The 72,089-nt window shown below is 36.1% G+C and overlaps 1 protein-coding gene across 2 annotated transcripts; it reads right to left on the bottom strand.

The window, feature by feature from the left end:
- Positions 1-12,295: 12,295 nt before the first annotated feature.
- On the bottom strand, positions 12,296-63,100 carry EIF3E (eukaryotic translation initiation factor 3 subunit E). 2 transcript variants are annotated; one of them, XM_022584585.2, is made up of 13 exons: positions 62,977-63,098; positions 56,744-56,858; positions 55,016-55,133; positions 51,108-51,150; positions 49,936-50,040; positions 44,683-44,808; positions 43,883-44,007; positions 30,697-30,823; positions 29,763-29,864; positions 28,353-28,462; positions 13,996-14,098; positions 13,569-13,703; positions 12,296-12,489 (listed from the first exon to the last, which is right to left on the bottom strand). In XM_022584585.2, exons 1-13 carry the CDS (start codon positions 63,064-63,066, stop codon positions 12,451-12,453), a joined length of 1,338 nt encoding a protein of 445 aa, XP_022440293.1. In that variant the 5' UTR covers positions 63,067-63,098; the 3' UTR covers positions 12,296-12,450. The 2 variants fall into 2 exon arrangements, with proteins under 2 accessions (XP_022440293.1, XP_089754948.1); XM_089898822.1 differs by lacking the exon at positions 29,763-29,864 and having other exon boundaries at positions 62,977-63,100.
- Positions 63,101-72,089: the final 8,989 nt, after the last annotated feature.

Raw genomic sequence — 72,089 nt, 5'->3', positions numbered from 1 at the left:
ATCAGCTCGGTGCTTTGTGACCCCTGGAGGGGTGGGATAGGGAGGGTGGGAGGGAGGGAGACGCAAGCGGGAAAAGATATGGGAACATATGTATATATATAACTGATTCATTTTGTTGTGAAGCTGAAACTAACATACCATTGTAAAGCAATTATACTCCAATAAAGATGTTAAAATGAAAAAAAAAACAGTTGAAAAATGGGGGAAAATATGAATAATTATGTTAAAGAAAAACTGTAATTGGCCATTAGTCATATGAAATCAATATGGATTATTAATTTTATTTAAAGAAATTAAAATTTCCTGCATAATCTACAACTATAATTTAATAAAAGTTTATTTTAAGAAGTCTAATATAACTTACTGATAGTGAGAAAGTAGAGTGATACATGGTTTTCAGAGGTCAGTTTGGTCAGAAATATCAAGAACCTTGGAGGAATTAATTCCTCTCCTAGAAATCTAACTTAAGAGCACAATTAGCATTTGGATAATTAATAATATACAAAGATATTCATTACAACATCACTATGCTAACAAACCACTGCATACATAATTGTGATAGGAAACTGGTTAAATATATCACAGTACATTCATAAGATAGAGCCGTAAGTCTCCATTAACAATTACGTACTTGAAATAGTAAAAAAATGAGGCAATGTCTATAATATAAGGCTATGTGAAAAGAATGGCCTACAAAAATTTGTAAAGCATAACTCTCATTAAAAATTATAATTTAAACATAAAAATAGCAAAATAAAGGACTAGAAGAAAAATAAATCAAAGTGATTATGTAGATTATGGAATTGTTTTTACTTCTTTTTCCTATATTTGTATTTCTTTATGCTTTTCTGTATTTAAATTTTCTACGATATTCATTTTACAATCACAAAAAAAGATGCTATTAATATACCAAATTATTTTCCCTAGATTGTGGGATTAGGTTTCTGGTTTTATGAAATTCCAATTTTTTAATGTGCCAAGTGAGCACACTTTAAGGTCTCTGAGGGTTCTTGCAAAAAATAAGCTGCCTTTCCTTTTCCTGAAAGTGTGAGCTAGAAAATGAGTAGAAATAAACTGTGATTGGTAAAGGTCTTATCACTGTATTTCAGAATGGGATTTTCAATGGTGCAATAGCTCTAATTGTTAGAAAGCTCTCATCTAATTGCTTCCAACAAATGGTTCTAATTCTATCCTCTTGGGCCACACAGAGTATGTCTAATCTTTCCTTCACATGCAAGCCCTTCAAATATTTGAAAAGTTTTCATTCCCCCCTGGGTCTTCCTAAGGCTAAATATCTCCAGATTCTTCAACTATTTCTCATAGGTCATGATTTTGTCTCTTCAACAGATGCCATCCTTCAGACATATTCCCTTTTTTCAGACAATTAGTGAATGAGAAAACCTTATTGACTAGCCATGAAAAATATGAAAAGTCAACATAAGGTTTATTTTCAGATTTATCTTTCAGTTTTATTAGAAAATAATTTTTTTCCTTTTAAAAGTTAATTTCCAGGAAGTGTTCTTCATTATAACTCAAGTACTCAGAAAATACTAGGCTAAGGATGCACTTTATTAAATTATTTAATTATTTCTGGAAGCAGCGCGGCAGTATAGACTAGTGTTTAGGGGCATAGGCTCTGGAATCAGAGCATCTGGGTTCAAATCCTTCTATACCATTTATAGCTGTATGACCCTGAGAATGACTCTCTGTGTTTATTTCCTTCCCTGTAAAATGGATGGCAATAATACTAAACGTCTCATGGGTTATTGAGAATTAAATAAGATAATGTATGTAAAGCACTTAAATCACAGTGCCTGGCACATGGTAAAGTGTCTTTAAGTAAAACTTTATACATGTTCTCAAAGTAATTTAAAAATCCTCAGAATAAGTCTATATGAAGATAGCAATTGTATGGAGCATCTACATGAAGACAGGATATGAACAGAAAGCAAAAGCGTTATTAACAGTGGTTTTTGCAATAATTTCATGGTCCTGAATTTATTTCACATGATTTTATTTAAAAACTGAATTTTAGAAGTTTAAATCAATGGATACAGAACTTTATTGTGAAGGACATAAATAAATAGGGCATGTGGACCAATTAACTAAATTCAGTGTTCCCGAAGAGAAATAATGAGGGCTTGATTCTTGGAGAGGAGAAGGTAGTTTCATAACAATGAAAACTACCACTTCATTGAGTAGTTACCCTGTGCCAAGCATTCACTCAAATTGGAGGAGGAAGAGGACGAAGGGCAGGGAGGGAGAAGGATAAAGGAGGGTGAGGAGAGCAGATGAGGGAAGCAAGGAGGGGAAGGGCAAACAGGGAAATAGTGAGTGCTTGCTAACAGCTACTGAGGGCAGGCACTGTGTTAATTGCTGTGCATGAATTGCTTCATTTAACCCCATAACCCTACGAAATATGTATTGGAAAAAGTCTTTAGAGAGGTTAAGTAACTTGCCCAAGGCCAAGTTATAACAATTTATGTCTGGTAAAGAAGAACTCAAACCTAGTTCTTAAGTCACTAAGTTATCAGGGAAAAAACTGTTTCCATAGGAAGAGAAAAAGGGCCTGGAAGAAAGGATGAAGGTCTGGTATCTAAACAACAGAATCAGTAGTGATAAGAAGTGTGGATCTGAGTGGGGTGGGAGGTGGAATAAAAAGAATAATTTCTTGGTTTTTGCATTTCTGACGGCACTATCCAAGACACTCTAAGTAAAAAAAAAAAAAAAAAATAGGATTACACTAAATCAGTTTTGCATTACAAAGGAATTGAACACTGAAGGTCGAGTTAAGACTAGGTAACATTCTCAATCCTTTTATTTAATTCTAATTTCTGGGAACTTAAAATGAAACATGGAAGATAAAAACACTTTCTCTTTTTGGTAAAGGTGATTTTTAAATTTGGTAACTTTAGAAAGGTCCATGTTTGCCTCAATTTGGTAAAGTAAAGCTTAGCAATGTTTTCTTAAATTCATACACCAAAGGAAACCTTTCAGGACCCAGCAGGCTGTTTTAGTCATGGCATGTTCACTTTCAGAGAGATGTCTGGAGGGTGATATCGCCATGCCAGTGCTTTCTTCTTCTCTATACACACCTGATTAAAGGCTACAGGATCAAAGAGCAAACCACTTACAGCAACGGGCTGCAGACCCAAAAGCTCATCTGTGAATGGAATCACTTAAAACTATTTTAAAGGGTCATCACAAAGAGGGTGCTTATTTTTAGAAATGAGTTTTCTTTTGATACAACGAAAAATGTTGGCCATTTCCCTTATGTTTATAACAACATTCCAATTTAATCTTCAGTTTAAAAATTCTTTAATTATTGCACAAGTTTTGTTGATTGCACAACACCCACATCGCTGTTCTACGTGTGTGTGTGTGTTTGTGTATGTGTGTACAGATTCCTTTCCTTTATGGTAATAATATACGTTAAAGCTAAGATTTACAATTTTCATTCTGCTTGCTCGGGAAAGCTTTAAACATGAATGATAGGGGGAAAAAGCTTGATAGAAAAAAAAGTCTGCTATAAAAACATTATATTTTTACTAATTTCATTATTACTTACCCAAATCTTTTTCTGGTAACAACAGTGGAGCTGGAAAGGAGCATGGTATTGTACAGGTATCTGTTCCAAAAGTTAATTCTTCTTAATTCCACATCCCTATTCTCCACCACTTAATGTCATTGATTCTATGTCATGTATATATATATATACTGAAGGACTTCAAGTAAAAGTAACCAATAGGTGCTGGAATTATTTTTAGGGTGATTATTAGAATCTTGTACAGAAAAAGGCCTTCCAATCTAAATTTCCTTTGTTGGTTATCATGACTATCACTGAAAAATCTGGAAGAACATATGCCAAAACATACAACCTCATGTTTTTTTGTCCAGTCATACATAAGAACCCAGCATAATTATTCTTGAATTAAAAAGAGAGTTATGCTCTTTTAAATACTGAGGCCCCATCTAGTATTCAGTTGATAAATTCAGTGAAGTGTATTTACTTCACTTTTGTTTATAGTGAAATTAAAAGTTGAAAGACAAAAAAATGTCTTACCAATGTAAATAAATTATGTGAAAAAACACTGCATACCACTTTATACCTTTATATGTCTTTGGCATTTCTATTTTGAGCAAATATATTGCTCTAATGTAGGACTTTTTAATTTTCCTTGTCTTACATTGTTTTATAAAATTTAAGAGTGAACTTTTAAAAACAAACAAGCAAACAAAAAACAAAAGAAGTTTGTCTGCTCCTAGAAGACAAAACCCAAAAACCATTGGGTAAATTAAAAAAAAACACACACATATTAGTTTTGCTTCTCTACAATTTAGTCATTATAGTAGAATATAAGTTTCAAACACACAAAACCTCGAGTCTCCTGGTGCATCTTGTGTTACCATCTCCTATTCCACTGGCATTCCTATGTCGGAGCAGAGTGTTCTTAGGATAATTTAGCTGAAAAAAAGAAAAAGGAAAAAAAAGCTACAGTTCTTCCTTGTTGTCTATTCAAATATCCAGAGATGCCAAAGGGAATTCTCTCATTTTTTCTTTAGATGCTCTAGAAGGGAGCAAACTGTTTTAGTATTGTTTTTAACTTTGATGAATGATGAACTTAAATTTCATTGTTTTCTAATAAGAGAATGTAATAGCATCTTATAAGAGAAATAATTTTGTCAGTATGGGACTTTTTTTTTTAAAACTATATAGTCAACTGTTCTTCCCAGAGTTCCTTAAGTCACTAATGGTCAGATAAGAAAAGGCTGCCAGGTGATCAAATGATAAACCTGAACAATAATGTCCAAGTTACAAGACTGTTTTGAGACTCATTTGAGATGATGTAAATCATTACAGATGAATGTTAACAAAAAGTGAAAATGAAGCAAATATGAGGCATTATTACTGACTGTTCAGTGAAACCGCATTTGAGTCCTACAAATCTTCAAAGAACAAGGCCCAAAGTCCCATAACTGTGTCTAGTTATGCCTAGACAACCAAGAATGTTCTCTAAGTATGTCATCTATTAAAACATACTGATTCATGTAGAACTCTGGATGATTTCTGAATCAAGGAAACCATCCACAGTCTGCCCAGTATTTTCTAGGCCTGGTTATTCTAACTCACCAGCAGAAATTTAAAATTTTAAGAATGATAACAAAAGTTCCAATACCTGTCATAGCTTCTTAAGTTTTGTCCCTCTCAACGTAGTGCTTACAATGACAGCAGCACATATAACACCGATTTACTGACCTTTCAATATACAAAGATAAAGCTTCTGATTTGCCATTAAGGGATTCATGCTTTATGCTTTGTTTGCTTTGTTTTTAAAAGTTGTGATGATTTTAAGCGGATCTACGTGCACTGTTTTCTGGTCTCCTGGCATCTCATAGCATGCACTTAGGAAACAGCTGGCAAAGTTTCAAGGTGCAAATCTGTGGCTAGGAGTGGAGAAACACTAACTGGCTTATGCACAGAAGGTCCAACAGCTCTGTCCTAATTAGCCAACTGAACAAAGACACAACTAATCAGTGCTTCCTCTCTATGCAAACCATTTGTCTTTAAAATAAAATGAAAAGCTGCATACTCCCTAAGTTGAGGAAACCAGAGGGAATCACAGCAATGCCCTCTCTGCTAGACTGCTGCTTTAATATTTACCAAACATCACCTGTGTACCTGAATAAACAGATAGGTAGTGGAGTAAATATCTAAGCATCTACTATTATGCCTACTGTTTAGGGAGTACAAAGATGAAGAAATTATGGTTATTATGCTTAAAGGTCCACAAATAAAAGCAATACAATACTATATTTTATTCCCTCAGAAGAGCACCAGATTTCAAGTCCTGATTAAATAAAAGTGTTTCTGCGATCCAATTGCTTTTTCCATGCCATTGTGCACATAAGCCATACCTCTGGGTCCTCAAAACAGCTGCTGTCTAGATCCACATGGAATCTTCGATGTATACGTTTAAGCCATCAGACTTACACATGCACATAAGCAATACTTCGTTTATTTACCTGGAATTGTGCCTAAGTACCCACGCTGTTTCCCAGTTCAAAATGTCAACTTCTCCTCAATTGTCCTCACAATCCTTAAAAACTAAATGAACCAGTCTGGCATTGTTCTCCCAATCTCAGTAGACTAAATGGAAGTCAGCACAAGAATCAGTTTTAGAACCAAAATAGGAGGTGCCTTAGATTAATGTTATTTCTTGCAGATTCTAACAATTCAACAGTTTATTAAATACATGAGATGAAAAATTAACAAAACTCAACAGTGTTTGTGCTACCTCTCCAGCAAGTTAACACTTTTCCAGAGGATGGCTTGTTCTCTGAGAGAATTAAAATGCATGGGAGTAAATTATGCATGGAAAACACATAAAACAGTTTAACAGCAGGCCATTTTCTAAGAGTCTAATTAAAGACTCATTGGAAGTTTTAAACATTTCACTCTAGCAGATAGTTTGGACCTGACCTTGGTTACTTCTCTTACTGATGGTTGTTACTACTCAGTATTTTACTACTGACGTCTACTGCTGAGGTAAATCTGATTTAGGGCTTCAACTGCTCCAGTGTTAGCAGTGATACTAGAACAAAAAGGTTTCTTCCCAAGTGACCTCTTCAAGATGCTTCAGGATTTTTGAGGATACCTGTACCTCTTCCTTTGTTCACACATCTACCAGATGGAAAACAAAACAGTGGTTAGATGTGGGGATCAACAGTAGGCTGACAAACAGAATTCTGAGTTTAGAATATTGTGATTTTAGAAGTCAATAGTTTTATATGTTGTTCAGCTGTTTTCCTGACTACTGGGAAGTAGAGAGGAAGGAAAACATCTGAGATCATTAGAATATCTGCCTCTATTTTCCTTCTACCATTACCAAGAAAGAGCCAAGCCCCAGAGAAAGACAAGTTTGGAAACTTTTCTTAAATTGCAGTTATCATTTGATTTTAACAACTTTTCAACTAACCTTAACCATAAAATAAAAACGTATCCTATAACAACAATTCATCAGTCTAAGTGTTTCCACATACAATAGTACTTACCAAATTGTATTATGTTTGTGTGTCTCAGACATCAACTCTAAACTCATGGAAAGAAGGGCTGTGGAAGTCTTTAAAAGTTTTTGAACAGGTACATTTATCAACCTTTCCCCCTCTAAGTCCACATTTTTTCCACTGTACAATTCTGAACAAGACTCATTCATTCATTCAATAATTTATCAAGGGCTTACTATAAGCCAGGCATTAGGGATTCAGCAATGAAAAAGACACATATTATCCATAAACAAATGAAAATGACAGCCTAAGACAGAAATGAACCAATTAATTATAAAATATTAAATATAATCATAGTGGGGTAAATAATACAAATGAGACCGAGATTGTGACAGAAGAATCTAGCCTAGTCTGCGGGTAAGGAAAATCTTCCTTGAGAAAGAAAATGTCAAGTTTTCTTTGATGTGAGTTGAGTCCTGAAGGAAAAATAAAATATAAACTAAAAGTACACGTGTGCGGGGACTTCCCTGGTGGTCCAATGGTTAAGAATCCGCCTTCCAATGCAGGGGACTCGGGTTCAATCCCTGGTCAGGGAACTAAGATCCCACATGCCGCGGGGCAACTGAGCCTGCGTGCCACAACTAGAGAGAAGCCCGCGTACCATAATGAAGAGCCTGCGCGCTGCAACTAAGACCTGATGCAGCCAAATCAATAAATGAATGAATATTAAAAAACAACAATAAAAGTACATGTGTGCTTCTGGGAAGTGGGAAGTGGAAGCAGAGAAAATTTATTCCCAAGTAGAGGGAACAGCATTACAAACATTAAAGCATAGGGAAGGACTGTTGTTCTTTAGAGAAGTATTTTTCAAATGTGAATTAATATCAAACAGTAGATTATGAAACCAAAAGAACAGAACAGAATAAAAAGAGATCACCACATATCAAAAAGGTGGGTATTGTTTTATAAAACTTTTGCATCAAATATGTTTATTTTTATAGTATTGGGTCATGATGTAAAATGTTTTCCTTACTCTGCAGCAGTCAAAATAGCTTGAAGCTACTGCTTTAAGGACTGAGGTCAGTAGGGCTTGAGGCTGGCATATAATGAATGAGGCTGATGCAGCAAGCAGATGCCAGATAATGAGAGCCAGGTTAAGGATTCAGTCTTCAGGCTAACAATGGGGAGCCACTGAAGAATTTCAGTGAAGAAAAACAATCAGATTTAAATTTGAAAAAATTACTTGAACTCTATAATATGGAAAATGGGTGGGATTGGGGGGGTGTCAAGAATAGTTACAGGGAGAGTAACTCAGAAGTTATTGTGTTCATTAAGTGATAGATGCTAGCTTGGGCAAGAGTAGTGGCAGAGAAATAGATTCAAAACATAAAATATAAAATAAATGTAAAGAATACAAGTGGGCATTGAAAGTACGATAAGAGACTACCGAAGATGTAGAAAATAACTGAAATAAGAAACTGAATGGATGTTTAACAGCAAATTAGACACAGTTGAAGAGGTTGTTAACGAATTAGAAAACAGATCTGAAGAAATTACCCAAAAAGCAATGCAGCACAGATGACAGAGGTAAAAAAATATGAAAGGGAGGGAGGTTCTTCTGGAGTGAGAACTCAAAAACTTGAGGACCCAAGAAAAGGAAATACCCAAAGAGATAATTTTCCAGAACTAATGTAACATAAAAGCCATTTTCAGCATCAGGAGGCCCAGTGAAAACTTTTCAGTATAAATAGAAGAAAATTCACTTAGACACCTCATTGTAAAACTGTAGAACACCAATGAAAAGGAAATGCTAAAAGCAACCTGAGGGAAAAAAAACATAATTACAAAAAGAATGAACAAGAAAAAGGGTACTATTGTACAAAATAATGTCTTATTTATGAGGTTACAATGAAAAGGACAGACTATAGACACAAATAACAAGCTGAGAGAAAGATGACTGCAGTCGAAGCTTTCTTCATATTGTTGGCAGGGGGCAAAGATATTAATTTTAAGACATTAAGTTAAAAAATACAAGTTAAAATTTCTAGGGTGACCACTATAAAAATAGAATGTTTAGCTACCCAACTAGTAGAAGATCAAAGAAAAATGGAACCATAAGAAGGCAAGAAATAGAGTGGAAAAAAGACAAAGTGGAACATAAAGAAAGCTTATAATAAGATGGTAGAAATAAACCCATATATGTTAGTAATCATAATAAAAGGAATGGATTTAACATTCCAGTTAACAGACACATGACTGTCAGGCTGGTTCCAAAAACTCCAGATAAGAAGCTGGAAACACCCTGTGTTCATCAATCCTTGAATGAATTAATTATGGTATATTCACACAATGGAATATTACAAAGCAGTGAAAAAGAATAGACTACAGCTGAATACAGCAACATGAATAAATCAATATGGATAAGTTTCAGTGTTTACAAAGCAAGCCACAGAATACAAAGCATGATTTCAATTAAATACATGTCAAAAACATGCAAAACCAGGCATTTTTGCTAGGGATGTACATATAAAGAAATTAACACAAAGGTCATGGTAATGGTTACTTCTCAGGGGCAAAGAGGAAAATACAATTAGTGAGGGGCTCACAAGCTCTTCAAAGTTACTAGAACCATTCAATTTCTTAAGCTGAGTAGTAGGTAGGAGATACTGGTAAATGGGTATTTTATTTTTCTTTAAACTGGAGATATTATTTATATATATTCTTTTGTATATTTCATATGTTAAAAAGCATAAACACACTGCTTGTGAATATACAGTAACTTTAAAAAAAGATACACAAGCAACTATTTAAGCTTCATGAACTCTTGTTCTCTGACGTGTTCCCAGTGCCTGTAAAAACTGCTGACACATAGAAGGGTCTATTATTGAATGGAAAAAAATAAAGAGCACAAAAAAATTAATCAGTATGTAATTTGTGCTCAACAGCTTACTGGGACAGTTTACCTGTTATCAAAACTTAAGGTTAAATCCAGAACCAAGTAATTTGTTTTTATTCAAACCTCAAATGTGCACTTCAACAATGAACAAAGTTTAGTAATGTGTAAAAATGGCCATTAGCTGTATACAGTTTGATTATTTTTCTGATTGATACTGGTAATCCATAGTGGCATCATCTTTCTTCAAAGGGCAGCAATATTTGAAAAGCAATAAGTGGTAGAAAATGTGAACATTAACTATTCATATAATGTATAATCTTGAAGGAGTGGTACATAAATAGAAAAAAAAATCAGAGATATTCATTAAAGTTCTGTATGTTCCAATAGGTTCTTTTGTGAGGCCAATAGCATCAGATGATTATACTGGCTTAAAAAACAAAACTAAACTAAACACCCTATTGCTCTCATTTGAAGATAATAGTGCCAAGAGACTTAAATGGTTTTGTGGATCAAGATTCTCATTTACAACCTACCAAACATACATCTCATAACCCTATGTAAACTTAGTCTGGAAGGATTTATAAAGCAATAATGATGTAAGTAGAGACAGTGTGACATAACCGAAAAAGCCTGTTTTCAGTTCCTTGCTTTAACATTTACTAGGTATGACCTTGAGTAACCATCTGTGTATATTTCCTCATCAACAATATATAAATATTTGCACAAAAATTTCAGTGTTTCCAGGCATAAGTGAGGCACTCAAATGTTAGATTCCTTTTCTTTTCCTTAGGGTTATTTAGATATATAGGTGTAAAAATGCCTGACACATAGTAAATGCTTAATAGTCACATACTATCTTTCCTCCCTGCAGTTTTTACAGGTCCACTAAGACGTATTAAATAACTGTCAGACTTGCTTTTGATTGCTAGTGATATAATCACCTAGAAATCTTTGCTATTAACATGGCTTGGTTAAGCTATCTTAAGATAAAAAGTGAATATTAATGATGCCTTTAAGAATGTTTTGCCCTTGGGTCACTGGTGAGGATGGAAACATAAGCATCTTAAACATTCTTCCCATTTCAACATAGCCTGAGTAATACATGCAACTTTATATAACTACTGCTCCGTTTCTTATAGCTCTGTACTTTTGAGCCATGGAATTAGCTCCTACACATGAGGTAATGAGGGTCTGCTTCTATCTAGTTACTGATATGCCACCTTATGGTACTTTCTCTATGAACCTTGATCATTTTGTATTACAAGTGATCCTCTAAACTTGGCATTTTCACAACACTGGTTATAGATGAATCAAAAATTAGCATTTGGCTTGCCTTGACCAGGAATCCTCCTAGCTTCAACACCTTTGGATTACAGTTTAGAAGAACCAATACCACAAACCACAGCACAAGGGCCAAATCTGGCCCGTATTCTCCAAATTTAACTGTATGTTGAGGGTGGCCTGACCAGGTGTCAAATAAAAGAACAGTATGCATGTATCTTTTATCTTTGTACCATTTGTTGAGAGCAGAAACAGAAACTTCTCTTGTGACTGGGTTTTAGTTCAACAATCAAAATGAAACATCAAACCACTTCTAGGTAAAGGAGACCCAACCAGGGCTTTATATACTTCTTGAATATCTTAGGTGTCTATTTAACTCTGTGTTTGTGTGTGTGCATGTGCGCACATGCACAAAATATTCAAGGAGGTATTTATAAAATTCAACTTATATTCCTATTTAAGTCTCTGTAGCTGCCTAGTGAGTGACTAAAGAGCCACTTTAAGGAATTAACAGCAGCCTTATTTGTTAATAGCCCCAAACTGGAAACCACCAAAATATCCTAAAATAGGTACATGGTTAAACAATCTGGTACATCAATGCCATGGAATACAACTTAGCAATAAAAAAAAACAAACTACTGATATATATGGTAACTTGGATAAAGAGATCTCAAGGGCATTATGAGTAGAAAAAGCTAATCTCAAAAAAGTCACATATTGTATAATTCCATTGCTGTAACATTCTCATGACAAAATTATAGAGACAGAGAACAGACGAGTGGTTGCCAGGGGTTAGGGCTGGTTGGAGTAGGTGTGACTCCAAAGGGGTAGCATGAGGGAGATCTTCATGATGATGATAGCTCTGTATCTTGACTGCAGCAATGGTTACCAAAAAAGTGATAAAATGGTACAGAGCTATTCACACCATTGTACCAATGTCAATACCCTGGTTTTGATACTGTATTATAGTAACACATGAGGAAAATATTGGGAGAAACTAGATTAAGGCTGCATAGGACCTCTGTGTACTATTTCTGCAACTTCCTGTGAATCTATAATTATTCCAAAATAAAAAGTTAAAAAAAAAATCACACACTTACATACACAAGGAAATATAATGACATAAATGAAACATAGCCAATTTTATTCAAATTCTCCAAAATTTATGCTAAATATGTTAATTGTTTATAAAATGTTTCACCTTTGTATAATGGTTTTATTATTTCACCTTTCTTTTATAGTTTTTTCATTTTTTTCTGTACAGTTCTTCAGTAGAAGCCAGAGTCCTGAGTTGCCCAGTTAGGAGCCTAAAATACACAAAGAGAAATCAACAGGGTGAAAAGAAATACTTTCTGAAAAGCCAGTTTCAAAAAAAAGTGATACTAGCAAAGTTTTTAGCAATACTCCTCCCAAACCATTCTCTAAGATTTTAACAACCTCTTCAATTACTAAATGCGAGGTGTCTCAAAGCAACAACAAAACACACCAAAATACCATCTGATACAGTTTCTCACCAATTATAAAGTATGACAAGGACAATATCACCAATATTATAACCAAAATCAATACAAATTGATCCTTAAGCATACGGAAACAACCATTACATAAAAGTTATTTTTCAGGCTCAGTTATTCTGGACTTGGATGGAAAAGGCAAGGACAATAATTTCCTAATTCCTCCTTCTCTTTTACAACTGAAGGACTATGCTAAGGACAAAATCTGATGCTAAAACTTCAATCAAATGAGATCTTTGAATGTGCCTCAACAGTTTCCTAAAAATGTCCTACCCTCCAGTTATACATAGTCATAATGACTAAAGAGCATTAGAGGTAGTTTGGAATCCCAAAATTACAAGGCCATACAAATTCCTTTAGTATCTAATATGCAGGATTTCTACCAAAAAGGGGGATATATTTTTCTGACAATTAAATATGACTTTCAGATAAAATAAAATTTTATAAAATCAATATATATAAGATCAACATTTTTACAGAAGTAGTTCTTTAGATTTACTGAATAAAAGGAAAATGAATTTCAAACACTTGAGAGATAACACATGTAAGTTATCATCTGCCAGTATCAAAATGATGTGTTAAAAACACTGAGGAAATGAGATAATGAAGGCACACAGGAAGGGTAAAAGAAAAATAACCCAATTATGGTTAAAACTAGGAACACTTAATTTTTTTTGCTGCCTTAACTAACGCATAATACATCTAAGAGAAACCTTTTCCGTTTAGTAATTTCTTAAATAAAATGTTTATAGCCCCAACAAATACAGAATCAGATACAACCAAAATTAATTTGTTCTCAAATGAAGTCCATATAACAATTATATTACATTATTGCTAAATCCCAGACAGAAGAGAAGATGTGTGGTTCTTACCTCTGATCTACTGTTCTGATTAAGTTTCTTCTCAATATTCATGGCCAACATCTGGCTTCTAAATGAAAGGCTTTTGGTCTTTTCAATCACTTGCTGATAGGGTGAGACTGCATTGTTACCCATAACCACATGACCCTACAATGAGACAGAGGGAAACTGATCCTGTAATGTTAACAACCAAGTTTCTCAGGTAAGTCATGAGGATGACATCACAACCTACATGTCTGTTGCAAATATTTTTATGCACAGAGATGACAATATTCATCCAACAACACAAAATAGGAGGTTGCTGTTGCCTTCAGAAAATTATTATACATTAAAACAAAAATTCTTAATAGAATAAACGTCCTAATAAAAACTTCTCCCCAAAGTATCAAATAATCAGCAACTGATATCTAGTATTTTGCACAGATAACATAATACTCACTAATTTAGAATCAATCTTGGCATCCAGTCTTGCATTTCTTATCAAATTTACAATCCACCTTTCAGCTTCTTCTGGAGTCATGTTCAGTTTATCTGCCAACATGCTAATGAAAAAAGAAAAAAATGACATTAACTGGGTCTAAAAACTTAGTTTCACATACATAGTCTTTGACCTATGCTCTGAATAGAAACTTTTAGGTACTTATGGGTCACCTTCTCTTAAATATTAAGAGTCTTAAAAGTGCACTATTGATGTTTGTGCTATTATCTTGTACCATTCACAATCTATCTCATTTCACCAACCAGACTGTAAGATCCTTGAAGGTAGGGCCCCATATTCTGTATTACAGAAATCCTATTACAAGGAACATCAGTAGTAAGAATAATAAAATGTAACACGTAACTAAAACTCAGGGCCGCTACATATGTTTGTTATAAATTCTAAGGACACTCCCTAGAACTAGAACACTATATAACCTAAATGGCCACTGAATTTAAGGGAAAAGAGACAGACACACATACACAGAAAACCCGAAAGGAGAGGGGGAGGAAAAAAGATGACAGACACCAAGACCCTGATCTAAAGCCCTTGATGTCATCAACCAATCTGCATTTTCTAATTTATGGTCAGGTTGAAAAAGAGGCCACTGCAGAGCTTAATTTATCAGGACTAACACAAACACAAGCCTTGCTAGTAGGTAAGCCAGTCAGTCACCTGATGAAAGAGTATCTACATATGCATGTATAGTATTTAGAAGGATGGTATACATATATGCATATACACAGGTGTTAGGCACAAACATTAACTGTCCCCTTTTACTTGTCTTCACTGAAGATATTGCACACCTGCTAGGCCTTCTAATGTTATCGCTGGTTTAATGAAAAAAAAAACCTAGAATATCAGTAACAAAATAATTCCTTAGAATATTATAAACTAAAATTCCTGATCTGATTGCATTCCCAATTTTATAACATAAATATTCAAGACATTGCCAATCATATAATTATGTAATTCCGGAGCTCCCAACCTAAAAGTAACCAATCAAGTTAATAAAAATACCTTTATGGGAATAATATAATCTGTGCTATCCCTATTTTATATGTTTATTGTCAAAGAGAAGAATTTCATTCAAAATGTAAAAATTAAGTTAGGCTATCAATAAAATCATTACACACTAAATTACAAACTAAAGCTATGAAGACAATCATTTAAAATTTATCCCTAAAATATGCTTGATGTTAAAAACATCATGATGAGTATGAGCCAACTCAACCATAAAACTCCCTGGATTTACGTGTCAAATTCTGTTGTCTGTCTTTTTATGGTCGATTTTGCTGTAAGTACACATTCTCAGCAAACACAAAGAACAATTAGTCCATGACTACTACTTCAATTTCATGATCAGGTTTCATCTTAGTCTCTTTGTTACTGCTCTCTAACCAAACCTTATTTTATTTAAGCTACTAGAAGTAGGGAAATGTGTCATTTTACTGAAAGAACCAGGCTTTTTTTTTTGACTAGGAAAAATTCCTGCAGCTGGTGTTTCCTGTGGCTTCCCAATAAACTCCTTGTGTTTCCTGCAGGTATTTGACTTAGAGATGTGTAATTATCATTCTCCTGGGCTTCCCTGGTGGCGCAGTGGTTAAGAATCTGCCTGCCAATGCAGGGGACAAGGGTTCAAGCCCTGGTCCGGTAAGTTCCCACATGCCGTGGAGCAATGAAGCCCGTGCGCCACAACTACTGAGCCTGTGAGCCACAACTACGGATGCCCGCGTGCCTAGAGCCCATGCTCCGCAACAAGAGAAGCCAACGCAATGAGAAGCCCATGCACCACAACGAAGAGTAGCCCCCGCTCTCCGCAACCAGAGAAAGCACGCATGCAGCAAGGAAGACCCAACGCAGCCAAAAATAAATAAATTTCATTCTCTTCTGTGCTGCTAAAGTAAGCAACTGCCTAATACTTTTATCTGAAGCTGCTACTCTAAAGGTAAAGAACATATTTTCCAAAAGATATTACTTTATCGACTCCTGTAACAATTTCTCTTTTGTATGTCTCCTCCTCCTCCTCCTCCTGTATTCCCCCAAAATACAACTCTTTAAAGTGAGGTCAAAACCATTTTACTCTGAAACGCACAAATGAAAACAATTTATACTGAATATATTAAAACTCCAATCTTCAAGATCTCTATATACTGCTTTTCAAAATAGACGTTATTCCTAGTAGCTACTAATTGTGTATAGTTGATTTTATACAGATTTTTAAAAATTATAATATAGAACCTGTTTATGCAGGCTGTTTACATAATTAAAATTATAATGAAACATTCAGTCTCAAGCCTAAGTTACTGATCAGATTCCTCTTCTTGCTGCCTATAACAAACTGAGAAGTCCTATCAATTATCTCTTTAACCACTGCCGCTAATCTAAGTTCCCTACCAAACTACTCTCATCTTGAAAGACTCTCCTCTTCACCAACCAGACTAAACCTCTGTTCATTAAACATACCATGTTTTTAACCACTTCAGGACTTTTGCACATGCTGTGCCTTCTGCTTAAAGGCTAATCCACCTTTTTCTTCACTAAGCTATGTGTTACATGGCTATCAGCTAAAACAGCACCCTCATCAGCCTTCCAAGACACCTCTGCCAATCATGACAGATCTGTTTGATGCTTTCATGGCCCCCTATTTTTTTCAGAGCATTCATAGAGCTGTAGTTGTTTTATTGAGTATCTGCTTTCATGATAGACTGTATATGTACCCCAAGAGCATGCATCATAGCTTCTTTGTTCACTGCTATATATCCAGCAATTAGCACAGTCTACAGGAGGCAATTAAATAAATACTTATTGTCTGATTCCTACCCTAGTCACTACCCTAGGGCTCCATTACTATTTCCTAATTTTCTAATTAATCTACCTCGAGTCTCTCCTTAATCTATTTTACATAGTTGTCAGCTTAGTCCTAAAACCCAACTACCAGTTTATTCCTAAATTCCTTTCACCCTTCTACCAAAACAATAAAATTCAAACTTCCAAGTTTCTCTTTCATGGTTCTCTACAATTTAGCTACAATCTACCTTTCCAGTCTTCTCTTATTCTTCCTCATGAATACCACACACCAACCAAATCATTCATTCAACAAAATATGAACTATGTTAGATGTTTGTGACAACATACAGTCTGCTCCCCACTTTCATAAAGTTTAAAGCTGGAGACTGGGAAATAGGAGACAATCACCTAATACCCCAAATATATAAACTATTTTAAGTGTAAGGATAAAAAAGTGAAAGGAGCTATGTGAGTGCAAAAGGGTTTAACCAGTTCCAGTCTGGAAGTTTGAGGACGGTTTAAGTAAAGAAATATTTAAGGTCAAATTTTAAGATAAAAGAAAGAAAATTCTACGCTGTATAACTCTACCTAGAATTTTCCATCCCTCTTTTTTCTTTACATACATATTCTAAGTCTCATATTCCATCATGGTTAGAGCAATCTAGCAACATGCAGCAAGACCCACAAATGTCTGCATACTCTGGCCCATAATCCCACTTTGGGGATTTACTGTTTTGCAATGTGCTTGTTGATCCTTTACTTTTAAATCAAGTCAAAGAAAAACTTGAAATAAGGTCCGAGAAGTATCAGTAAATTATTGATGGTATCTCAGGTTATCTAGGCTACCAATCACTCTGAGAATAAGTAAGAGAACATGGCAATAATCCAGTTTCTTTCAATTAACAGAAAATATACACAGTAAAAGTAATTAAATAATAGAAATCCTCAAAGTCCACAATTCTCTTACATTCTACTGATTTTATGAAAATATTAGTAAAGGTTTAAAAATAAAAATTTAATATCCTATTAAAGCTTAAAAAAACAAACTTGCCTTAAGCTATCCTACACCATGTTAATTTTGTATTTTTAAAATAATTTAGTTTCTCAATAAATTAAAAGACAAAATGTATCAAAAGGCAGAATTTCTGAGAAAAATACCTAATTCAATCTAGGTTTCAAACTCAAAAATAACTTCCAGATTATTTAGATTACACTAAAAATCTCAACCCTGTCAGTAGGCAGCTTAAAGAAGATATTTTAGGCTTAAAGACTTATATTTAAGACATGACACCATAAAACTCCCAGAAGATAACATAGGCAAAACATTCTCTGACATAAATCATACCACTGTTTTCTTAGGTCAGTCTCCCAAGGCAATAGAAATAAAAGCAAAAAACAAACAAACAAAAAATAACCAAATGGAACCTAATCAAACGTAAGCTTTTGCACAGCAAAGGAAACCATAAACAAAACAAAAAGACAACCTACTGACTGGGAGAAAGTATTTGCAAATGATGCGACCAACAAGGGATTAATTTCCAAAATATACAAACAGCTCATACAACTCAACAACAAAACAACCTAGTGAAAAGAATGGGCAGAAGACCTAAACAGACATTTCTCCAAAGAAGACATACAGAGATGGCCAATAGGCCTATGAAAAGATGCTCAACATTGCTAATTATTAGAGAAATGCAAATCAAAACTGCAATGAGGTACCACCTCACATCAGTCAGAATGGCCATCACTAAAAAGTCTACAAATAACAAATGCTGGAGAGGGTGTGGAGAAAAGGGAACCCTCCTACACTGTTGGTGGGAATGTAAATTGGTGCAGCCACTAGAGAAAACAGTATGGAGGTTCCTCAAAAAACGAAAAAGAGTTGCCATATGATCCAGCAATCCCACTCCTGGGTATATATCCAGACAAAACCATAATTCAAAAAGATACATGCACCCCTATGTTCACAGCAGCAATACTATTCACAATAGCCAAAACATGGAAACAACCCAAATGTCCAATGACAGATGAATGAATAAAGAAGATGTGGTATATATACACAAAGGAATACTACTCAGCCATAAAAAAGAATGAAATAATGCCATTTGCAGCAACATGGATGGACCTGGAGATATCATACTAAGTGAAGTCAGACAGAGAAAGACAAATACCACATGATACCACTTATATGTGAAATCTAAAATATGACACAAATGAACTTATCTACAAAACAGAAACAGACTCAAGGGCAGGGAACAGACTTGTGGTTGCTGAGGTGGAGGAGGGCTGGGGGAGGGATGGACTGGGAGTTTGGGATTAGCAGATGCAAACTACTATATATAGAATGGATAAACAACAAGGTCCTACTGTATAGCACAGGGAACTATATCCAATATCCTGTAATAAACCATAATGGAAAGAAATAAAAAAAGAATATATATACATATAACTGAATCACTTTGTTATACAAGCAGAAATTAACACAACACTGTAAATCAACTATACTTCAATAAGATAAATTAAAAAGACATTTAAAATATTTTGTGTAAACCCCTTATTCCCATCTTTTAGTTGAAGAGCTCTCCTCCTCAAGTGACACAACATGATATTGAATATATTAAGTCAGTAATACATAAGACCCCAAGTAGCCCAAGCAATCTTGAGAAAGAAGAACAAAGCTGGAGGCATCACATGCCTTGACTTCAAACTATATCACAAAGATACAGTAATCAAAACAGTATGCTACTGGCATAAAAACAGATACAAAGATCCATGGAACACAATAGAGAGCTCAAACCCAAGCATTAATTTATTTTTGACAAAGGAGGCAAGAATACACGATGGGAAAAGAACAGTCTCTTCAACAAACGGTGTTGGGAAAACTGACAGCTACATGCAAACAAATGAAACTGGACCACTATCTCACACCATGTACAAAAATTAACTCAAAATGAATTAAAAACTTGAACATTAAGACCTGAAACCAGGGCTTCCCTGGTGGCACAGTGGCTGAGAGTTCGCCTGCCGATGCAGGGGACACGGGTTCGTGCTCCGGTCTGGGAAGATCCCACATGCTGCAAAGCGGCTGGGCCCATAAGCCATGGCCGCTGAGCCTGCGTGTCTGGACCCTGTGCTCCGCAACGGGAGAGGCCACAACAGTGAGAGGCCCGCATACCAAAAAAAAAAAAAAAAAAAAAAGACCTGAAACCATAAAAAAAAAAAAACAAAAAAAAACACAGGTAGTAAGTTCCTTGACATAAGTCTTGGTGATGATTTTTTGGACCTGATACCAAAAACAAACCCCAAAACAAAGGCAACAAAAGCAAAAATTAACATCAAACTAAAAAACCCCTGCACAGTAAAGGAAACCATCAATGAGAAGAAAAGGCAACCTACCAAATGGGAGAAATATTGCAAAATATTGCAAACCATGTATTTAAGGGGTTAATACCCAAAATACAGAAGGAACACATATAACTCAATATCAAAACAACAAGTAATTTGCTTTAAAAATGGGCAGAGGATCTGAATATTTTTCCAAGGAACGTGAAAAGGTGCTCAGCATCACTAATCATCAGAGAAATGCAAATCAAAACTATAATGAGATCTCTCACACCTGTTAGAATGGCTATTACCAAAAAGATAAGAAATAAGTGTTAGCATGAATGTGGAGAAAGGGGAACACTTGTGCACTGCTGGTGGTAAAGTAAATTGGTATAGCCACTATGGAAGACAGTATGTTAGTTCCTCAAACAATTAAAAATAGAACTATCATATGATCCAGCAATTCCACTTATGAATATTTATCCGAAGGAAATGAAAACACTAACTTGAGAAGATATACCTAAACTCATGTTCACTGCAGTATTATTTACAACAGCCAAGACACAAAAGCAACCTAAGTGACCATCAATGGATGAATGAAGAAAATGTGATACACACACACACACACACACAGAGGAATATTATTCAACCATTAAAAGAATGAAACCTTGCCATTTGTGACAACATGGAAAGAACTTGAGGGCATTATGCCAAGTGAATTAAGTCAGACAGAAAAAGACAAATACCATATGATCTCATTTATACGTGGAATCTAAAACAAACAAAAAATGCTCGTAGATACAGAGAAGAGATTGGGGAGGGCGGCGGGGACTGGGTGAAGGGTCAAAAAGTACAAACGTACAGTTACAAAAAAAGTCATGGGGTATAATGTACAGCATGGTGACTATAGTTTAGAGTAAATCTCATCACAAGAAAAAAAAATTTGCAACTATGTGTGGCGATGAATGCTGACTACAGTTATTATGGTGATCATTTCACAATATATACAATATCAAATCATTATGTTGTACACCTGAAACTAATGTAATGTTTTGTTATATGTTAATTATATCTCAATTTATAAAAAGAAAACTACAACAAAAACTATCATTAATATCCTTAGCAAAATTAAAAACCACTGTAGTATTGCATTCATAAAATAAGAACAGAATGCTATAAAGGAAAAATATTCAGAGAAAAGAGTGACAGAGGGCTCTTGGAAATTAAAGAATAACATTAGAGATTTGTTGTTTTTAATCTACAGAAGATTTGAAAGATGTTGAGAAAATATCCCAGAGTGTAGAACACAAAGACAAAGTGATGAAAAATAGAGAAATAAGAAAATTGGAAGCCTGGTCCAGCAGGTCTAATACCTGAACAATAGAAGTTCCAGAAAGAATAAACAGTGAACATAAAGAAGAAAGAAATAATTCAAGAAAATTTCCCAGAACTGGAGAGCATGAGCTTCCAAATTAAAAAGGTCCTACATAAAGAATTAAAACAGACCTAAACTAAGGCATATCATTGTAAAATTTCAGAGCAATGGGGACAAAAAAAAAAAAGCTTCTTCCCCCCACATTTCTAGAGAGGAGAACAAAACACCTGTATAAAAGATGAGGAATAAAAATGGCTTCTGACTTCTACAACAAAAGCTAGAAAGCAAGAGAATCACATCTTCAAAATTCTGTAGTAGTTTTCAAATGAGAATACCATGCCTTGAGCAATACCACTACTCAAGTATGAGAGTCAAATACACAATTTTAGATGTGAAAAAATTTACCTCCAAAGTACCCTTCCTTATAAAGCAGCTGAAGAATATGATAATTACCAAATATGATAACAAACCAAGAAAAAGGAAGGCATAATGTCCACGAAACTGGAGCACTATCATAGTAGACAAGCTAAGGAAATCCCCAGAACAAATGACAAAGAGAGATAAATATGCACCTGGAAGAAAGAGCAACGAGTCCACATTTTTTTGAGGAAGATAAAACTAATAAAATAATCAATTTTCAGAAGAGATTTATAAACTGGCAAAGAATCTGAAGTAGAATTAATGAAAAAGACATTAGGAAGAACAATGAAGCAAATGAGGGAAAAGTGGCAATTATCAATTACATGGAAAATAAATACTGAATACTAAAACATACTACAGATCTACCTTATTTGAAAAAAGGTACTAAGTTAACTTAGCACGTATTTGGTGCTAAGTTCAGAAATCAACACACAATTTATAAAAGATTAAAAAGTTCAGAAAAAGTCCCATATATAAATGAGAATTTAAAATGTGCTATGGGTGGCATTTCAAATAGGTCGGGGGAAGGATAGTATTTCAATAAATCATGTTGGCTAGCTATTGGGGGTGGAGGGAAGCTATTCTCTATTCCCAAATAATCATTGATGGATTCAAACAGAAGAAATAAAGCCATTAAGGTCCTAGAGAAAAACATATAAATAGCATATAAACCTATTATGAGAAAGAACTTTTTAATAAAATACAAAATCCAGTACCATAAAGGAAAAGCTTAGTAACTTTGACTAAATAAAAATATAAATCATTCCTTTGGGGGGAAAAAAATAGAATCCTAAGTGCTATTTCAAGGCATAGAAAAAATAAGTATTTCATTCTCTATTCAATTTCATTAATAAAACATATTCAAGACTCTTAGCACAAAACCAGATACTTTTCTTCTTTCTGGGAAGTAATTAAGACCAGTGGTCCCACTTAAGCACATAAAATATATAAATCTAAATCTAGAGAACCAATTAGGCTTTCATCAACTCTAGGCTGACTGTCTATCAGGTTTTCAATGACTAATCTTTTAGACAGTCTCCCTTTTCTGAACCCTCCCATAGCCCCTGCCCTAATATTAGTATCTTAACAAATAAGGATTTGGGGTCCAGCATTTCAAAGGCATATGAATTACCTGTTTAAATAACCTGGCTTTCCAAATTTTATTTGATAAGCACAATTTATTTCAAATAGTATTGACTTTAGCATTAAACTATGGAAACTCTGGCCTGCTTTTCACTGAAGACTGTGGCTATTTAGCATATCCAAAGAGCAGCAGTCTTTTATAACTGTATGCTATGACAACTAATTAAAGAATAAGTGTTAAGTGTAAACTGTGTTTAACTGTAAGATTAGGAGGAAACAGAAAGAAACCAGGAGAAAACTGAGAAAATGCTAAATTCTGTGTGTGACAAATGAAAATTCTCACTGAATTTTGCAACATTGCATTAGTCAAAAATGAGAGTATAGAGCTTCCCTGGTGGTGCAGTGGTTAAGAATACACCTGCCAACGCAGAAGACACGGGTTTGAGCCCTGGTCCGGGAAGATCCCACATGCCGCGGAGCAACTAAGACCGTGCACCACAACTACTGAAGCCCACGAGCCTAGAGCCCGTGCTCCCAACAAGAGAAGCCACCACAATGAGAAGCCTGCGCACCACAACGAAGAGTAGCCCCTGCTCACCGCAACCAGAAAAAAGCTCATGTTCAGCAATGAAGACCCAACGCAGCCCAAACTAAAAATAAATAAATTTTTTTAAAAGAAACTTGAAAAAAAGACAGTATATTACTTTATAGTTAACACAGAAGTGCAGTGATAATGGCTGTTAAAATGATTTAATCTCCATCTGGAAACACACCTTTTTATTTCTAACATCAGGAAGTATAATTAAGAATACAAATTGCTACATGGTAATAAAAACTTTAAGAAAAATATTAAGATCTAAAGTGTTACTTAATAAAATAAGCAAAGTAGAATGACTTCATAACTTAAATGCAAGAAGAGTTGGCAAATACATAGTTTTGTGAAAAGCCAAAACTAACCCCCAATAGGGAAATTATATTAATGTATGCTCCAAAATGTTTATCATACACATTCAAAATATTACTTCCATACTTTGCTTTTATCTACAATTGAAAACTGGTCCAAGAATTATTCTAGAACAGCTTTTAAATTTCAGACACACACCATATCTGATAAACTATTCAGCTATACTAAATTAAATCCCACCACAGTAATCTTTTTTGACAGATGTTGTATACTTTATGGTAAACAGATTCGAAACTTATCCTACAAATCTATAGGGTTGTATATAAACCGATAAAAACATTCTTAATATGCATTTTTACAAAGATAAGACTATCACATGTGCTTACAGCCACTTAGTGAAGAATCCTATCAACAGAGAATGTTCCAAATCACAAATGGAAAGAGTTATTTAATAAACAACCACGCGTTTTATAATACTGAATAGCATTTGATATGCGTCTGCTGGGGGACAGAAAGGAAGACAGAGACAAATCTTCCCCGCCCAACCCTAGAAAAGATTGAACATCAAATAACTTTAAATTAATTAGCAGCAGAGATAGGCCAGCATAAACTAGTGAATGGAGTAATTTGTCATAATTAATATATGGTGGAAGAGTCTACTTAAATATATCCCATTTAGAGAATTATCAGAGTTCACTGAATCTTCAATCCAAATTATTCTCTGATTTTTCAATATACAAATAATGTCCATGTCATTCTAATTACTCTGTATTTTTCTTCAAAATGCCTATCATAATTTGTAATCTTACCTTTATTTAATATCTGTTTCTTCCTCTGGATTTTAAGCTCTAAGGCTATGCTCCAAGAGGCACTCATTCACATCTGTAATATTTTCTTCTTCAACAACTGTACTAGTTACACTGCTCTTAACTAATTATATCTTAATGTATATCATATGTATTTATCCTCTTTAGAAAGCTGAACACTGGGCTTCCCTGGTGGCACAGTGGTTAAGAATCTGCCTGCCAATGCAGGGGACACGGGTTCGAGCCCTGGTCTGGGAAGATCCCACATGCCGCGGAGCAACAAAGCCCATGCGCCACAACTACTGAGCCTGCGCTCTAGAGCCCTGCGGGCCACAACTACTGAGCCCATGTGCCACAACTACTGAAGCCCGTGCACCTAGAGCCCGTGCTCTGCAACAAGAGAAGCCCCACTGCAATGAGAAGCCTGCGCACTGCAACGAAGAGTAGCCCTCGCTCGCCACAATTAGAGAAAGCCCCCGCATACAGCAACGCAGCCAAAAAAAAAAATAATATTTATTATTTAAATAAATAAATAAATAAAATTTATTTAAATAAAAATTTATATTTAAATATAAATTAAATATTTAAATAAATATTTAAATTTAAATAAATAAAGACCCAACGCAGCCAAAAATAAATAAAAATAAATAAAAGCAAATCATATTAAAAAAAGAAATCTGAACACTATCTTTCAAAAATTTTGCACGTTCTTGAAATGACAAAATTACAGAAATGGAGAACAGATGAGTGGTTGCCAGGGGTTAAAGAGAGGTGGGAGGGAAGTGGGTATGGCTATAAAAGAGCAATTTGAGGAATCCTTGTGGTGACAGAAATGTTCTGTATCTGAATATATCAACAACAATAATGATGGCTGTGATATTTTACTATGGCTTACAAAATGTTACCATTGAAGGAAACTGTGTAAAGGGCATAGGGGAACTCTTCATTATTTCTTACAACTCAAGGTGAATCTATTATCATCTCAAAATAAGAGGCGTAATTTAAAAAAAGAAGTTTTGCATCAGAGTTACTTAGAGGAGCTTTGAAAAATACAGATGCTGAGATCTCCCCCTCCCCACTCTGAGAATGCTTCATTTTTGGGGGGTTGGACCTGGGAAGTTTTAAACCAAATTCTCAAGCCTTGATCCCAGAGATTCTGATTCAGAAGGTCTGGGGTAAAGCCAGAAAATCTATTCTTAAGTTTAAGTTGTTGGTGGTTTTTTAAGTTCTCCAGATGATTCTGATGTACAGCTAGGTTTAAAAACCTCTGGACTAGAGAACAATAAATTTTTCTATGGATTGTTTGAAGGTAAACATTAGCTATTTTGGTCATTATTATGGATTCCAAGTCCTTGGGGTCTGAATTAAGACATTTGTTGTACTTACAAAAGCCCAACTTAGATGCTTAACATAATTTTCAGCCATATTCCTAACCCATTAAAGCAGCTCTAAAAACATAAAGGGGGCTTCCCTTGATGGGCAGTGGTTGAGAACCTGCCTGCCAATGCAGGGGACACGGGTTCAAGCCCTGGTCTGGGAAGATCCCACATGCCGCGGATCAACTAGGCCCGTGAGCCACAACTACTGAGCCTGTGCGTCTGGAGCTTGTGCTCCGCAACAAGAGAGGCCACTACAGTGAGAGGCCCGCGCACCGCGATGAAGAGTGGCCCCCGCTCGCCACAACTAGAGAAAGCCCTCACACAGAAACGAAGACCCAACACAGCCATAAATAAATAAATAAATAATTTTAAAAAAACGTGAAGAAGCGTAGCCCCCTGGACTGAGCCTATTGGCCACATACTCTCCACTATCACCCCGTAAACCTTACAACCTGAGATCTCACTGTTACTCTGAAAAGAAGTATTGCTTTGTTCACATGAAGCTATACTTTATGCTCTGCCTCTACCTTCTTAATTCATTATATACTAAAAATATTAAATCACTGGTTTTTCACTTCATTATCCTAGCAGGCTGTAATTATGTGCCTAAAAAAAACTGGTGACCTGATGCAATGGTTCTCAATCCTGATGTGCTTTGGAATTATCACCCTAAATGGAACAGCATAGTAGCCCTATTTATTACACAGCATAGCATAGCATACACAGAAAATCTGACTCAGAAAGTTCGCAGTTGCTTCAGGGAATCTCTTTGTAAAATAAAAATCAAAATTCTACAGATTTTGCACAAAAACATTAAACACTGTCGTATGGTTTCCATCTTTATCCTCTGGCTCAAGTGATAAACTAATGACAAATTAGTCTAAATCTGCTGTTTCTAAAAATATCAATTGCTCACAATGAAAAAGAAAGAATTTATAATGAGGGTGAAGACAATGAATGTCAGAGAGCTATTAGCTCAGCCTCTTTCATTAAATAAGCCCTAAGCTGCTTAATGTCTCTGAGCCTTCAGTTTCTCAGCTATAAACAGGGAGTTACAAAACAAAGGAGTTGTACTGAATCAGTGTTTTGTAAAACTGGGTTTCCAGAGTCAGAGTCGTATGGTTCCATAGAGTCAGGAGGAAAGCTGAATAGAGGTACAGGCTAAACAAGGTGAAGGGGCTCTTATTTTATCTGCATATATGTATACATAAATATGTATACTCATATACATAATAGTGCATTTCACAACGAATGACATTTTAGGAATTGCCATGTATTCTTTAAGAGAATCAGATTTGTAAAATTATATGTCTGCTAGCTAAAGTACTACTAAAACAGGTCAAGGCTTCAACTACCATAGAAAAAGCCTCACACACTGTAATTCTAACTCTGAGTAACCACTTCAATGACAATCCACTAAAATTAGGCAAACAAGTATGGATGCCTTAGCAAAAACAAATGGCACTAAAGAAAAACTTTGGTCTACATACAATTCCTAAGAAGTAAACATTAAAGTAGCTTAGTTTTTAAACATTAAGGAGCATTTACCGTTCGACTTCATCTGTGGCCAAAGGACACTGTTATTTTTCAAATTCTAATATGTAAAATTAGTTTCTAATAGGTTATGTAAGTTTCACAATTTTTTCCTAATAATTTCCTCACACAAGAGAAAATTCCAACTGAAATTCACCATAATTTTTCCATGTTTCAACATTTTAGGATGTCACAAGAGTTTACTATATGAGAATTCAAATATATAATTAAATAAAACAAATTCAATTAACTGAAATGATTACCAAATGTGGTCTTTTCAACAGCATTTCCAATTTACTAAGGACTAACTCCTTATTTGAACCCCTGTTAAAAACCATTCTAAAACTGGTCACTGCTCTTTTCTCCCTACGTAATGGTATAATAGTATTATTTTAAAAGGTAACTCTTTAAAAAGGTAACTGACAATCATAATACTGCCTTGAAGTTATCATTTTCAAAATTCATGCTTTCCCACACACATGGAAACTAAAGAAGATAAAGAAGGACTGTAGCACCCCGGAATTCAAACAAAAGCCAGGATTTTTAATAAATTACTAGGACAATGTTTCCTTTTTCTTCTAAAGCAAAGAGAAATAAAATAAAAATCCAATTAACTGGAATCCTATTAAGTATAACTTTACAGTAAATGAAAATTTACAGGAATTTAGAAGTAGAAAATACAAATCAAATCAGAGTGCTCTTACTTAATGCTGATACATTGATGGATGCGACAAAAAGTCTCAAATATGAAGAGACGGGCATTTTCAATGAAATCCTCAAGACAAGCCACCAAGAAGAAATCATTCACTAGCACCTATGCATATAAAAAAAAGAAAAAACGGTGCTGACAAGCAATTTTGAAAAATTTGTCACAAATACTTTCTTTGTGCTTTACTCATTATTCCATTCACTATAATTCTCTCATCTATCCAAGTTGTACACCACAGCACTTTCTAGAACACTATATTCAAGTCTCTAACAATTTAACCAAGAAGTAAACGAATGCTACAGGAAAAAGAGCTAAGAACTGCACTGTTTCCTTGTTCCATTGATGACTTGAGCAATCTTGCGACAAAGCAGCTTTGTCCTGTCTCTATCCTACATAAATGTTCTGTAGATAACATATTTCCAGCTACTTAAGATAGTTACAAATGGACTAAAGATATGCATATTTTTGTGATAGTAAGTAGACTTGAAAATCTACAAAAGAAAAAAATTCAAAGGGTGGCACCTATTCCACAGATGGTATTATACTTAGAAGGGAATATTCTAACTTCAAGAATAGCAACCAAGTGCCCCACTGCCTTGGCAAGGCCTAGATACTTAGTATTACAATATACACCAATATTTAAATAACAATGTCACATTTCACTGCAAGTACACAAGTTATTAAACTGGATTCTAATTTTGTCCAATGTTTGAAAATCACCTCTAAAGGTATACTTACATAATTTCCTTTTCCTTAGACAAATAAGATCTTAAGTCCTTCAACAAACTCTTCCAATTTTTGTGCTAATATCTGGGTTCAAAAATGAAACTGACAGCTAGTAACTTGTAGATTTGGTAAATGCCTTAAACAGGTAAATTCTTAGTTTCTCAAAACTTGCAAACTAAGTTATTCAAAAAAACCCGTAAATCTAACTCTTTCAGTTGCTCTCACAGAACTTTAGTTTCCACCAACTAACAGAAGACATTGTAGTTAAAAAATTCACACTCTTAGCTTGACTGATTTATAGCAAATGATAAATACAATCATAAGAAAAATTCTGAAGATAGACCTGCTTATGTAACACACTGGAATTACAGGTGTGATGGAAAATTCCATATAATCTTGCCCATACATATAAACTATTTCACATATTTACTCATTCAGGATAAGACATGTGTGAATTTATAAAGCCCCCATGTTTTAACAAACTGTCCTAACAAAAGGGATAGACTCAGGCAATAAGATTGAAAATGTCTTCAACCCAGCACATTTCTAAATAATCTGCATATTAAGATTAATAAACATTTCTGATATAATCACTTTAATAAAACCCTGCAAGGTTAACTTTTATAATATTCAGAATTTTAAGAATATTATTAATTTGTAAGTAAAAATTTGTACTTACTGATTCACATTCCCTTAGCTTTTTCTGAGCCCCATCAAAGTCAAAGTTAACATATAAGCATTCAACAAACTCTGTAATTGGGTCTTTATATGTGTAAGACTCCTGTAAAATTAAGTCAAAGGTTAAGTTGGATCTGATTCAACACTGTTTAGTAGACCGTCCCCAGAATAGCCCAATCTTACTATTTTCTCCTCCCTTACCATTAATTTCTAACAAATTACCTAGTATTATCTTCTCAAAGCAATTGCTCATATCCTGATTGCAGGCCACACCTTAACCTTATAATGCCTTCCAGACCAAGTTCTCTAAATTCTCATCCTAGAACCATTCCAAAAGCTTTCAAATTCCTCTACTGCCAAAAGTCTCCCTTAGTTAATATTAAACAGTGATGAACTTCTCCAAGTAAAAGGGTATTCATATCTTTCAGGATAAAACTGTCTTTTTGTACTTAAATTATTCTTAGATCAAAAAAATGTTTAAGTTCTTTTTTAACCCATAGTTATTGCTAAGAAATTCACTAAAAATCAATCAGTAGGGCTATAGCTTTTGTACAACTTGGGGACTATTAAAATTATATTCTATGTAAAGATCACTACTCTGGAACTATGTAGGTAATTGACCTTCCAACAAAAAGTTCCAAGCTCCAGATCTCCTTCACCCTTTGCAATAAGAGCAACACTAATACACAATGCATATTAAGTATCTAACTAGCAGAGAGCAGTATTCATTCATACCACATCTACCATAAGTATATCATGAACTTAAAAGTAGTATATGCCCATTTGGGGTTCTTGGGCTCTTTTCTCTTCATGTATACTTCCCCCCTATTTTTAAACATTTTTACCTTAAGAACTAAGAGTCCTACTTTTTCAGAAAAAGAGGTTAGACTTAAAGTTTAGGCACGTTTTAAAAATCAATAGATTTTAGTTTTTACCTGTTGAATAACTTTGACCAGATCTTTTAGCACTTGCCGGCGTTTTCGGACATCTTTGTTTGTTATGACTGCTGTGGTCAAATAGCGGAGAATATGTGGACACATTGTCTGAATTGCATTAAGATACCTACGGTAAAAATATAAAAGTTACTTAATATTAATCACTTACCCAGTTTTTTTAGATCTATAATCACCTGTGATTTAAAAAAAAACACTTGGGGCTTCCCTGGTGCTGCAGTGGTTAAGAATCCACCTGCCAATGCAGGGGACACAGGTTCGAGCCCTGGCTGGGGAAGATCCCACATGCTGTGGAGCAACTTAGCCCACGTGCCACAACTACTGAGCCTGCGAGCCACAACTAGTGAGCCCATGTGCCACAGCTGCTGAAGCCTGCGCGCCCAGAGCCCGTGCTCCACAACTAGAGAAGCCACCACAATGAGAAGCCTGCGCACTGCAACGAAGAGTAGCCCCCACTCGCCGCAACTAGAGAAAGCCCGTGCGCAACAAAGAAGACTCAATGCAGCCAAATATTAAAAAAATTAAGTTATAAAAGAATAAAAATAAAACACTTGAGCAGCCCATTAGATTGCACTGTTTCAGAAAACTAGTATTGCAAAAACTTAAGAATGAATACTATAAAGCAGCGGTTCACAACCTTTTTGGCACCAGGGACCAGTTCTGTGGAAGACAATTTTTCCATGGGAGGGCGGCAGGGGGGAGTTGGTGTGGTTCAGGTAGTAATGTGCTCGATGGTGGGGAGGGTTCAGGTGGTAATGCGAGCGTGCAAGCGATCGGGAGTGATGGGGAGTGGCAGATGAAGCTTTGCTTGCTTGCCCACCGCTCACCGCCTGCTGTGCAGCCCGGTTCCTAACAGGCCGAGGACAGGTACCAGTCTGCAGACTGGGAGTTGGAGACCCCTGCTGTAAGGGCCATCTCCTCCAAGAAAAAGTCTAAATGATGAGAATGCCAGCTGGTATTTCCCAATTTGGAGTGAGATGACAGACTCACTTAAGAGGTAAATAATCCTATTACCATTGTTGAATAAGAGGATTTTGCAAGGCCCTTATACATGCTGTCAGTTTGTTTCAAAAGATTTCATTTCCCTAGAAGAACAAATGTGTGAAAACCTATGTGCAGAAAAACACTACTCAATTAGAGAATCAGGCACTCAACACAAATTAAAGAATTGAAAAAATAATTTCAGGGGATGAAAGACTGGAAACTATTTTGATGATCCCCAGCTGGCTACCCTCTGTCATTCAGTGTTTATCCTGTATTTCTCCTGCTCAATTTCCTTATATAGCTCCCCAATTTTTATCCAGTAAGAACCTCTGAGCACCAGGTACTATGCCAAGCTTGGAAACATTTGTCAATAAAGTCCATTTCTCTTAGTTAAAACTTCAAGTCCCAAAGTACCCATCCAGATCCATCTCCCACCACACCACCACTGACTGCCTCTTGCTTCCCTCACTTCTTAAAACTCACTCCATATGGACTGCTCTTCCAAACACATCCCTCTAAAGGCCTAAATTCTAGCCATCCTTCAAGGTCCAGCTCAGATACCTTATCTTCCAAGTTCTCCCAGACTGTAATGTTAATAAATCTTTATACTTTGTCATATTGCAGATTCCCCATAAAATGCTGTCTGAACTCTTTAGAGGACCCTAGAATCTGATAGTAACCTAACACTTAAATAAAATCTAGTCCCACTTAGCCCTCCCTAAATTTCCTCTAAAAAAGGTAAGGTATAAAAATAACCAACAGTCACTTAAGAATAAAACAATTTCTAAGAAAATATAACTACACAAATCAGCTAAAAGTTTCATTATCTGAAAAATTAAGCCTGAGTTTTAGGCAGAAAATTTTAAATGCAATGTTCACTCAGTACAAGTGATTGCCTCAATATTCTTATCAGAGACATCATGCACAGCAGAGCATGACTGGTGTTCTTAATCAGTTTTGAAGTAGGTAATTTTAGTAGGCATTTATGAAACTCATTCATAGATTTTTCCATACAAAATAAAAAATTGTAAGTTTATTTTATATGATGTTAAACATTTATTTTTACTTATCCTTTCTCTGTATCATTGCACCATGTGTAACTTCACTGTTTGTATTGGAGAATGACTTCCTTAAAAAATCATCTCTCTTATGTGAGTATATGGTAGGGGTTAGCAAAATTTTTGTAAAGAGCAGATAATGAATATTTTAGGTTCGCAGGTCGAGAGGCAAGACTGAGAATATTAATCAGGTACCTAAATAACCTAAGTAACAAGAAAACAAATTTCCAAAATATTTTACTGACAAAACACAAAATATAATAGTTGACTATAATTTTTTATAATTCAGGTCTACTAATGAGAAGAATAAAATTCCTATAATAGGGTAACTTTGCTTAACTGTGTTCAAATTTAGAGATCCCTATCACTAAAATTTATTGCAAATGTTTATCTGTTAATGCTGATCTGTAATGAGATTTTACATATTTGACCTCTGATACCAATTGATAAGATTTTAATTGAGCATATTTATCACTTGGAAGGCTTTTATGGAAGGCTTTTACAGAATTCTGTTAAGTTCTTCTTTTGATACTGCCTTTTAGCATATCATTACACTACAGGATAAATTGCTTCTGTTTCAATTGCACAGTTAAATGAATTTTCAAATATAGAAATTTCCTTTGTATTGGGTTGGCAAAAAGGTTCAGTTTTTCTGTAAGATCTTACAAAAAAACTCGAATGAACTTCTTGGCCAACCCAATACTTACAATGAGATCGAAAACTTTCTGGAATTGTAACTTGAGCCCAAAAAATGTGTCCACTACAAACGTGTGGGAATGAGAGTCTCATTTCTTCTTTTAACTTTTGAAAGAATGGAAAATGTATAAAGCAGCTGGACATAGGATTTATGCTATGTTAGGCATTATCAAAGTGACTACCAGAGTATAAGTTTTGCATATAAGTACTGTTCTGATTTGTAATTTTAGGTTGAATTCAGAAACATCATCAAGTCTATAGCTTAACGTCCAGAGCCATTCATGGCTTGATAATAGTGGTTGAGGGCAATTTTCTGTTCAGGAAAATTTCAATCTTGCCCCAACCTCAAAAAAGTCACAACAAAACTTTGCCACTGCAAAGCCATCCTATCACTGTGGTAGCAGGAAAAATCAAGATATTCTATTGATCTGACAAAAATTCATGAACTGAGAACAGTTAAGTCCACGATAGCAAATGAAGTTCACTGTTGACACTAATGGTTCAGTAATACACCATGGATTCAAGAATTTTCCCCACAAAGTACCTGGAAATGAACAATGCAATGGATAACTATAGCCTTTGAACACCTCACATTTTCACAAGCTTTGTAAATCTGTTCAACTAATAAGCATTTTTCTCCTCCACACATATTTGCCACCAAAAGTTTTAACACATCTTAGCAGATTCCACTTCAGGCTGTACTAAATTAGTGTTTCCTCAACTTTGAAAACATTTTCACCTGTAGTTGTTCCAGGCTATTCATAGAGGCATGTTCTTCAGTCACTTCAAATCCATCACTGACTCCTCAAGCCAACAACTAGCCATATTGGTAAACATCTCTCAACTCATCAAGAGCCCAGGAAAACCACTAAAAATCATATACTTTATATTTTAATTGACTACTGATGCTGCTCCCAATATTTTCAATTCTGAGGAGCTGTTCTCACCAAAAGGCTAAAAGTCTTAAACAAGTTCATTTTTTCTGGACATATTTCTTTGGCCACTGCAACTGAACAGAATTTAACAAAATCACCACTGGTAAATGGCTTTCCCTTACCTGGTTAACAAAAGAGCCGCTCAGAAACTTACTTTGGTTGAAGCCTCATTTTCATTAATTTTTGTGAGGAAATTCTGCTGTGATGAGATATTCTGTTTTAAATTTCCTAATTTTTCTGACAGTTGCTTTGTAATCAGTTGGGAATATTGTAATGAGTGCTTACAGTCTGGTTATGTAGATGTATACTGTATTCTCTTAGCATATCTACATTGTCAATTCAATGCTTTGCTTTCTAATTTGAAACAAAATAATTCCCACTGCACTGTGCCTTAAAATTTATGCACGTTTGGTACTTCCCTGGTAGCACAGTGGTTAAGAATCCTCCTGCCAATGCAGGGGACACAAGTTTGAGCCCTGGTCAGGGAAGATCCCACACGCCACGGAGCAACTAAGCCAGTGACCACAACTACTGAGCCTGCGCTCTAGAGCCCATGAGCTACAACTACTGAAGCCCACGCACCTAGAGCCCGTACCATGCAACAAGAGAAGTCACCACAATGAGAAGCCCGTGCACTGCAAGGGTAGCCTCCACTTGCTGCAACTAGAGAAAGCCTGCGCACAGCAACAAAGACCCAACGCAGCCAAAAATAAATTAATACATTTATTAAAAAAAACATTTAAGCACATTTGAGTCCACTTTTCTAAAAGAAGTAAAATGTTGCAGTATAGTGATACACATGGCACTTGAAACTTTGTCCAGGTACAAGGGCAGCGTCACTGGGATTCAAAGAGCACTGAGTAGCAGAGTGAGGCAGGGAGAGTGCAATAATATATGATCTCTGTCACAACAATTCAACTCTGCCATTACAATCCAAAAGCAGCCAAAGATGTGTATGTGTGCGTGTGTGTAGATATATCCATATATAAATGTGTGTTCCAATAAAAATTTATGGACACTAAAACTGTAATAGCATATAATTATCACATTGCAAAATATTATTCTTTTCATTATTTTCCCCAACCATTTAAAACGTAAAAGCCATTCTTAGATTGCAGGCCATAAGAAAAAAGGCAGTGGGCCACAAGACGTTTTAGCCCATGGTCCATAGTTTGCAGACTCCTGGTATACAGCATTACCATGGCTGACTTCGAAACATGCTAGGGCAGAAGTGATCCTTCCTATGTATGTATGTATGTATGTTATGTATATAGATCAATATATAAAGGAAGGGAGTGGGGATTAAGGGTGATTCTGGGGACGTTACCTTACTTCACACTCTTGTAGGATCCGTAATTATATATTTAGTTCGAACAAAAGCAAAACCATAGATATAGTTATTTAACAGCCTGTACATAACCATTGTGCTCTTTTGTTCTACTTCTCTTTCTTATCATCCATCTCCTTTCATCTCTATCAATCAAAATTTAAAAGTCAAATCAATTTTCATCTTCACTGGACTCTAACTTCTCCAGGTCTCACTGATAAGTGTTATATATTTACAGCGTGTTTAGCATGCATAATACATCTGTATTTAGCTAAGTAGGTTCTTAAACTACTTGTTATGTTATTTGTTTGGATTATAAATTAGGCAAGAAAGGAGGCTATACCTCCCCTATTTTTGAAATCTAACTTAAAATTAATTTTTCCTTTAAACAAGAGCTTCAGTATTTACTGTGTTTGGAAGTGTAACTTCATGATGGTTAAGTAAAAATGTTTATTTTTCCTCTAGCACAGCCCTGCTCTAATTGTACAATTTTATGTAAGATTTTTCTACAGTATTTTCTAATTGTAAGTCAGAACATTTAGAAATCAAAGGATAAGACAAAATATGCCACCAAATAAAAAATATTTAAGTATTATATGGGGGATACTATAAGGACATAAAGAATAAAAATTCTGCTCTCAAATATGCTTATAATCTAGTTGGGGAGATAAGGCAATTATAAGTTTTTTAAAAAGACAGTAAATAATTAAATTCCAAATTATCAATATAAGGTAGGCACAATATACAGGACCTCATGTAGAAGTAAACCTGAGCTGGAGCTTGAAAAACAGGCAGGCTTTGAATTGGTACAAAAAAGGGAAAGGTACTTCCAGAAAGGCTTAAAAAATCAAAAAGGCAAGACTTAGTAGAACTGCAGAGGATGGATTTTGAGAGATCATCCTGAGCTAAAGCAGGTAAAACACCTGCATGAAAAAGTTTTCTTATCAGGAACAATTAGAAAATTTAGGAAAAATAAAGGCAGAGGGTAAATCAGGACAAATTCTAGACACGATCTAGTTGACTGTTAACAGTAAAACTTGAAATTTCTTAGGATATTTATGATATCTTTATTTAGAAAACAAATTAAACATTCTTTTGCTAACTGAACTTTGAATCTTTCTTTTTACAACTGGAGAGTAACTAGGGCATTGTATTACAAATGCATTCTTCTCCCTAATAGCATCTACATTTGGTGGCAAAGCCTCATCTCTAATAGCCTACGAACACTGTTCTAGCTTACACTTGATACTTTATCTTACATATTATATTACATTTAAAAGTTCAACATTTTTCAAATGTGTAAATCATCTCCATTTTGGATTCAGAATAAATTATGGCAGAAATGATAATATATATGATGTAAGAGACTTAATCTGCACTGGCATCTAAACTTTCACTTCAAGGACAAAAGTATAAATTATCTCAACAGTACTTTCGTATTTTTAAAAAAGCCTGAAATCACAATCTATATAAACTGTCAATTTAACATACACTCAATGAACCACATTAAATTGTATTCCTGTGCTGCTGGAAATTAAAAACAGAAAAATATGATACTTTCTCCATTAATACCTACTACCTATCAGAGACAACTGAAAAATGCATACTGACTGTAGACATACAAATGCAAATTACACACTTACTAGAAGCTATTCTACTTAAAGAATATGCAACCTAGGAAAATGGCTGAAACAATGATCTGTCAAGCCAACTGGGTGTATTCTCACGCGAAAAAAGTTAGAATCAAGCAAAAACCAGAATAAGTCATTAAGACATTACTAATGAGGAACAAAATACGATGGCAACCTGACCCTATGGCAAGTGAAAATGGTAAGCACCATATTTTGGTGAAATTTTAAAACTGTAATACTACTGAGTTTTCTTTTTCACATTTTGCGAACAGGCTACTTCTGTTTAAAAAAAAAATAGTCCAAATGGCATCAGGGTTCTTATTGTGAGGATGAAAATGTTCAAAAATTGACTTATGGTGATGGCTGCACCACTTGGTAAAGTAACTAAAAATCACTGAATTGTAAACAAAAAATGAAATCATCTGGTACCTTAGCACAAACCACGGTAGTGACATCATACTATACTAGTCACTGTTATTAATAACCACACTCTTACAGTTAAAAAAAAAAGCCAATTTCAACTATATCTTTGATTAGGCAGTACAAATTATTAATTTTCAAAAATTTCAACCCGTGCATACTTATCTTTTTAATATTCTGTATGACTAAAATGGGAAGTGTGTAAAAGATCTTCTGCTGTACATTACAGTGTCATGGTTGTCTTAAGGAAAAGTACATGTTCAATGATTGAGTTGCAAGGTGAACCAGCTGCTTTTCTCATAGAACACTATTTTTACTTGAAGGAATGACAGTCAAACCAAAGCCATTCAGACTTGAGTATTTGGCAGACATTTTCCGGATAATAAAGTTGAGCCTATCCTTCAATAAAAACAAATGATAAAAATCAGAGCTTTCAAAAAAAGGGTAAAATTTTGGAAAATCTGTATCTGTCATCAAGAGTTTGACTATTATCCAATACTTTTTGAAAAGCCTTTTCTAATGGGTTTAGTAGTGAAATTAATGAATGTGATTTTTTTGGTGTTGTATAATGGTGCTGTATATGTTGGAATACCTGCATAACTCCCTGAACCAGTATTTCCCAAACAATCAATGCATACGGTCATAAAATCATGCATGGGTAAAAGATCCATTTAAATTGCAAAATCAACCAATATAGTTTAGAATTCTAGTATAGTTTAGAATCCAAAAAACTGAATGATATGGTTTCAAATCCCACATTTCAGTACCTTTTAAGAAATTACTACATGTTGAGTTTTGGTGTATGATCAAAAAAGGATATTCACAATTATCTGAAAAGGCTATTAAAACACCTCTCTTTCCCAACTACATGTATGTGTGAGGCTTGGTCTTCTTCTTATCCTTCAAACAAAATGACATATCACAACAGACTGAATGAAAATCAGATATGAAAAAAACATGAAAATCTAGCTGTCAATTAAGCCAGAAATGTAAAGGTCTGCAAAAATGTAAAACAATGCCACTCCTCACTAAATTTGGTTATTTAAAGTTATTTTTCATAAGAATATATATAACTATAATCAATTTACTATTTGTCAATTAATAAATATATTTTAGAATTTCTTAATTTCTAATACAGTATATATCAATAAATTTAGCCAACACATACGAAACTACACTCAAAAACTCTTAATAGTGTAAGAGTTTCAAGACTAAAAAGTTTAAGAACCATTCACCAGTAACAATAATATTGTCAAAGATAATTCTGATGTCAGTATTATTTTCTTCTCAACATCCAATGTTTTTTCTCCTCAGTGTGTATATCTGATTTGGGTCTTGGAGGGGGTAAGAGGATCTTACTGAATGTTCTAATAGGGCTAGTCCTATTTGCCTCACAAAATTGGATGCAGAGTATCTCCCCATGTACACCTAGTTCTTTTAATGCTCCAAAATTAGTAATTTCAACATTTACTAATATATTACTAATTTTATTTTCAGTGCCTTTGTTCCATTTTTCTGTACTTTTTACTCAAGTTTTTAAAAGTTGAACAAGTACTCAAAGCTATGAATTAATTTCTGAGTGCTGCTTTGGCAGGTATTTCATAATTATCAACATTTAATCTCTTCTTTGATTCAGTTACTTATAAAACTTTTAATAACTCCTAGCTTTACTGTTTTGTATCCGGAAAGTACATGCTATAAAATTTCTAGTTTTAAAAATTTATTCAGAGATTTTTAATGGCATAAGGTATTGTCTTTTTTGTATATGAACCATGGAAATGCAAATGAAGGCATTAAGCCTACTTGTAGAATACAGCTTGATAATTAACTGTCTTAATTCTAAGTTGTTATTTTAATTATATTTCTATGACCATGAACCTTTATCTTACTTTAAAATTTAAAAAACAAATCTACTTTTTGCATTGTTTTCCTTTATTAAAAGTTTGATTTTTTATCTTTAACAAAATTTTCTGCAATCTCAACTGAACTACCTTTCTATTTCTAATATCTATAATAAATGATTCTACTAACGAATTAAATATATTGTTTTGATTTCATATAAGCCATAAGGTTGTCAGGGATTAATCCATACTGTTTCCCCCTTATTTGTATTATAGAATTTTTACAGTGGGCTTGAATATTTTCACTTTCCTTGTTTGTATACTTCCTTTCATTGCTTAAAAATATTTTTAAAAAATCAGTTGAATTTAATGTTCCTTTCTGGATACATATGTAACTGCAAAAACTACAGCAGAAGGCTTCCCTGGTGGCGCAGTGGTTAAGAATCTGCCTGCCAATGCAGGGGACACGGATTAGAGCCCTGGTGCGGGAAGATCCCACATGCCGTGGAGCAACTAAGCCTGTGAGCCACAACTGCTGAGCCTGTGCTCTAGAGTCCGCGAGCCACAACTACTGAGCCTGCGCGCCTATAGCCCATGCTCCGCAACAAGAGAAGTCACCGCAATGAGAAGCCCATGCACCACAATGAAGAATAGCCCCCGCTCGTCGCGACTAGAGAAAGCCTGCGCGCAGCAACAAAGACCCAATGCAGCCATAAATAAATAAATAAATTTATCAAAAAAAAAAATTCAGCAGAGTGAGTCTACCTGTAAGCAGTAGCATGGAAAGCCAATGCCTAGGGATTCCTATGACTGAGTTCAAGAAGAGCTGTCCTTATCGATCCTTAACCCACCTACTAGGTATCAAGATTAGAGCCAACTATTACAGTATCCAATGTTTGAGTCAAATCTGCTCATTCAGGGAAGGCTCTTACTCCCAGCCATGATTCTAGGGATATCAATCAACTCATAAGACAATCGTACAGGCTGTATTATTCAGGAGGGAGGCAAAATACTACATAATAATGTTACTTTTAATCTCTTGAATGCATGTTCGATTAATCTCCATAAATACTGAGAAATATACCCTTAATTCTTAAGTTTGAAATTCTCATCAAACATCTCTTTTTATAAGATGCACGGATAGTTTAACATGAAAGATAGGTATGTAACTATTTTATATTCACCAACATCCCCAAATTTCTTGCAATGTTTTACCAATCATTTTTCTGGGTACTCCAGATTCATCCATTATTGGTATGTCTCAACTACTGCATAAGATCGCAACTGTCAGTATCACAAATAAAAAAGCCTCTTCTAAAATATAATGGTTGGCCAAAGGGTGCATGAAAAAGGTACTTCTCAAGAATCAGAGTATAACAGAAATAAGACGGCCCTCAGAGGATTAAATAAACAATGCACCAGAGCAGAGAGAGATTCATCAATTTAGTAAGGGAAAACTACCGGATCAGGAAGACTTGAGAAGAACTTGATACAAAATATTAACATATTTAAATCAACATAGGGGGACAGGGAAGGAAGATAGGAGCAAAGTGAGAGATACTGATATGAAATGGAATCATAAAAAGAGAAGTAAAAAGCAAATCTTGGAAATGCCCATCCAAATGTTTAGGGTGACATAACATGTCAAAAAATGTTCATGATCTGGTCCTTATGACAAGGATATTCCTATTGTGGAAATGGAAACGTTAACCCGATGCTTAATCTGATGGTGCCATGAAACATTCCAGTCACATAAATTAATTTTCTATTCTGATTCCAAATATTCATAAAGGAATCTTCTGTATTCTACAGCTTCCTATGTATTAAACCTATAGGGTCAGAACAATCTGGTCATGTTTCATGTACTTAGTCCTCTAAGCACTTCTCATTGCAAATAATGATGGCATTCTGGTTTTATACTCAGTCTTTTTGAGGTTGGTTCAGCTTTGTTCTTCACAAATCAACCCCTAGGATACTGTAAAAATAAAGTTGCATGCTTCCTATACCAAAAGCCAGAACAAAATAATACCACCCTTGTGGGATCTTACTTTAGTACACAGTGGCTTTTCTTTTTTAACCTTTCCCAAGAGCTTTTTACTTAATGCAACATATGGACTACAACTTATATATAACTTTCCAGATTACAATCTATCATAGCATCCAGCAAACAGTAAAACATATAGCTTAAAAATTTTTAGATTTCCCACAAAATAGGGTTTCTTCAATAAAGGAGGAACAACCGCTCAGACAGAATGAAGCTTTTATGTTCACATTAGTGAATGTGAATCTAGAAGGCATACTTGAACATCTCTAATAAAAGAAGAAATAACTATAATACCATGTAAATTACAAAATCTTATCTCTTATAATTTACATTTAAAATTTAATGCTGGAATCACCATCTTCTACCTCAATGCCATGTAGTTTCGTTTTTTCAAGGGAAGATCGAAATAATTTCCTATTATGAAAACTTCTTTGCCTGTGTTCAGTTTTAACAAATTGGACCTGCGTGTCATGCAAATACTAACTAAATACATTAATACTGAACTTAAGTTGTGATGTTAATACAAAAAATAAGCCAAGCATATTTCTGATAAAAGTGCTTCTATTTGACAGATTCAGGGGAACATTTAGCATTTAATGCAGAAAACACAATTTAAACCATTTAAAAATGGCTCCCTGGGACTTCCCTGGTGATCCAGTGGCTAAGACTTCCAATGCAGGGGTGTGGGTTCAATCCCTGGTTGGGGAGCTAAGATCCCACATGCCTCGTGGCCAAAAACACAAAAGCAGTATTGTAACAAATTCAATAAAGACTTTAAAAAATGGTCCACATCAAAAAAAAAAAAAAAAAAAAAAAACCCTCCATTTCTACATTTAAAAATCACTGGCAATTCTTGGTTGGCAAATATTTTTCATCTGTATCGCCACCAGTAACTTCATTTATCTTAAATTTAAAGTTCAGATGATTATGTTAACAACTTAACTGAATAGGTCAAATATTTTATAGTCTCAAAAATCTTACTAAACGGAGTATTTAAAGAACATGTTTATTCATGTGACTCAGTTTAGACGATTATATTTCATCAACTTATATAAAAATATCGCTAACGTATTATTACCTTATTTTCAAGACTTAAAAAATTACAAAAAAATTTAAAAATACACTGTTCAATGTTCATTGATTTTCTATTAGATGGGTATTACACCATCTATTCCTAAACTATACTTCTGTAAATTAAATATGCATTTTGGAAAAAAATGTTAAAATCTTAATTTGACAGACAATAAGCAGATATCAACTGAAATGTGTTAGGATCTCCATCTTAAATTGAGTTAAAAATAACAAAAATATGGCTCAAAGTGTTATGTGAGACTTAACCAACAATGCAGTCAATAAGTCATACCAAGAATGCAATCTTGGGCTAAATTAATATAAGTATATGTACTGGTCATAGGAGCTAATATTGCCACTGTAATCTATAAAGCTTAGATAACAATCCTAGAATAAGCTTTCAATTTTAAAGATCCAGATTTTTAAAAAGCTGTGGATAAACTGATGGTTACCTAAGAACAGCAGCCAAAATACTAAAGAACTGACAAACTACATTACTTAATAAAACTAGAGATATTTAGCCTGAAGGAAAGAAAAATAAGGAAAATTATCTTCAAGTATCTGAAGTATTTTCATAAAGCAGTCTAGTTTTCTGTTGCTCCAACCAACTAAGAAATAATAGAATATTCAGAGTCATTGACCTCAAATGGAAGAATAAATTTTTAAAAATGATTTCTAGCTAACAGTAGAACAGTCTAGTTCATAAAGCAGTGAATTTCTTATCACCAAAAGCTGGATGATGGAACAAAGAGGATATAAAAGGAATTCTCTTGGAATGTGTATCTTCCTTCCAAATAATATGGCCTAGAGCCTTAATTCTAAAGCTTTAATGTATACATGAATTACCTGGGTTCTTCTTATGTTGAAGATTCTGATTTAGTTCTTCTAGAATAAGGCCTGAGACTCTGCATGATACTGATGCTGCTGGCCCAGGGACCAAACTTAAATAGCACTTTAAAGGGCTTAAGAGTATACTTTTATCAAATAATTTACTTAAGAGTTACATGTAAGCTTTTTCAATTAACAAGCAAATCTACCACATGAAGAGGGGAAAAAATGTGACAACAAATTCAAATGTTAGAGAGAAGTACATTTTAAATTTTAAAATTCCTATTTGATTTCATATAATTAAAGTCAAAACTATACAGTGAAATAACTTACTGTGGCTGGTAAAGGAAGAGATCAATAATGTTATCACGCCCTTTAGGGTGATTGAAGAAAACAAACAGAGACCAATGAATGAGCCATGTTCGCTGCTGAAGAGACTGAAGTGGAGAACTCACAGACTAAAGGATTAAAAAAGGTATACATAGGAAATATTAATATATGAAAAAGATGAAAGGGAATAAACATGCCTGATCTCAGAATTTTATTTTAAATGAGAACCTTCTAAAGCATGCACAGTGATCATTATGATCAAAGTCCAATCCCCCAGACCACTCTACTCTCTGCATGACCCCTGACATTCAAAATTTCCCTGTTCTCAGAGACAGATTCAACAATGTCCACTAAGCCATTTTTACAGAGGTTCCAAGTTATACTTATTTCAGAAAACATTTCATAAGCAAGGACTAAATTAAACACTTCATAATAAGTTTTATTAGACATTAACAGTAGATGAAAACTGTCATCTTCTGCATTAGACTTTCAATAATGGGTGGCACTAAGAGTATTATGTCATTTCCACTGGAACAGATCAAAGAGGCACCACAGCTCTAACAAAAATGAAAACTGAGTTATTTTCTCTAAGAGCCAAAAGAAGTTTGACAGCTTCCTTCAAGGAGATTCAGTAAAACTAATCAAGCCACTAACCCACTGTGATTTTTATATCAGGTCAACATTTTAGTTTAGTCTCCCTCCCTTTCCTCCTTCCTTTTTAAAGTACACAGTGTTCTCCTTATCAGAAAGTATGAAGGATACATAGAAATTTCAGAAAATCACCCTGAAAAAGTGTAACTCACATTATTATCTATGGTCTCTTTTAGCCGTGTAAGGTCTTCCATGGCTGCATCCCAATTCTGCATTAAGATTTCAGAGGCCAGTTTTCCCCAGAGTGAACTCAAAGCATTTCTATCTGTTGCTGGAACCTGTTTAAGCAATCATAATTAATTATATTCTGAATATTCTGGAGGAAAAAAAGATAATGTATATTTTATACCCTACATATCCCTCGGGCCTACTAAAAGATCTATAGCACTCTTCCCCAAACTCCAGTTATATAAGCCCTTATTTGGATCACACTGGTTAAGCTGATTCAAATAGATTTCATTTAACTTGATTTACTAAAAATACTCAGGTCTTTGATAGTCAGTCTAGATCAGAAGATAAGTAACTTAAAACTAGGATACAGCACCAGTATTTTAGTGTAACCCATTTCAGACCATTTATACACAATTAATCAAATTTTAGGGACTCAAAACTTTGCAAACAAAGTTAGATTCAGAGGCAATTTGTTGCTAAAAATTCCTGGAGTGAAGATGTGAAAATCAAGAATTGAGTGTCTCATCTAAAATTTAGAAAAATTATTTCCAGAACAAAAAAACTTCCAAATTATGATATAAATGGAAGAGGTCATAGAGAGAAAAAACAGGTCTACTGGTTAATAACATTAATAATTATCAAAGGAATATGTACTGAGAAACAGAAGTTCATTTTCTTATATAACACTAAAACCCTGGAAGGTAAATAATAATTTTTATCCCTATTTTAAAGAGGGGAACTGATGCACGGAGAGCATAATTTGTTGAAAATTATACTTCTAATCATAAAAGCTATAAAATTTCATACTGCAGTCTTAATCCTACAAAAAACGAGGAATGAGGGTCACTCTATCTCTTCTTGCCATTGATGCAAGTGGGTCATAAACCCAAACACCTATAAGGACTAGGCTAATAACAAAACCAAGTAAAGCAGGACTCTCAAAACAAGGCAAAGAAAGTGAATATAATGACTCTGAACTGTGCTAAAGCAGCAGAAGCAAGTGAGGGTACTGGAGGGAGAAAACATTTCTATACCCCAAGCTGAAATTTTGAATTTTTCACTGAAGCACTTACATGGTACTATTAATTGTAAAGTACTATTGGTACACATTATAATTACAAGTTAAATAAAATCATATGGGCAGGACTGGAAATCCAACCACCAATAATTCTGGCTCTACCACTTACTATAAGCAACTGTACCATCTGTGCTTTAGCTTCCTCATCTATAAAATGGGGCTAGTAACAGAAGCCACCTCAGTTGTTGTATGACTTAAATTACATAATACATGTAAAAAGATTACAACATCATGTGACACATGATAAAAACTTGGGAAACGTGAGTCATTACCCCAATGATAATGAGAATAGAAATGATTATATCAGAGTATTATAGGTTGCCTAAACTATGAGGATCAAAATCATACCTAAGTCAGACTCTGCCTATACTGAAATTCTTCCTTTGATGTCAGTAATTAATTCAAATGTACAGGAAAACACTTTAGCAAACTCTCAGAACAGGCAAATAGTAGAAGACTAAATTTGCAAATTAAAATTTGTAACATAATCATGAAATCACTGGTTCTTATTATTATTACAATGTATGTCCACAAGAAACTTATATATGAATATTCATGTCTTTATTTGAAACAGACAAAACCCAGAAGTAATCCAAATGTTTATCAATAGATGAATAAACTGCAGTATATTCATAGAATGGAATACTAGTCAGCAATGGAAAGAATCAAACTTCTGATACATACAATAATATAAACGAATCTCAAAAAACTTGCTAGTCAAAATAAGCCAGGCACAAGCTTACATATATCATTCCACTTACATGAAATTCTAGAACAGACAAAACTAATCTACAGGAATGGAAAGCAGACCAGTGGATGAACCAGAGATGAGGTATGCCTGCAAAGGGGGAAAAGGGGTCTTTCTGGGTAACAGAAATATTCTTTATCTTGATTTGGTGGTAGTTGCACAGGTATGTGCATTTGTCAAAACTCACTGAAATCAAAAAAACCTTATATAAAAATCTATAAAATTATTGTTCAAATTACAAAGGATAAAACGTTTTATCCTTACAAAGAAATCTAAGTACTAATATTTCATTGAATCTAAGATGTCATCAATTTTATGGTATATTATTTTAGGTCAATTCAGGACACGTCCTAATTTTAGATGTTAAAGTGGGATAAAAATATATCTGAGAATCGATATGAAATAGATGTCTTTTACAGTGACATTATCAGAGTACATCAGATCCAAATCTTCAGTCAAGAGCCTAAAACTTCACCAAATCATCATTACTCAAGCTTTCTTGAGTCAAGGGAAAGTACCTTTAAATCGAACGGCAAGTACTTACAGTAGATAAACTTTAAATTCTGAGCGAAACACACACACACAAATATGATCACCAACAGTCCTAGCATCTTAAAATCACTTTTATTTCAAATAGCTGCTGGATGAGGAGAGGGGTTATATTTTGGAGCCAGACCGAAGGCCACAGTGAGGGCAAATTTTAACAAAATAATTACAATACAGTGATTAATTACAATACAGTTATAAATTAATAACTTTTAAAACAAAAATGTTCAAAAATTCCTAACAAATCTGCCCCACCATTTCAATTCAAATTAATGCATTTCTTAGAGCATGATTCAAAGAAGCTTCACAATCAAATAGGGTGCATTTAAGCACTTGGTGTATTCTAAAAGCCATGAAGTCTTTGAAAAATAAAAGTAGATTCTAGGGTCATACAGCTTTAATTTATACAACACTAACCTACAATAGGTCACTCAGAGAGTCAAATTCTAATCTCAGATCATAGTTACAATGGTTCTTTCATAGCTTATGTTTCCCTAACCATAGATTTAAAAGAATAATCAACCACCAGAAAAGAAATGAAAACAGGCCATTTGCAAAAAAGTAAAATTAAATAACTAATAAGCAAAAACATTGACATTATTTATCCCAAATCCAAAACAGGATTTTTATCTTTGCTATTAACAAGATTTCATTAGTGGTGCCTATCTTAATCAAAAGAAAAAGTAAATAATCCATTTTTAAACTTAGCTTAGTTAGCCTTTATCAATATGCCAACATGAAGTAACCAACTCCCACGTAACTCAATTGTTCTGTGGCACAAGATGGGACAAAAACTAAAATGAACTGCACCTAATTTCTGAACACTATCCAATCACTATATTTTGACTGCTCTTAACATAAAACATTAATTTTGTATCCAGACCATGGTATTCAATCACTTAAACATCATTTGAGTTCCATCATAAGATCTGCTAGGCAATGTAAAAGCTTAAGATCAACCCAGAATTTTTTAAGACAGGAAACTTAATTAGATCTTTGTATTTTACAAAAGTAAATATAAAAACTCTGCAAACTTTTAAGTATATACCTATCACATCCAGAAATTTTCAGACTAATTATGAAACCATACTACATAAACAAAATAATACTATTAAAACTAAAATATGTTACATGTGTTAGGATAAAAGCTTTTTGCAGCAGTGTAGCAAGTTTTTTAATCCCCAAAAGATTCATGCATACTACTCTGGCTCAAGTCCATGTCATTACAGTTGGCTCTTCATACCAATCTGCTTTCAAGGGTGGATATGCTAGAAGAGTTTCAATATCTGGATTTCCAGCAGTTACCTTAAGTTTCCATGTCTTAGCAAAATGGCACATTCACTCACTGACCAGCAACAATAAATTTACTGTGCTAGAACTCTAACATGACACTAAATCTTCATTCTCAAAATTCACTCCCAGCATTAACAAATGATATGAATAACCAACTCTTTTCATGTACCTGTAATCATATCAGGCTTCTGATTTTACAATCCTCGTCTAAGCTGTTTACATTTCCAAAGTAATCAACTTTTGCTCTCCTAAATCCTTCATAATATTCAAAGTAAAACTGATGGAATTTTCTGATAAGCTGCTACAAATTTAGCATCACCCATTACCTTCAATGCACTTGCAAGCTAACCACAGCTAAACTGTAAATTAAGAATTCGTTTACAAATGGGATAATTTTTTTTTCAAATCAAACTTGGAAATAAACTGAAATCTTTATTTCTTTGAAGGAAGGATGGTACTTTAAAAAATGAAGTTGTCTAAGCACTTTTTTTAAGTGTAGGATTTATTCGATATAATAATACTGAATTCTTTCCTCACTTGCAAAAAAGGAAAATTTAATTTCCTAGAGAACAACCAAAGATAGCAGCCATTGAGTCTTTTCTTTGTGACTTGCGGGGCTAAAAGAAAAAAGGCACCAGAAAATAGAGACAGAAAGAACGGACTCTTCCAAGGTTGGAAGACAAAAAGTCCCTGTCTTAAAGAGGTCATTTCCCAACTTCTAGGGTTAACAAGAGATATCAGAGATGTAGGTACTTGCTTACTAATCCAAAGTAACAAATTATAATTTCTCAAATGAGACGCTAGTTAAAACAAGAGAATTTTGGTAACTTTGGAAGGCATTTATTAATATAATTACCTAAACAGAAGGCAGAATAAGAAAGAAATCTGTCAATGTGAAATCCTGATTTTTCCTTTGGCTTCAGGCAACTCTCCTTCCCTAACAAACACAATGAATCTAGGAAACTTGTCAAGTAGACAAATGAAGAAAAAAAGGTTAGGGATTTTTTCTAGCAGTACTATTTAAACTCATCTACTCCTTACATAATGAAAAGAAATTGAGCTTTGTAGTCTAATACCTGAGGGCAGAAGTAAATAGAAAAAAGTTACTATTAAAGCATAAAATCTTTTCAGATATCATTAGAATTCCACAGCTGTTTAGAACAAATTCAAGGAATATATGCAGCACAAAATATTGAATTAAAATTAGGAATAATAGATTTATTCAGTAAATATTAAGCACCCACAATGTGCCACTCACTGTGCTGTACAGTAATACTATAACAAATTCACTACATGATAGAATTCTAATGCTAAAATCATACAATTATACATAAAATGAAAAATTAGTGGTTCCTACTTTTGGATTTCAAGGACAAGTTAAATCTCCCTCCAAATTTTGAGGCCCTGAAATAAGGTTTCCTATTTCTATTTGGTTTTGTTGAAAGTTTATTTTTTTCTCCTTTTGCCAATAACTGCTGAAAACTTAATGGGCAGATCAAATCTACAGACATGTTTTAAGGAACCAAGGCAACCTACAAAAGAGAAGAAAAAGAAAAAAAAATTACTTACCAACACTCTAAAGAAGTAAAGATATTCTGCTGCTCCAGAGTAATTTCCACATTCATATTGGAATTTTGCATACCTGTAGAGTGTATCTAAATATTCCTGCCTAAACTAAAAAAAGGAAAAAAGCTTAAATTCTATTTTTTAATTTTGAGTTTTAAAATTCAAACCATTTACTCTTTCAAATATCCCCAGATATCAATTCTTTCAAAAGTTACTACCCTCCCCCCACCCCCCAAAATCAGAAAAGCACATGACCGTTAAAATACATATTAGGAATTGTTGGATTTAACTTTCATAGTTCTGAACTGTAACAATACCTACTTTGTTGTGATACAAACTTGAATTACAGCTGAAGGTCTGATGTGTGAGTCCCTTAGCTGGTGAATGAGCTTAGACAACTAGCAAGCATATGCATCCCTGTGAGGATTTTGTGATTCTGTACAAATAATGTGTATAGTAAACTTTAGTTCTCTGAAAAAACTGGCCCCCAAATTACACCAACTTTTACAGTTAATGATGCAAGCAAAGTGAAAGACAAAAAATCAAGAGAAGGGCTCCGAACCAGAACATTAACAAATACACCAAACATTCTATATGGAAACCAGAAAGAGTAATTTTGCAGTGGTCAGCATGTCTCTTGTTACAATAATTGTTAAATGAATGATAAAACTTGAATGTAAGTTAAAGAACTGATTATATACATAGCCTCACACTGTGAGTTAACGCAAGGGGAAGGAGACTGGGAGATGACTAGGAAAGCCTATAACAACATTCCTTTATACGGGGCTTTATGAAGGTCTTGGTAATGTCAAGGGCTACTGTATTCCACAAGGCAGCTTAATGCTATTGATCAAGGTATTCTAATTCAAATTTAGTTCTGTTTTTACCCACTTGTTTATCCATCAGAAATATAAAATGCTAACTATTACATGATCATTCTGGAACAAACAATTTGAGAATTTCTGTTATCTAAAAAGGTAAGTATAAGGATATTATTTTCCAATCAGGACCAATTTTTAAAAACTAAAGTTTCAAAAACATACCAGGTATTATGTCTAATAACTTAATCTGGAAATTATACTCTTGTCAAGCCATGAATCTATCTATACAGCACTATTCTTTAATTAGCCTTATTACAACATGACAACTAAACAATTTTTTAAAAGACCACTTACACCATGCTTGTCTGCGAGGTAGTCAAACAGCATCCGACCATCCCTTAATAACAAAAAAACAAAAATTATTGTAATTTATAGACCACAGAAAACAAAACAAGCCTATTCAACTTCTATCTTATTACTCACATAAAGCCAATTTAATTATATTAATACTTAAACACTAAAAATAAAATAAGACTTCCAGAATAAAATAAACAGAACATTACATGTTTTGAACATAAGGAATAGGAACTCAAGGACAACTGCAAACTTAACATTTCACTTTCAGATTTCTTTAGCTCTAATTGAAAATCATGTGTTCTGATTCACCACATGATCTAAGTTTTTTAGGTAATAAAACCAGAACATTCTGACTATTCTTATAGTGAGGTCAGTGAGGTCTACTTCGGTGTTAACCTACTGAGAATGGAATCTGTTCTCTTGAGGATACTTTTCTAATAGGTAATATATTCTTAAAATAGGATAGAGATGGAAATAATGTACTATACAAACAAGCAGGAATTAATCCTGTACATAAATTTTGTCCCCCTCCACAATGTTAGTATTTCTCATACGGACAGTGATTTGGCAAATTTACAAGACTAATAAATCATGCCTAACTCACATGCTATCTATGCTACATACTCTATATGATCATTATTCATACCAAAGTGTCAAATAACCCAATGTAACATTTTTAAAATTAGCTTTGCATAACTTGAGATGTTGGCAGCCTTGTAAAAGACAAATTGATGACAAAGACACCAAGGAACAAGTGACAGGTGGCAGAGTTGCCCGCCTTCTGGGCATTTGCAAAAATGAAACCATTTTCTTATGCTCATTGTAAGAATGAATACCATGGCATGTCTTTTGGGAGCATAATTTTACTTGAAGGTTTAATGGGGAGGGGATATGTTACCACTAATATTAACATGAACATATCATAATACTAAATAAAAACATGCATGAAATTTTAACATAAAGAGATCTCAAAAAAAACCACTTAACACTTGCTGTAGGTCATAGTGAATAACTTTGTGTTATACGCCTTACACCTCAGGTATATAATCACTGTCCTCTGGCTGATACGATATTTCTGGGAAAGTATGAGAAGTACAAAACTACATATTCAATGAAATTTTAAAATGGGGAATTGGCAGGGAGAGGTTATTACTTTGAAAATGAATAGGTTATAAATTAGATTACAAGTTTTTACCCCATTTCTATCCTTTCATTTATCTCCAATTTATTGCCTATTAAGCTAAAAGGAGTTATCTTTTTCTAATATTTAGTGAACAAATCTATATTCATCTTATTCATACCTTAATCCAATTACTTCCCAGTATTTAAGTGACTAGACTAAACTTAGAATTAAAATCCTAAATTTTCTGTTGTACCCTAACATCTGGATTATTTCAGCTGTCCCTTTGTGGGCACTTACATGTGACTTGAAGGGCTACAATTACTCATGATATTCTAAGTGTATACTAGTATACACAGACACAGAGAGATAGCTATATACAAGCTATATACATATATATGAAAATACATATATATAATAGCTTTGTTAAGATATAGTTATCTCTGTATATATATACATACTATATAACATGGCACATTATAGTAAGGTATAGTAATTGTATAGTATTTGCTGCTTTTCTAAAACATACCTGGTAACACTTTCTCAAATCACAAATGAAAACTTAGAGCCAATCGCTCTAAAAATTTGGTTTGATGACATATCCTAAGAACTCCAGGTGCAACATGGTAAAATCCTAAACAATTCCTCAGGTGAATATATTGATAGAAAAGATTTACCACAATGGCAATATTCAATTTTAGTAGAAGACTATTTTTAAACATTTTTAATGACCCAAAGGGCTTCAATTAGTGAAGCCAGAGTAGGGTAACATGCTTTCTTTGTAAACTAAACAATAAGTCTATTTCTAGCTAAGAGGAAATCAGCAATAAAATATAACCATATCAGCTCTATACTACCCTCCTTGGGCTGAGCATGGAAGGATATGAGACAACGTAGCAAAGTGATAAAGTGAGCTCAGTTTTCCCATACATTGAGCAACCCATGTACTCTAGGTATTGCCCAGGCACAGTTTCTCAACCTCAGGACTAATGACATTTTGAGCTGGGTAATTCTTTTGGGGGAAGTGAGGGTACTGCCTGATGCACTGTAGGATGTACAGCAGCATCCCTGGCCTCTCCTCTTTAGATGCTGGTAGCACCTCTCCAGCTGTGACAACCAAAAATGTCTCCAGACATTCCAAATGTCCCCTGGGAAGGGGGGAGAAGGGGGGAGCTGCTCAGCATAATCAGATTTGGATTAACTGGTAAAGAAGTTCTAAAAAAAATTTAGTTATTAACATTTATAATTAAGGACTTCCTCGTCCCTACACAATAAAGATAAATGAAAAAACAGATAAAGCTATCTCTTAAACTGTGAACTTTTAGACTGGGTTACTAAAGTATGAATTAACATTTGTATTAATCCAGAAAACAGAATTTTTAGAATTCAAATTAAGGAGAGGTTACCTGAAGGCAACAGAAATAAAAGCAAAAATAAACAAATAGGACCTAGTCAAAATTACAAGCTTTTGTACAGCAAAAGAAACCATAAACAAAACGAAAAGGCAACCTACTGACTGGGAGAAAGCATTTGCAAATGATGCAACCAACAAAGGCTTAATTTCCAAAATACACAAACAGCTCATACAGGGAATTCCCTGGCAGTCCAGTGGTTAGGACTCTGCGCTTCCATTGCAAGGGCAAGGGCTCAATTTCCAAAATACACAAACAGCTCATACAGGGAATTCCCTGGCAGTCCAGTGGTTAGGACTCTGCGCTTCCACTGCAAGGGCAAGGGCTCAATCCCTGGTCAGGGAACTAAAATCCCGCATGCTGTGGCAAAAACAAACAAACAAACAAAAACACAACAAACAGCTCGTACAACTCAACAACAAAAAAACAACCCAATCGAAAAATGGGCAGAAGACCTAAATAAACATTTCTCCAAAGAAGGCATACAGATGGCCAACAGGCAAATGAAAAGATGCTCAACATTGCTAATCATTAGAGAAATGCAAATCAAAACTACAGTGAGGTACCACCTCACACCAGTCAGAATGGCCATCATTAAATGTCTACAAACAAATGCTGGAGAGGGTGTGGAGAAAAGGAAACCCTCCTACACTGTTGGTGGGAATGTAAATTGATACAGCCACTGTAGAAAACAATATGGAGGTTCCTTAAAAAACTAAAAATAGAGTTACCATATGATCCAGCAATCCCACTCCTGGGCATATACCTGGATAAAACCATAATTCAAAAAGACACATGAAACCCTATGTTCATAGCAGCACTATTCACAATAGCCGAGACATGGAAACAACCTAAATGCCCAATGACAGATGAATGGATAAAGATGTGGTACATATAAACAATGGAATACTGCTGAGCCATAAAAAAGAAAGAAATAATGCCATTTGCAGCAACATAGACAGACCCAAAGATTATCATACTAAGTGAAGTAAGTCATAAAGAGAAAGACAAATACCATATGATATCACTTATATGTGGAATCTAAAATATGACACAAATGAACTACAAAACAGAAACAGACTCACAGACACAGAGAACAACAGGCTTGAGGCTGCCAAGGGGGAGGGGGTGGTGGAGGGATGGATTGGGAGTTTGGGATTAGCAGATGCAAACGATTATATACAGAATGGATAACCAACAAGGACCTAGTGTATAGCACAAGGAACTATTTTCAATATCCTGTGATAAACCATATGGAAAAGAATACGAAAAATAATATGTATAACTGAATCACTTTGCTGTACAGCAGAAATTAATACCACACTGTAAATCAACTATACTTCAATAAAATAATTTTAAAAAAAAGAGGTTACCTGGTTGACTGCATTTGCCTTGTAGTTTCTGGATCTTCAAACATCTTCACAATAGGTTCAGTTTCTGCCTGAAGCTGTTTCAGTTGTGCAACAACGGTGGTTCTTTTTTCTCTCAAAGCTAATTAAAAATGCAAAGGAGTACTATAATGTTAAACTATATTGCTCACTATGAGGATGTCTCTGGAAATTTTTCAGTCTATCTAAATTGTGCATTTATTTATCCCCAATATATGCATATGCCAGGTGCCACCAATTCAGTAACTTCCTCAGATCCAATTTCTTCTTTCTAGCACTGCAAAGGCACATAAAGGAACAGTGAATCCTCTTCTTACTCTTAGAAGAAACTGAGGAATATACAGATACAGCCTAGGAGAAGGAGCTGTTGAGGAAACAATTATCTAACTCTACATTTCAGAGACTTCATCCTCAGTGTTTTTATATTTGTTTTCATTGAATTCTCTCAGGAGATTACCCCACAGTTTCTGAAAAGGCTCAGAGGGGTTTACGTATTATTACTACAGGTTTTCAACTAGGTTGAATGGAATTTAAATCCAGTCAATAATTTCTCTTTTCACTTTAAATCTAGTTCTGTAATCTCTCAAAACCAATTCTATAGTTTCTTTTTACCACATCATGAAGTCAGAGAAAACTTGCACATAATTTACCCTGTTAGCATGTTTTAAAGTTTCACTAAGAAATAGTTTACTTTTTTACCACAAACTAAAATTTAAAGAGCTACAGTTCTTGCAGGGAACTATAATAGAAGTCAAAATAGTGATTATGTTTTATGTAATAATTTCTACATTGTATATTAGAAAGTACTAATACTAGGAGACTGTTTCTCAAACACAGATGGGATCTGTGATCAAATTTTGAGAAATGTCAATTTAAACAAAGTAAACTGTATTTCTCTACTGAGTTCTTATAATCTTTTAAAATACTATGTGCATAGTGGGTTATTCTGTTTGCTTGTTTTAAGAACATCTATTACTACAGAAAACAAGGATTTCGAAATATACCACAGGAGTTCCCTAATTTGAGTGCTGGTCTTCAGCCAACATTTTCTGGTTAAGTAGATCTGTGGTATGGCACAAGAATTTGCATTTCTAACAAGTTCTCCCAGGTGAGCTGAGGATGCTGGTTCTGGGGACCATGCTTTTGAGAACCCAGATGCTTCAAGACAAAAAAGAAATCTCTAAGGCACACAAGATGCCAACTGAAAAAGTCAAAAAACTGCAAAATTCCCAGATAATTCTAAGGAAGCAATCTGATTAATAAGTACAACTTTGATGCTGCATACTATGAACTGCAGACATTTGATGACCATGTTTTAAAGTAGTTTCACACCTTTTACAGGGTCCCCAACCCCCGGGCTGCAGACCAGTTGGTTAGGAATCCAGCCGCACAGCAGGAGGGAAGCAGCGGGCAAGGGAGCAAAGCTTCATCTGCAGCTCCCCATCGCTCGCACTGCCCCCTGAACCATCCCCTTGCCACCCCCAGACCATGGAAAAACTGTCCTCCACAAAACCGGTCCCTGGTGCCAAAAAGGGTGGGGACCACTGCTTTAGAAGACCTGTAACCTTCATATTACCTTTCATCCAAAGAACTTTTAAATCATTCAAATAATTATTAAGACTTCTGGCTAAAGCACTTTTATAAATCACAAAACTTTTAATACACATGGCCTCAGCTCACAAGTCAAGCTTCAGATGTAATGACAAAACTTACCGTGAGGAATATCATCAGAATAAAGGTTTTTGTATACATCCATAGCAAAGTCTACCATGTTGGTATCACTAAGAAGATCCAATTTCCCTTGTAACAATTCTTTTTCATTATATATCTGCAAGAGAAAATTACTTTCTAATGAATAAATTGAAGTTCCCTCAAGTAAAGTGGTTAATATTAAGATAGTGTACCTGGAAACATATGTCCTGAACTATTTTTTTAATAAATATATACTATTAATTCACCCTCCTACAAGAAAGGCAAGCAATCAGCCTACAGAGACATAAAATATTTTGTTTACCTAGCAACTTTAAAATAAAGGCAATTACATACCACAAAGCCATTCCCACCAACTTCATTTTTTAATGTGTCCCTACAAGTCATCTTTTAGTCTTTCCAGAACAAGGCTGTGAGTAAATAAACCACACCAACTCCACTGATAAGCACATAGTATTGCTGACTCCTCTCCACATTCAGGTAACTAAGAATCAACCCTTAAATGTTTTACCTTCTTAGTCTCTCTCACATCCACATGATGCCTACCCATTTCTCGTTGAGGTGGCCTGTCCTTTTGCCCCCACATACTTTTCCACTAAATAGTTAAAATCCTTTATAATGCTTCCCATCCACACCCCTGAAACAAATTGGCACCCATTCTTTCAGTCATCCTTGTCATATCAGGTTTTAGCTTCTGCAAAGAGTTCAAGAAACATAATTTAACCCACAGTTCAGGAACCAAATAGATACATAAGCAAACTCACATAAACATGAAGTGTACTGAGCAATATGTTAAGGATTCTACACAATAGCATTCAAGGAGAGAGACAGTAACATAATTTAAAACAATTTTTAATCAAATAGTCAAGATAAGGTTTCAGCAAAAGAAAAGATTTTTGTACTAAATCTAATTTTGTCAAGCAAAGAAAAATGAAGGAAGATTATACAACATTTTACTACCCATGAAAAGAAAAGATAAAGGTGGTCAAACGGTATAGCCATGAGATCAAACCTGAACCTTCCAAACTACATAAAGAACTCCTACAAAACAGTAAGAAAAAATAGACAATCCAATTGAACATGGCTAAAAGATTTTAATAGGCACTCCACAAGAGCACAACCAAATGGCCAACAAACACCAGAAAAAGCCCTCAACCGCATCAGTCATAAAGGAAATGTAAATTAAAATCACACTAAAAAAACTGGACAATACCAGTGTTGGTATAGTTGCAGAGTAACTGAACACTTTCTCTGCTGGCAGAACTACAACCACTTTGGAAAACTGTTTTTATCTTCTAAAGCTAAAATATTCTTTAACCCAGCAATTCTACTCCTAAGTACCCAAGAGAAATGGGTACGTATACTCAAAGGACATTACCAAGAATGTTCCCAGCAGAACTATTTGTAACAGCCAAGTCCTATCAACGTTAGACTGGATAAATAAATAGCAGTTATTTAGGATGTTTGCAACGTTTTATTTATTGGTCTGGATGGTGGTCACACATAAGTGTTTTTCCTTTGGGGAAAAAAAGCATTTATATTTGCTCACTTTTCTTTTTTTTTTGCGGTACGCGGGCCTCTCACTGCCGTGGCCTCTCCTGTTGCGGAGCACAGGCTCTGGAGGCGCAGGCTCAGCGGCCATGGGTCACGGGTCCAGCCGCTCCACGGCATGTGGGATCCTTCCGGACCGGGGCACGAACCCGTGTCCCCTGCATCGACAGGCGGACTCTCAACCACTGCGCCACCAGGGAAGCCCAGCTCACTTTTCTGTTCACGTATTATACTTGATAAAAAGTTTACTTTAAAAAAAAAAAAAGAAATTTTCTTTCAGTTTGCCCCATAGAAACCCTAATCTTAGGTGAAAACATCCTCTTCCTGGCATGCCACCTCTCCTCACCACTTCATCAATAGCTTTTAATTTGTAATGTTTCTCCCAACTGCAGATCCAAAGCATTTCTCCTCTGCCATCAGACCTCACTGGGCTCTTCTTAAATCTATATCTACTTATATCATCCTCTCTAAATTTTATCTCATAGGCACATTTATTCTGTAAAGAAGAGACAGTAAGATTTTGTGAGCCAAAAAGCAAAAATCAAGGATACTATATATAAGTACCATAAGAGAGAAAAGCTTCAATTTTCTTTTTGAAATAAAAAATACAATTTGTTATAAAATTTTCTGTAATACAGTTCTACTAATGAGAAGAATGGAATTCTTTTTGGGCAGGAAACGTTTCACTTAACCTGTGTACAGTTATTGTTCTATAATTGAGAAAGGTTGCAAATCTTCACCTGTTAAAAATTTTTTTAGCTGAGACTATACAAAACAGGCAGAGAGGGTTGTATTTGGCTCACAGGTTATAGTCTGCCAACACAGTCTATCAACCCCTTGAAAACAACTCCTACTTTTTAATAGATTGAAAATCTTCTTTTGACATCTCCTGCTATCATCCTCCACAAATCCAACATCCACACTGATGATTCTTTAAAACCTCAAGCCTTAAAATTCCTTTATCCCGCAAATCATAACAACTTTCATCAGCTCATCTCTAAGACTTTTAACTTACATTCATCACCTCTTCCACTATTACCTCAAAAATGGTTCATCACCCTCAACATACCCTCTGTTCTTTCTAATTTTTACATCACCCTATTTGGTTGTCACTTTCTACATTAGTTTGGATATTGTTTTTGGCTATTTCAAAGCCCTTCTCTTTAGCGGTTAACATTTATTCCATTCATTTTCTCCAACCAAATACAATCAATGTCTATCTCTAGCACTGGAAAAAAGTTACCTCTTTTCTATGTTATGGCTAAGGTCACCTATAAAATGTTTCAGAACTAGGCAATAATGTTATTCAATCACATCTGTGCTTTTCTCTAATCAGCAATCCTTTTCATCAATCTCTAGATGGCATTTATTTATCACCAGCCTACCTCCACATATTTCTATACTACTCAAATAAACTACCGTTTCTCTCACTCCAAGAATGACCACTTATAAATGTGTGATTTCCAATCTCAGTTGGGCCCTCCAAACTTACCAATCCTTGCATTTGTCTTTGGTCAGTTTCCTCAGTCACCATTTCCAGTCTTTATTTCCCTCCTCAAAACCCCAACTGAGGACTTCCCTGGTGGCACAGTGGTTGAGAATCCGCCTGCCAATGCGGGGGACACGGGTTCGATCCCTGGTCCGGGATGATCGCACATGCCGTGGAGCAGCTGGGCTTGTGCACCACAACTACTGAGCCTGCGCTCCAGAGCCCACGGGCCGCAACTACTGAGCCTGCGTGCTGCAAACTACTGAAGCCCGCGCACTTAGAGCCTGTGCTCCGCAACAAGAGAAATCACCGCAATGAGAAGCCAACGCACGGCAAAGAAGAGCAGCCCTTGCTCACCGCAACTAGAGAAAAAGCCTGCACACAGCATCGAAGACCCAATGCAGCCAAAAACAAACAAAACAAAACTTAAAAAAGCAAAAAAACAAAGCCAATTGAATGCCTCACTTCCCTCTCATATAGGATGGCCTAGCCTCCTAATAGAAAACACTTAGGAGTACCTACTCTGTCCCAGAAGGCTAAATACTTTATATGTACTATTTCATGTAATTTTTCTAACAACCCTATGAGGCTGGTGGTAGTACCAACATTTTATGCATGAGAAAAGGCTTAGTTAAGATGGGGAAGAGGGGCTTCCCCGGTGGCGCAGTGGTTGAGAGTCCACCTGCCGATGCAGGGGACATGGGTTTGTGCCCCAGTCCGGGAAGATCCCACATGCCGCGGAGTGGCTGGGCCCGTGAGCCATGGCCGCTGGGCCTGCGCATCCGGAACCTGGGCTCCACAACGGGAGAGGCCACAACAGTGAGAGGCCCGCGTACCGCGCCAAAAAAAAAAGATGGGAAAGAAACTGTTCTCAAGTGCACAAAGGTATTAAGTGACAGAACCAGGATCCTAATCCAGGTCCCAATTCAGTACCCAGGCTGCTAAACACTATCTGGCCTTCCACTTCACTTGAGAATAAAGAACACTAAGGTTCAAATATATATTCACTCATTTATTAAATAATCATGAGAAGCCCTTATGCCAGACTCTATCTGCTGAGAACACAGCAAGGAAATAAAACAAAGCTCCTGCTCCAATGGAGTTTATATTTTCCAACATATTGATACTATAAATGTATTCAATTGATACCCTCATGTGTCATGATCATTGACTATCCTAACCATCTAGCCTTCAAAACTCAGCTTCAAGCCTCTCTTCCTCAGAATCCTTTCTGTACCTCTTCAATTTTGATAGCACTCTGCCACTACTTCTGACATTTATTACTCTTAGCCTTATAATTAGACCTCTATCTCCACGAAAGGATGAGTTTTTTAGTGATGAGATGTCTGGATTTTATCTTGGATTTCTCACAATTCCATGGTAGTCCTATACTTAGTAACTGATAAATAAATACTCCAGCATCTGTCTTCCCCTTGGTGTATCACAGCCATCTTACCAACATTCTCTCCAAGGAAACAGGTTTTGAGCAGTTATTTTCCACTGATTCTCAGCTGCCGTTCACAGTTTTGGTCTTGCCCTATGAAAAACTAATTTACACTTATGTATTCCTCCCTTTCATCTGTCTGCATTGAAAAACAAAAGTGTAAAGACACATTACAAAAATATGAAGTTTGGCTAGTTCAGAAGCATAGAGGATATTTTTCTATTCCTTGATCTTTGGTAAATTATCCTAAATTATCCAAAAAAGAAACAGAAGGCAGACTGGGCTGTTTTATGCAAGTTCTACAATACAGGTTAAGTACATCCTATAAAAGAAAAATCAAGACAAAAGCATTTCAAGATAAAGCTTTATATGGCAAGGCATTCTTGAATATTTATTGAAAATAAACTTTGCTGTTCCCTAATATCATTAACTTCAGAGTTGTGTGTAGGTGTTTAGAAAAGGTTCATATGAATTTGAGGGTTATACCTATCCAATGAACCATGGGAAAATTTGAAAACTTATCAGAAAAATTTAATGTTTATTTGTAGGGCTTTTTTGTTTTATTGCTGTTGGAACACACAAAATCTACTCCCCAAATCTAGAGTGCCCTAAGTAGACCTGCGGTTTAATCTGCTTCTAGAAATTGAACGCATTTTTCTGACCAATATTCTAATTCCTTCATCACAGTAATATTACTTTATTGTAACTATTAAAATATATCAATTTCCCAATAAACTACGGTATAACTAAGCCTAATATCTCCAAACTTTTAGGGCTGAGATATTTTTAAATGAGGTACTAGGACCAAATACTTTTTCAAGATATCCGGAATAGCTCAATGAACATTAACAACCAATTAAAATCACTCGAAGTCTGTACATCTATACACTGAAAAACAACTCTTAAGATAAAATTACTGTCGGATTATTTTTTGGGTTCCCCTCCCCACTAGACAAAATATGCTACGCTTGGGCCTCCCTGGTGGCGCAGTGGTTGAGAGTCCGCCTGCCGATGCAGGGGACACGGGTTCGTGCCCCGGTCCGGGAGAATTCCACATGCCACGGAGCGGCTGGGCCCGTGAGCCATGGCTGCTGAGCCTGCGCGTCCGGGGCCTGTGCTCCGCAACGCAAGAGGCCACAGCAGTGAGAGGCCCGCGTACCGCAAAAAAAAAAAAAAAAAAAAAAGCTACGCTTCTAGGAAGTGGCTATTTACCGAAACACCAGCTAAACTCCTCGCAAAGAACTCACAACTTTACGGAAACCAAAGGGCTAGATATTTAAGTGTAAGAAAATCATTCCAAACGATCCGGCAAGCAAAAACACAAAGCCAAGGTCACCCCTCCTACTGTGCCCAAAAGAAAAATTTAAATCTCTAACAGTCCAATTTGCTTCTCGAAGCCAGCTTTATGTTAAGCTCAAGCATTAATACAGGGAAGCCAGCCAATCGTCAACTTCCAAGAGGAACGATGCGGAAGTCCCAGCGGCACTGGCACCTCAAGAAGTGAAGCAGAGACCCCTCCCTTTCTCCCCTGAGTTTCATATTGTCACCTCACCCTTACTCACGGCCGAATTCCGCGGTGCTAATCAACAGGGACGACGCTTAACTACCAGCAGATCCTTATTGCCCGACTCGAGACCAAACTCATGGCCGCCTCACACGTGGGTAAGGCCTAAGGCTACCGCCACCGCCTTTCGGCCTTGCCCCGCATCTCACGCGCTCCCACGCCTTCCTCCCGCTCAAAAACCCACTCACCTCCTTTACGGAGAGAAACTCAAGCAACGGAAAGACTAGATGCCGATCCAAAAAGTGCGCGATGCGAGTAGTCAAGTCGTACTCCGCCATCTTGCCAAGGAAAAGAGAAGTGTGCACTCGCTAAAACTTTATTGATAGCGCCGACAAACGAACGGACAAGACCCTTACTGCGCATGTGCAGTGGTTAAACCAGCCAAAGGAAAGGGGCGGGGTTCAGCCGCGAGCGCTCAGGGAACAATGGCGCATGCGCGAGGTCCTCCCTCCCTTCCTCCTTCCCGGCAACTCTGGGACGGGGTGGATGGGCGGGCAAAATTCCTTTTGTTTGCAAGTTTGTTGGTGTCCCGCAATCCGTTCCGTTAACAAATACTGAAAACTCAGAATTGATTGCTGAGGCAATGTCATTTGTATTGGAGATGCGGCAAAGGACAAGATAATGAGGCCCCTGCTCTCCAGAAAATTAAGTACAAGGAGGAATAGCTGAGCTTTTATTTGGTGTATAGTAATCGTTTTGTAAGCATTTGTTAAATTAAGATGGGATGGTCTTCTAGAGAAAAAACAAGTGAAATAATTTCAGATTATAGTAAAAGCCATAACTTGGTGTCGGGGGGGCAGGGAGGTGAGGGACGCGGTGCCAGTTTGGGGCTTTTCAGTTAGGGTGTTTAGATAAAACTCAGGGTTACAATTTAGTCGAGGTTGTGGTAAGAGAAGCAGGTGACCAAAATTAGAGCCTGGGTGGAAACATGCCTGGTGGAAGCACAGCAAAGACAAAGTCCATGAGACAGGAAAGGGCTTGGTGTCCTTCAAAAACTGAGTATCCTACCAGACTGGAGAGTGAGGTTACAGACATGGAGAAGGGCCAGGTCTCCATTAAGGTAGGGAATGTGAGTATTTTATTCTAAGTACTCTTGTCTCCTTGTCGTCTTTCAGACCTCTGCATTTTGGAGTGCCTTTGGAGTGTCTTGGACCTTTTCACTCTCTAGGCCAATGCCCTAAGTGATGTCATTCAACCTAAGGGCTTTAAATGCAATCCACACATTGACAACTCCCAAATTACAGCCCCAGAACAAACTATTAGTTAACAGCTAATAGTCCATATATTAGTTAACAGCTAATACTCCATATATCCAACATCTCAACATTAACGTGTCCAAAAGCAAATTCCCCATGTAGCTCGTCAAAACCTGCTCCTTCTACACTCTTCTCCACCTCAGTGAATGCCCACTCCATCTGTCCAGTTGTTCAGACCCAAAACCTTCGAGTCGTCCTTGACTTTTCTCTTTCTCTTATACTCTACATTGACTTCACCAACAAATCCTCTGGTTCTACCTTTAAAGCATGTCCTGATCAATCAGTTCACACCACCTACAAAGTTAATCCCTACTCCAAAACACCATTATCACTTGCTTTGGTTTTTGAAATAGTCTCTTCACAAATCACCTTGCTTCCCCTCTTTTCCTCCTGTGGTTTATTCTCCATATATAAGCCAGAGTGACTTTTAAAAGTCAGATTATGCTCAAAACCCTCCAGGCCTTGTAATCTCACTCAGAGAAAAACATATGTCTCAAAGTAGCCTAAAAAGCCCTGCACCATCTGGACCCGTTACCTCTCTTACCTCATCTTCTCTCTCTCCTCCTCTTGCTCATTCTACCACAGCCCTAAGGAACCACTCTGTAGATTTTCCCATTCAGGACTTTCAAATGAATGGAATAACATGATATATGGCCTTTGGGGTCTGACTTTTTTCACTTTACTTAATGTTTTCAAGGTTCATCCAAGTTGTAGCATGTATCAGTACTTCATTCCTTTTTAGGTCTGATTAATATTCCATTATATGGATATACCACATATTATTTACCCATCCATCCACTGATGGACATTTGGTTTTTTTCTACTTTTTGGCTACTATGAATAATGCTGCTATAAACATTCGTGTACACATGTTTATGTGGACATATGTTTTCAGTTCTCTTACATATATATTCAGAGGTGGAATTGCTGTGTTATACGGTAACTCTACGTTTAATTATTTGAGGAACCATCAGAGTATACTGTAAGTTTGTACGATGTTACCACTAGAAGAAACTGAGTAAAGGGTACACGGGATCTTCATGTATTATTTCTTACAGCTGCATGTGAATCCACAATCAGAATAAAAGTCTAATTTAAAAAAAAAGTGACTCCTAGACTTTGGGCTTAAAAAACTGGATACCTACTGGTGACAGTAAAAGGTGGGTGGGGGAATGGCAAAGGAATATGTATGAGTGCTAAAATCAGGAATTCTGTTTCAGACAGAATAACATTCCTATTAGCTACCCAAGTGATGCTGTCTAGTATGCAAATGGAGATACTGGGCTTCCCTGGTGGCACAGTGGTTGAGAGTCCGCCTGCTGATGCAGGGGACACGGGTTCGTGCCCCGGTCCGGGAAGATCCCACATGCCACGGAGCGGCTAGGCCCGTGAGCCATGGCCGCTGAGCCTGCGCGTCCGGAGCCTGTGCTCCGCAACGGGAGAGGCCACAACAGTGAAAGGCCCGCGTACCGCCAAAAAAAAAAAAAAAATGGAGATACTATTCTGGATCAGTTGATATAGTTGTTAATCACTTACCATCCGTGTAACCTTGTACTAGCTGTTTTCAAGGATTTGGGAGTATGATATGATCTCTGCCATAGTGTCATTACAGTATTGTTGGGAAAGCAAGGCTGAATTTCCATGAAGCAAAGAATAAGTGGTGGTATAGGCTGCTGTATTGTAGGGAATAGTCTTTGTAGCCTCTAAGAGGTGATAGCTGTAATATGAAGTTTTCTGTAAGCCCAGAGACCAAAGCTGTAATAGAATATAGACAGGAAAAGAGGAAGTTAAAGAGAGAAAAAGCAGGAACTGAGGCTTCCAGCAAAAGTGAGCTGCAGCAGAGGAAGGAAGGAAGCAGGTAGAAGTACGGAAACTTGCCAAAAAGGAACAGAGAGCATCTTTGAGAAGCAGTGAGAAATAAGATGCAATTCAATTTGATTAACATTTTGAACTTTTAATATGCCAGGTACTAAGCTAGGTGTTAATGGGACTATATAATCCGTAAGAGCTAGTCTCTGGCCCAGGAGCTTTCAATCTAATAGGTAGCAATTATTTGTTCATTCATTCAATATAAATTGAACACCTGCAATATGCTAAGCACTGGTCTAGGTCCTGGGAATACAGCAGTAAAGAAAACAAATTGCCTTCTCTAAAGAAGCTTATATTCAAGTTGGGGGAGACAGATAAAAACATATTAACAAATACATAATTTGTCCAGTGGTGATAAGTGCTATGAAGAACAATAGGCAGGGTGAGAATGATGGGAAGAAGTTGCTAATTTATATAAAGTGGTCAGAGAAGGCGTCTCTAATAAAGTAGAATTTGAAAAGAGATATGAAGGAAGTGAGGGTGCCTGTGGCTGCCTAGAGGAGAAAAAGCCAGGTGAAGGAACATTAAGTATCAATGTATGGAACCGATTGAGCAAGGGGAAGTGTGGCAGAAGACGAGTTCAGAGAGGGAGTGGTGGGACAGATGACATAATGCTTTGTAGGCCACAGTAAAGACTTTGGGTTGCATTCTGAAGGAGGTGGGCAGGTACTGGAGGGTTTTGAGCAGAGAAGGCATATAATCAGTGTTTATGCTTTTAAAAAAGGCCACTTTGAGGGTTTGGAAGGGGGTGGGGGAAGAAGCTCATTCACAGAGAGACCAGTTAAGGGACTATTGAAATAACTCAAGCAAGAGATGATGGTGGCTTAGATCAGCATTGGTGGCTTAGGTAGCATTGAAAGAGTTATGGACAGTAGTGAAATTCTGAATATATTCCAAATGCATAGCTAGCAAAATTTGTGCATTAGATGCATTAGATGAGAAGGAGAAGGGTCCAAGATGACTCTAAGGTCTAGAAGAAATGAGAGGCCCTTTGCTTAGATGAGGAAGGGTGTGATAGATGCGTGTTTAGAGGAGAGAAATCAAGAGTTAAGTTTTGGACATATTATGTTTGGGATGCCTATTAGACACCTAAGTTGAAATACTGATTAAGCAGTGGTACATATGAATCTGGAATTCAGGAGAAAGGTAAGAGCTGGAGACAGAAGACTAGATCTTGTCAACCTCCTGATGAAATTTAGAACCATGGCACTGGATGAGATCAGACTGTGAGTATGTTGGGAAAAGAGATGAGGAGGGCTAAATCTTAGGCACTTCAACTTGTAGAGGTTGGGATAATTCAGATCAAGTAAAGACACCAGAGAAAGACTGGCCAGGAAGTGGAGGAGGAATGTGGAGGAACAAGAGAAAGTGGTGTTCCAGGCACCAAAGAAGGAGATTGGTCCAAGCACCAAGGAGCAATTAACTGTGTCAAATGGTACAGTTTGTTCAAGATGACAACTGAATACAGTAAGTCCCCTCCATAGGGACGAGTTCCATTCCGAGAGCACGTTCATAAGTCCAATTTGTTTGTAAGTCCAACAAAGTTAGCCTAGGTACCCACCTAACACAATCAGCTATATAGCACTGTACTCTAATAGCTTTCACACAAATAATACATAAAAAGCAAACAGACACAAAAAATAAAGAAACCATTTTTAATCTTACAGTACAGTACCTTGAAAAGTACGGTAGTACAGCACAACAGCTGGCATACAGGGGCTGGCATCGAGTGAACAGGCAAGAAGAGTTACCGACTGGAGCAGGGAGAGGAGGTGGGAGAGGAGGTGGGAGATGGTAGAGCTGAAGGATCCTCAGCAATAGGAGACGGAGGGCAAGCTGCAATTTCATTCATGCCTGACGTTGATGGCACAGGTTCTGTTTTCTTGCTGGATTCAATTCTATCTACCCTCTTAAAAAAAGCGATCCAGTGACGTCTGAGTAATAGCTCTTTCTTTCTCATCATAGAGGACACGGTAGCACTGGATTGCACTCTGAACAGCTGCTGCAACCTTCCTTCGTGTACCATTCTACACGGTCCTGTGCCTCAAAAACTAACAGTGCCTCCTCAAATAAAGAAAATCCCCTCGCCACTTCCTGCGTCATGACTTTCTTCAGTTCTTCAGTTACTTCTTCTTCCTCTTGTCTCTCTTTGTCCTTTCTCTGAGCCTCCAATTCCTGGCGCTTCTTAGCAGTACCAGCTACATCACCGCCGCTTTTACGCTTGCTTCCAGACATCCTGGGCTTGAAATAAAGATACTGTACCACTGTACTCTATACAGTACTGTACAGTAAAGTGCACAAAAGCACAAGCTCGTGTAGAGGATGCATGTGACAATGTACACCAGACATGTGAACTAACATGTGATTGGACATTTGAATGCACATTCACATCTTTGAAAGCTCGCAACTTGAAGGTTTATATGTAGGGCACTTACTGTGTTGCTCTTTGACTTTCTAAGATATGCAGGTTATTGATGACTTTGATAAAAGCAATTTCAGTGAGTGATGGATGAAAGTCTGTTTGGTGTGAGCTCAAAAGATGGGAGGAGAGAAAGTGAAACACCATATATAAACAGATCTTTTGAGGAATTTTACTAGAAAGGGAAGCAGTAAAATGGAACGATAGATGTGGGGTCTAGGGAGCGTGTTTTAAAAGATGTGTGTATGCTGATAGACATGCTACAGTACTTACATAAATAACTACCATGGAAGGATAGAGTATTATGACAAGCTGTAGGGAATATGAGAAGAGCATGTGGTCCTAGGCAACTGGCTCCAAACGGAGATTGATTCTCCATGAGGGTAGAGAAAATGGAGAAAGCTTGGTGGATTGGATGTCTTTTGTATTGGAACTGCTGACTTTTAAAACAGATGTGGGAGAGAGCATTACAGGTGGTTCAGGAACGATTTGAACAGTAGAGAGACACAAAAACAGAAGAATATAAGAAATATCTGGGAAAGACAACTTGGGAAGTTGACTGAAGATTGAAGACTATAGAAGAGGATATGCCAGAAAACACAAGACCAGGGCCAAACAGTAGAAAGCTTATGTGAGGAATTTGAAATTCATCTGAAGTCATGAGGAGCCTTAAAATATTTTTGAGTGTGAGACTGTTTCAGGAAGGTAGTTCTGACTGTCATGTGGACAGTGAATTGGTTAGGTGAAATGCAGCCAGGCTGTGGAAGATCTTCAAAACCAGACTGGGAAACTTGGATTTGACCAGATAGGCAATGGGAGCCACTCATTAAGTTCTTAAATAGAAAAAGACATGAAGACAGTGGTGTTTTGTCCTTTACAATTAAACTGCAAGTGATTTACAAGAAGGATTAAAGTGGTGACAGATTGGAAACTCTGCTGATTTGCCTGGCTTTTCCCTTGGAATTTTCCTTGCTGGTTTGTGAAAATATCTTATTTCTTTTTATAAGAGAGATTTAGCCCCAAATATGGAAAATCTGACTTTCTTGCTTTAGTCTCTTCCTAGTGTTTTAGTTAAAAAGAGATATTACAGAAGAAAGACAGGCAAGGCCTCACCTGGTAGGATCTAGGTGGTTTCAGGTGAAGACTTTCTCATACATTCATCAGATATTGATGCAACACTTTTCATTTGCTGATCACCATGTCAGGCTCTGGGGAAACAAAGAAAGGAAACCAAGCCCAGCCTAAAAGGAACTTACGGTTTAGTGGAGGTGACAAGCATGTAAAATATAAAATAATCATAGCACCATGTGAGAGAGTCTATGCACAGAGTGTCGGGAGGAGGAAGTGATTTGCTGCCAGAGAAAGCTGGAGTTTCATGGGGAAAGTAACACTGGACTACCTCTACCTGAATAGATGTTTAACTGACTAAGAAAAGGGAAAAGGGGCTTCCCTGGTGGCGCAGTGGTTGAGAGTCCGCCTGCCGATGCAGGGGACACGGGTTTGTGCCCCGGTCTGGGAAGTTCCCACATGCCGCGGAGCGGCTGGGCCCGTGAGCCATGGCCACTGAGCCTGCGTGTCTGGAGCCTGTGCTCCGCAACGGGAGAGGCCACAACAGTGAGAGGCCCACATACCACAAAAGAAAAAAAAAAAAAAAAAAAGGAAAAGAATGTTTTAGGCAGAGGGAAGAGCAGGCACAGACTTGACCTTGAGTAAAAGCATAGTGTGATCAGAGACATTGAGAAGGTCTTTATGCCTAGAGGGTAGCATGTGTGATGGCAAGTGGCAGGACATGAGTCTGAGTTGAGGGGTCAGGGCTGAATTGTCAAGGGCTCTGTGAACTATGCTGAGGAGTTTAGATTCTATCCTGCAGGCCCTTTCTCCTGGTAACTCTTTTATCATCTGTCTTTGACACACCTTCCTCTGTCTTTCTAGTTCAGGCTCTGATCATCCCTCACACAGGCAGACTATTGCAATAGTCATCCAAAGGGTCTCCCTGTCCCTAGCCCTGCACCCATCTAGCCTGTCCTCCACCCTGCTGTCCTGGTGACCTAAATGTACATCTAACCTTGTTATGAACTGAATCGTGCCCCCCTCTCCTGAAATTCATATGTTGAAGTCCTAGCCTCCAGTACCTTAGAATGAAACTGTATTTGTCGATAGGGTCTTTAAAGAGGTAATTAAGTTAAAATGAGGTCATTGTGGTGAGTCCTAATCCAATATGACTGTGTCCTAATAAGAAGAAGAGATTAGGATAGAAACATGTACAGAGGAAAGACCTTGTGAAGACACAGGGAAAAGATAGCCATCTACAAGCCAAGGAGAGAAGCCTTAGAAGAAACAACCCTGCCAACATATTGATCTTGAACTTCTAGCCTCCAGAATTGTGAGACAAAAAATTTCTGTTGTTTAAGCCACCTAATCTGTGGTACTTATTTTGGCAGCCCTAGCAAACTAATACACTCTGCACTTCTAATTTCATATAGTATAACATAAAAACATCTTAGCACACTGTAGGATGTTCTTTAGAACTTTATCTCTCCAGGGCTGTACACCCCTTCCATGCTAACTTCTGCTCAAATAAGCCATCAAGTTTTTTGCTTCTCTACATTAAGAAGTGAGAAATAGCCCCAAAAAGCAACCTAATTCTACACCCTAAGGAACTAGAAACTGAGCTCAAAATTAGCAGAAGAAAAGAAATAATAAAGATTAGAGCAGAAATAAACAGAGAATAGAAAAACAATAGAAAAGGTTAACCAAACTGAGAGTTGGTTCTCTGAAAAGATAAACAAAATTGACAAACACTTAGCTAGAATAACCAAGGGAAAAAGAGAAGCCCCATATCAACAAAATTATAATTGAAGAAAGAGACATTACAACTGATACCACAGAAATACAAAGGATCATAAGAGGCTACTATGAATAACTATATGCCAACAAATTGGACAACCTAGAACAGATGGAAAAATTCTCATAAATATACAACTTACCAAGGGAGAAATAGAAAATCTGATAGACCAATTACTAGTAAAGAGATTAAAACAATAATCAAAATACTCACACAGGGGCTTCCCTGGTGGCGCAGGGTTTAAGAATCCGCCTGCCAATGCAGGGGACACAGGTTTGAGTCCTGGTGCAGGAAGATCCCACATGCCGTGGAGCAACTAAGCCCGTGTGCCACAACTACTGAGCCTGTGCTCTAGAGCCCGCAAGCTACAACTACTGAAGCCCAAGTGCCTAAAGCCCGTGCTCCACGACAAGAGAAGCCACCGCAATGGGAAGCCTGTACACCGCAATGAAGAGTAGGCCCCGCTCACCACAACTAGAGAAAGCCCGTGCACAGCAACAAAGACCCAACGCAGCCAAAAATAAATAAATAAATAAATTTATTTAAAAAAAAAAACCTCCTACGAAGAAAATCCCAGGACCAGATGGCTTCACTGGTGAATTTTAACAAAAATTTAATAAGGAATTAACATCAAACCTTCTCAAACTCTAACAAAAAATGAAGGGGAGGGCACTCTCAAACTCATTTTATGAGATCAGCATTATCCTGATACCAAAACTGCAAGGGACACTGCTAGAAAAGAGAACCACAGGCCAATATCCCTGATGAATGTAGATGCAAAAATTCTCAATAAAATACTAGCAAACCAAACTTAGCCACACATTAAAAGAGCCATTCACCATGATCAAGTGGGATTAATCCATGGGATGCAAGGATGGTTCAGCATATGCAACTCAATTAATGTGTTACATT

Source organism: Delphinapterus leucas, chromosome 17 (assembly GCF_059928025.1).
Source record: "Delphinapterus leucas isolate spDelLeu-1000000601 "Yukka" chromosome 17, BTC_Dleu_Yukka2, whole genome shotgun sequence".
NCBI classification, from domain to species: Eukaryota; Metazoa; Chordata; class Mammalia; order Artiodactyla; family Monodontidae; genus Delphinapterus; species Delphinapterus leucas.
The sequence above is the reverse complement of the archived record's forward strand: the minus strand, read 5'-3'. Positions and strand labels throughout refer to the sequence as shown.

Coding starts and splice junctions, on each gene's coding strand:
- EIF3E (XM_022584585.2), bottom strand. CDS start 63,066: ATGGCGGAGTACGACTTGACTACTCGCATCGCGCACTTTTTGGATCGG. Junction 55,134..56,743: donor TTCTGATGATATTCCTCACG/GTAAGTTTTGTC, acceptor ATTTTTAATTAG/CTTTGAGAGAAAAAAGAACC. Junction 51,151..55,015: donor AGGCAAATGCAGTCAACCAG/GTAACCTCTTTT, acceptor TTTGTTATTAAG/GGATGGTCGGATGCTGTTTG.